This window comes from Pterocles gutturalis, unplaced genomic scaffold (assembly GCF_000699245.1).
Source record: "Pterocles gutturalis isolate BGI_N339 unplaced genomic scaffold, ASM69924v1 scaffold6640, whole genome shotgun sequence".
Taxonomy (NCBI): domain Eukaryota; kingdom Metazoa; phylum Chordata; class Aves; order Pterocliformes; family Pteroclidae; genus Pterocles; species Pterocles gutturalis.
Genome location: NW_010140643.1, coordinates 940 through 73,028, shown reverse-complemented (window position 1 = coordinate 73,028; position 72,089 = coordinate 940). Strand labels below are relative to the sequence as shown.

The following is a 72,089-nucleotide window of genomic DNA, read 5'->3' as shown; positions in this document are numbered from 1 at the left end:
GTGTGAACACATGGTGGTGATAAGAAACATCATGATGGGAAAACTATGACCTGGAACAAGTGCGGATGTCTCCAGACAAGACCTGAGTTACTTCAGCCAAACTTCAAGAGCATGCCCAAAAGGAGATGCTTAATGCTCTCAGCAAAGCTATTACACAAAACATGTAGAAAGTGTGGAGTTGTTTTGCTCCAGAATGTTCTAAAGTAAAAGCCAAGAAGGAACAATTTATCAAGAAACAGCTTTGTTTTTCACTGATAGCAAAGTGAGTTATCTAAGGAAATGGAGAGAAGTTTGATGGGAAAAGAGGTTTTAGTTTTAAGTTTCTAGGATCTTCCAGGATCCTCTCAGAGAGAGAAGTCTTGAAACGATGAGCTGAGCTGCTGTGAGAGTGAGCAGGGCAAAAACCCTCTCCTTAAGCTTCCATCATTTCAATCATCCTTAATAAGAGCTCAAAAAGCAACTGGATAATTTAACATCTACAGCCAGTTTCTTATTTAGCTATTATTTCCATTAATATTTTTAGAACAAATGTGACAGTTACTCAAGGGCAGGAGATCAGAGTATGTTGTTTCCCTCTCCCCACTCCTTTCCCTTCCTAGATCAGGGAGGCTCTACAAACTGAGAGCTGAAACAGCGCTATGTGTTTTATGTGTTTTGCCTGTAGCTGAACTCATCCTGTTGAGCCTGATCCTGTAATTTTCATAAAAGGAAAAGCACCCAGACATCAACAGCAAATACTTCTGTTGCTCTTACACAGCTAAGAGTATTCATCCAGTCATATGCTCATCTTGTGTAAAGTACTCACAAATTATAACCAGAAAAGCTTTCTTTACTTACACTTGCACTAGCTAGGCTAGCTCCTTCTCCAATACTTGTTTCTATATATATCTTTTCTTCATTGGTTATTGTTGGATGTGCAGCAGGGCTCTCGTAGGCATGAAGCAGCCAGAACATGTACCAAACAATCCCAAACATTCCTGAAGAGGTGGGAAAAGAAAAGATCAGTTTTAGAAGCCAGTAAAGCCACCCTTCAATACCTTCCAGCCTTGAAGTTTGTTTCAAGAGCCAACTAAACCAAATATGCATAAAAAATAAGCCCAGGGAAGTAGGAAAACATGATAACTAACTAATGCTGGCTTGCAAAGCATTTGAGCATTTTGACACGTGTATTACATGAAATGCATGGGGTAGAGAAAAGGCAGAAGAAAAGCTTTGTGTGGCATCTGGGGAAGGAAGAAAGCAGACTGGTCATAACTTGGTTGCAATCTGCATAAAAAAGCTACACAGTTAGACTGTGGTGCCAAATCGTATGGTGCACTCTGTGATGCCAGAGAAAATAGAGAAAACCCATTTTAACATGGTTGCTGATGTGCAAGACCAGGTTTGAGACAGCTCTGTCATGTCCCACAGGGGGAAGCACAGGGCACCACAGCACAGCCCCAGGGTCATACCCCTGTGATGGGACCACTTTGCACTGCTTTTGCAAAGGGTGGGTGGGCAGCATGGGACAGATGACTCAGAGCAGGTTTCAGAGGCATTCAGCTCCCCACCAGCAGCATATGCTGTGGCATTTGCTGTTAGTGTGCACTCCAGGACATGTATTATGTGAGTGTTTGTGCTACAGAGTAACCTCTGCAACTGCATCCAACCCTGTCACTGGGTGACCATGGGCTGTAGCCTGGTCATTACAATTCTAAAACATTTTACAGCAGATAATTAAAAAATAAAAGCTTTCAGAACATGCAGTAAGCAGGGAATAAATGGGAATAACCATTTGCAGCAACTCCATTCCCCGCAACAACTTTGATCCATACTTTTAATACAGGTTTAACAAAACGGCTGGCAGTACCAGTCTAGTTGCAGGTCCTTTATGTCAAGCAACTCACCATAAATATAAAAGACTGATGACCATCCTATATACTGTACCAGCACACCTGCCAGCGGCATGGCTACCACTGCACCTGCATAAGACCCTGATGAGAAAAAAGGATCAAGAAAACATATCAGATATGATAGACGAGCCCAGTGCAGATGATCCAGGCAGGTGCTCATGGGGGCAGAACTGGAGGGACACCTCTGGCTGATTTGCACCATGCTTTCTTGTGAACATGGGGAATGGGCTGGCAACTGTAAAATTTAGCTTGGGGTGCTGGGAAGGACTGGCCCTCACTGGTGTGGGATCACTAGTCTTGTTTTCCACCTGGAAGGGGTTTGCCTGTAGGTAAATAGGATTTGCAAAGCTGGAACTGATGGTAAACCACCACACAGGCATAAGCTATATGACCTGAAGTGGGGAGTCCCTCCTAGCCCTGTGGCATATGAGGTGAGCTACAGGGAAGCTAATGGTCTAAATTTCAGAAGCCTTTTTGGTGTCCTGAAATCCTGATGGTTACAGATATGCTGGGAGGCTCTTGCCTGGCTCTAGCCCCGTGATCCCATGAGTGCTGCTAGGGGAAGGGGTGTTTAGACCAACCCTGAGTCTGTTTGACTATGTTTAGTTCATATCAGCAGCATGAAAAAACAGATGGAATAAATAGGCAAAAGCTGACAGGAAAAAAAAAGGTTTAAAAAGTGTTCCGTGCAAAGGTTTCTGTTTGGGAAATATATAATACTGATTAAATATATTTCCAAGTGACTTGTAGAAAGAGATGAGTATTTAAGTGCTTGGAAAGGAATTTTCATTAAGACCCTAGGGAGAATTCATGCAATCTGGACATTTGGGTTCAGTGCAAGGCAGCGTCAGTGGTTCCACATGCGAGAAGTATTGCTTCGAATTATTCTAGGAAATGAGATACTTTTAGTTTTAAGAGTATAACATACTTTGTTGATGAACATTTGGTAATGCTCTACACATTAGAAAATGCTTCTCTGCAATGGTTCACAGTGACCCTTCTCCCTCACTTCTGTGTAATTCATTTTTTCTACAGTAATAGCAAAGCCCCAGCCAAAAATATATTCAGAGAAACCACGAACCTGGTTAACATGGGTTTTCCTAATTTTTCCAATGTTCCTGTGCACCTTTTGAGTACAAGAATATGTGATCTGTAGCCACTAAAATGAGTGCTGGGCTGCAGGATGGATCTTTCTCTGCCCAGTGCTAGGATTTCAAAGAGAGAGCACGGAGCGTGGAGGGGCTTCTCTTTTTGTCTGTTCTTCTACAGAAAATGGAAATGCCTAAATAATCACTAAATCCTGGAGTCATCTGTAGTAAAAATAAAATTTCCATAATACGAAAAGCTGCTTTTTTCCTCTTGTTTCACTCCTCCTTTTACCCTTTCTCCTGTATTTTAGTGCTGTATTTTCCCTAGCCTTCCATTTCCACTGCTGATGGACAGACTGTTTTTACTACATTTTCTGTTGAATATTGTTTCCCACAGACATTCATCTTCAGCTGGCTTTACCACAACACCTGCATTTATTTTCATTGTTTTCCCTTCCACCTTGCCCAACTGCGTTCTCTTCAAAGTCCTCCTATTTCTGATTTTTCTCCAGCATTACTAGATATCCACTCACAGTTCCAATTTCACTGTTACAAATGGGAAGGGACACACCAAAAACAGATGATGAGGGTGTCTTAGAGGGAAATGACAGAATAAAATAATGAGCAGTGCCTTTTCCTTCATTGCTGACACAGTACATTTGAAATTACAGCAGAACCATTCCCGGCCTGTACACCACATATCTGGACTTTTTAGGGTAAAAAAGCAGAGGGAGCACATTTGGATCGTGCCTTGCCTTCCTTACATTTAGTCATCTCCCCAAATCCAGCCTGGAGCTAGTAAGGAGATACTAACATTCACTGTTTTGCCTGGAATTAGCAGCTAATTGAAGATTGCAGGTTTATGGAAAGAACATTAAGACATTAGGTAGGGAGGTGTGTAAGGAGGGAACAGCTCAAGCTAGACCTGGGAAAGTGCCAGATAGGTGTGACACTCGCAGTAGTCTTTTCTGGCAATGAACTGTGGTAGCACAGAGCAACCCGTGTCAAAAACTTCTACCTGGAGGATGGAATTAAAAGTAGAAAACTCTTTTTTTTTTTTTTTTCCATTAGCGTGTCTCTAAGCAAAAAGAGAGTATTTTTCTTGAAGAACAAGGTGTAAAACCTTGCTGTTTGTCCTGCTCCCTGCTTCACAACAAGGTTTAAGGCTCTTGCCAGAGGCTAGAAGCATTCAAAAGTGAATGAAAGAGTTTGATGTCTCCCTTCTTTACCCTGGGTTCTCCTCCCCAGAATCTTCTGAAATTTCCCACAAGCCATCTTCCAAAAGGCCAGCTATCAGCATTGGAAAGGGAACCAGAGAAGAGTGCAAAGTACAAGCCTGATCATAATTCAAAACAGAGTGAAGCAGAACAGCCACTGGCAACAAGTTACATCAGCTCCACTGCATTATATTAAGCAGCCAGCCTAAAGCACTCAAGTCCTTTTAAGATAATTTTTTTAAGTGTGTCCTTGTTTAGGAGGGTCAATTCAATATGTATAGTAAATGGAATCCCTAAGGATGGAGCAAATAAAAAAAAAAAAAAAGTGATTTCTCTCATGTGACACCTCTAGACCTATTTTAGTTTACCATGAGAGCCATTCTGAGGGTTGGCTTTAAATGATAAAAAGGTGACATATTAAACAAAAAGACTCTCAGGTTCCTGAGCTCAGAGTACAAGATAAATGGGTGTGTGGGCAGGTGCAGCAAAGGGCAGAGGGTTTGCCTTTCTCTTTTAAATCATGGAATGAATAAAATACATCTAATAGGAATATGTACTTACGTAAACTGTATAAGCCTATCAACTTACCACAGAAAGATGTTGTGGCCAACCTGCTTCTTTCCAGCGGAGGAGCCCATTTACTCCACATCCCATGGCAGGCTGGATAGGTGACGCCCTGGCAGACATTTCACACATCATATGATTTGCTTTTGCTGCATTCCTACCTCGAGCAGTTGCCGATACTGTCCAACCTGCCTAGCTATTCGTCACCATGGAATGGTATCGGAAGCATTAGGTAAACCCTGAAGAGCTCTGTTGTTTGGGTATGAAGATGTCGAACTAATTTGGATAATCACTTAAATGGTAATGTGTCTTGAAGTAAAAATGCTGTTTGGTACATGCAGTGGATCGCAAAAGTAAACGAAAATAGATCTAACTGCAGCACCGGAAACTTAAACTTTTTATTTCTTTTTAAGTAAACTTTAAAATATAAATCAATAGGATTAAAAAATTGTTATCCTAAATATGAGTAACAGAAAATTGACCAAAAGATCTTTTGATTTTTTTAGAACCAAATCTCCAAAACCAAATGATGTATGAAAGGACCACAATGGTGAGTGCTCCTACCTCCACCAGACCTTGCAGAATCCTTACAAACATCACACAGCCATAATGCACTCTTGCTGCAGAAGGGATGAACATATTCAGTGTAGATGTTAGAAAGATAGCTGCTCCAAATACCCTATGGAAAAAGTAACATGAAAGGGAATATAGTTATTGTCTACTCTTCAGAAGCAACACTGTTCTTGAGTACAGTCACAGAGACAATCCTACATATCACAATCTCACCAACTCAAATACTTGTAAAGTCCCCTTATTTTCAAAAGGGGATAAATCTCCATGTAATCAATACATTTTCTTCTCTGAATGGAACAGAAGTTTTATACATATTTAAACAAAGATGCTGGGTTTTTCTTTGTATCAGAGGAACAGAGATGTTGTTGGTACTGGAGGCTAAGCTGTTTATATGAGTCCTGACCTGAGATAAGCATTCCTATCCTGGGAAGTACTTAAATTCTGTGATATCAATAAGGTTTCACTTAAATCAGGTAAAGTGTGGTTTAAGTTCCTCTCTGAACATGGGCATGTGCTGGTTAGTTCCACTTGCTGCTGCTACAGTATATAGCATGGCTGCCTGCGAACAACTCCTTTCCAACGTCACTACTCTAAACGGCAGCTACAAGTGTCCTTTGTGACTATGACATAGAAGTGGCATTTCCACAAGACAACCTCTGTGAAAAATGTGATGTAATCCTTTTAAATCCCCTTCTTGGGAAGAGCACTTGCTGCAGCTGGGCACAAGTCAGTCAAGGCTCTAAATGCACCTGGGACCCAGTGCCTTTGGGAAATCATTTGCAGCCTCCCAAATGTTAACACCCATTAGAGAAACAGGCAGCAGAAACCTCTGTGTAATGGTAATGGATCCAAGCAGCATCCCTGAAAGTCCAGGAGTCTCTCAGGTAGCACTCAAAGCCGTGTCTGCCTCACTCACTGCAGTCTGTGGGAGCTTTTCCCAGCACAGACATGGGCTTTCCTGTCTTTAACTGAAGAGTGGAGCACACTTACTGCCCTATATCAATAATAAACAACAGTGACAGTAGACATGAAAGATGGCTGGGCTACAGGGCAGCCATTTCAGTATGGCATGGGCTGCAGGTTTGACAGGTACTGATGCTGCGGTGCAAGGGAAACGCATCCCTGCATGCCCAGCTCATGAAAATGCATCTGGGGAGCTCATTTGAAAACTGAGGTTGCTGCAACACAAAAAACACCACTGGAAACCAAGAAAGAGTCTGAGAACAACCAGCTGGAACAATCACTGAAGTTGCTACCATCAGTAGAAATGAGGCATACTTGATTTATTGTATTTCATATATCTTCACATCTGGCTGACTAAAGCCTCAGGTTTCCTTTCTGTGCAATGAATGGGGTCCAACAGCTGTGTCATGCACTCTCTGAATATCAAGAGTTCATTATTCCAGCATCTGTGGAAGCTGATATATATGAGGATCCCCTCTGAGATCCTGTTACAGCACTGACAAATATCAGAACTGACAGTAGGAGTTCCCCACAACTGCCAAGCATCATTTAAATTTAATGGATTACTGCTAATCCTCAATAGTTTACTGTCTTCTTTGTGTTGTCTGCAATTCAAAGCAACCATGTCTGGCTCCCTGCAGACTGCATTTGTGTGGGAGAGCTTTCATTCTGCTGGTAGAAAGTTGCAGACTTTGGTGGCCCTGGGGACCACAGCACTTAGGAGATGAGAGGTCAGCCCAAAGCTGTCCTGTCTTGCTCCGAGACTCAAGGTGACACTCTGAGAATAAAGCAGCCTCTTTTACTAAAGGCCCTCAACTCCTAGCTGTGCTGATGTTATCTAGAAGCGTTCTGCTGTTTGTGGACTATCATTCATGTTCCTTTTTGAAACTACTCAAATTGAGTGATATTTAACAAGTTTTGAACTGTCTTGTCTTGTTATGCGTGTGGCATTTCAAAAAGACACATTAAGCTTCATTCTGATATATGAATGGTATTAGACAGATATTTGATTTGAAATCGTATGATTTGGAAAACAGCCGTATTTTTCTCCCCCTTTTGATTTCTCTGCCAAAGACACACATATGTTACTATGCATAGCTGTTTGTCATAGTGCAATTCAAAATATTTATAAACTTTTAAAATATTTTGTTGCAATTCTTTTTATTTTTTCTTTTTTTTTTTTTTAAGTAAGGATTTCAATTGTTTACATTTCAGTCTCTTTTTGAAAACTTATTTACAGGAAATACATGTCACCTCATTTTTTGAATCTGGGCTTATTATTCACAGCAGTATTAATGGCAGTATTATAGTGCGAAGAATCTACAGTCAGAGATCAACACTCTTTTATCTGAATTCTGTATACCTATCGACAAAGACTACAGTCCATGCCTAGACAGCTCATAATCTGAATGACAACAAAGCACTCAACAGAAGAGCACAAAAGCAAAGAGCCTGGGTATGCTGGCAGAGGGAAGTGACAAACAAATGGATTTATATAGAAAGTGGTCTGAAGATCTGAACTCTAGTACAAAGCCTGTGATCGTATCTTGACATCTAGAAGACTGCTTTCACAGGCAAATAAACATTTAGTTGAGAAATAAGTATTATTTAGCTCTCTATTATGAACAGTGAAGAAAAGAGTTGTGCACCTTGCTACCTTGCCACTAATAGAAATATCAGATCTGTTATCGTAATGTTATTGACAGTTTCAGGGAACTACAGCAGATTATGTAAATTAATAAGCACGTGAAAGAATGAGCCGTAAGAAAGAGAACGTGCTAAATTATCCAAACACCTAGCTCTAAACACTGAGTTTGCAATCTCTGCTACTTTATTTAGTACCAACTCTTAATATGCCTAGGTTGTAAATGCACCATTTGCACTGAGTTAGAACCAGTCACTCCTGCTACTGTTTAAGAGGGCGAGCAGTGTTTCCATAAAAAGGCAACATCTTTCTAACAGTTCACTGTCAATTATCGCAAAGATGTTAGTCCCCACCATGACCAAAAATATCTCAGTTCTGTTCAATTAATTTGCATATTCTCTCCTCTCTGCCATGATCCCTGGCCAGCTGCCACTTTGGGATCAAAACAGACTACTTCAGTGACAGACTCCTCCACCCAGCAGAGCGCTGTTACTGAAAACCGCTATCAGGACGCCTTATGTTTCACGTATCCTTGTCATCACCAAACAATGATGAAATTATGTTTGGTTGTATGTTTGAGGACAAGTAACAAGTTAGAGGGACATTGTCACTAAATGGTTCATGAACTTTTTGGTGGAATGCAGACCGACACAAATTTGGATGAATGTATAAAGTACATGGTGTTAGGTGGTTTTGGTGCAAACCCCTAAAGCACTCAATATTTTCAGCTGTTCTGAAATCCATCTGAATCCCTCATTATCACAGATAAATGTTTGCATTAGAGAAGTGCCCGGGCTGGGGGCATCCGTGTACGTTCAAGTTTTCACAGTGCTGAGCAGGATTTAAACAGGTGACAAAAGAATCTATACCTAAAACTATAATGTCAATGAAAGGACAGAATAATATATCTCATTGCCAGAGTGCAGCTGGGACAAAATAAAACATTTGCCTTACTGGGGTGGTGGGTTCACAGACTGGCCCCTGGTTTCCTGCTCCATGTGTCTTAGCAAACAACAGAACTCAGAAACTCAGCACCACTGTTGGATCTACCCAAGCTGAAATTGGTTGGGTAAACAAAGAATAAAGGAAAAACATCATGTTAGCCAGACCTGTGAATCCTATTACTACAAACAGAAATTATCTTTGAGCCCAGCTTTTGGAATATAATCAGTCCTCAGCAAATTCTACTCCTAAACCTGGTTATGATAGTCAAATTCATAATTTTATATTTTATTATAGTATTATATTGAGTCTGAAAGTCTCGTGGGGACAGAAATACAGCTTTCTGTGCATATGTGCAACGCATACCAAGGGAAGCAGTCAGCTGACAGAATACATTGAGCTACAGTGTAAACATGGTTTGCAAGAAAATTAAGGAAACAAAAGCCAAATTAATAATATACTGCATTATCCAGCCAACAGTGTGCACATCTGTGGTTTGGGGCCCTTCTGCTGCAAAAGCTGGTGGCAAGACTACAAAGGCTGGGGAAATGATTAAGCTTAGCTAATTTGTTTGGCTTAATCAGCAGATGGAAAAATACTCTGCTTAGGCACTTTTGTGTGGTAGAGAAATGAATAATTGAGGATGCCGGTAGTGTTGAAGAAGCAGTGCTAACTGAACTCTAACTATTTGTTATGGATAGAGGGGAGTTGGGACAGAACTTCTAGGCTATTTTATGGGCTGACTCTGTCATGGACTCATTTCCATTAGGCCATATGGGTGGGAAGAACTCCTAGGCAGTCTTGTAAACCCCTAACAGCTCTTTGTGGACTGCAGAGAGCAAAGTACTTTGTTTTGGGGCAACATAATATATAACTAGTCTTAAAGATCTTTTCCAATTCCTAAAGTGTCGATAAGTTATGTCTTGTTTGCACAGAATGAAATGACCACCAATCGTCTTTTTTATCTGTAGATTCCAAATGCCATTAGCATGCACATCTTATGAGCTCATTCACAACCAGCTGTATTCAGACAATCTCCCTCTCTCTGTTGTGATCATATTCCAAGTTCTGAAGATTTTTTGAAGTAAAGCCCAAAACCAAACTTAGCTTTGGCAAAGTTAGATACTTCTCTTACTTTCATCTTCAAAAGCAGTTGAATTTAAAAAAAAAAAATAAGCCCACAAACACAATGAGCATAGAAGAAATCTGTATAGGTGCTCAGAGTTCACCAGAGAACATGAAGGTCTATTAGAAGTTCTAGGCAATCCTAATTACAGATATCAGGACCGTCTCCAGCTATGGTGAGGCTATCCATAGGCATGAAGATGGATTTGGGTCTTCAGAATACAAATAGTTCTGTAACGCCTACATGCCCAGCTTCAGTCCACAGGGTATTTTTAAAGGAGAAAAGTAACATTTTGTTGGAAAATTTTTGTTTGGTGTCGAGCTAAAAAGCACTAAGGCAACTTCTGAAGGACAAATGCTACAATCATTGTCTGAAGCATTAAGTGTGATTTTCCTAACATTCTCCAGAAAGTATTATTGTTTAGCAAACAAGAAATGCATAAATATTTGAGATGAACAAGCTAAATTGGGAGAATCAGCAATAGACCTGTAATGGAAATGTAGTCTCATTTTTGGTTATAGACATAAATACTGCATGTTCAATTCAGATGTGTATTCCTGAAACACATTAATTCGCCATGTTGGTAATCATCATTTAAACAGTGTAAAACAGTCATCAGGCTGTAAAGCTTAATAATTTTGGTTATTGTTCTCTTACCTGTTAGCAGCCAATTTGTTTGAGATGAACCCTCCTGGAATTTGTGTCACAATGTAACCCCAGAAAAAAGAGCCATGAATAAGTCCCACTGTCTCTGGATCCCAGTTGAATTGGGCCTTCTGTAAAGGAAACAGAAAAAATGCTGTAAGATGAAGCATATTCATTGTAAGATAACCACTATTTGGAAGTCACATAGAAGTCACTCATCCTCCCAGTCAAGGCAGTCTCTTTACACTGGTGTTGCTGAGCTTGAATCCCCCCAGTTAAAACAAAAGGATGTCAAATTCCTGTGTGAGATTACTGCTTTTGCTCTTAGCTTTCAGTCAGGTGGATAGGAATGGGGAAAGATTTAAACCAGAAGGCAGATAATCCTGGACCTTCATCTTTGCCACTTGTCACTGCTTCCCCCTGGGCTGCTTAGTCCTGAAACGTGCTCGGTGTTATGACAAGGACCTGGTGCCTTTCAATGGCCATATCCATTTCCCCGTGATTATCAAGGTTGCTCAGTCCTTTGGGTTGACTAGCTGCCTGGTCAGGCTGGTCACATGTTATCCATGGTCCTCATTGTCAGGGCCAAACTCTATCCATGCATTAAGTGTCGCAGGAGCAGAAAGGGTAGGGGAGAGTGTCAGGGTGAGTAACACATGAAGACAAGCCAATATAGAAATAAAACTAGGTAACATGAGCTAGCTGACTAGTTTATCTTTTATTAAAAGTCATGCCAGTTGTAGGGCTGGATTTGGATACAGAAGGCTACCCACAGGCTGCTCGTAGATGGTTCCTAGACAAAAATGTCTGCAGCCAAGAAAAATGCTTTCACCATACACCTCATCCTTGGATACCAAGCAGTTTCAGTCTTCTCAAGGCTCTTCCTGAACAAGGACATTCCTGTTTGCTGATGAGCCTGTTTGACATACCTTGTTCAGAGGAAGGACAGCCAAAGGCTGGGCAAAACAGAGGAAGTGAAGCATAGAAAGGTGAGTCCAAGGTGCCCCTCCTGCCCTCCCTTCTGGGAGGTCAGACTGGGTCTGGCTCAGTATAATCACACCAATGTAAGGTCAGTGTCAACTTTTCCTCCTTGAACCCTCAGTTCAGAAGAGCTATTTTGGAGCAAAGAGAAACTGCAATGTTGTGCTTCATGATCATTTTTGTGCTAATCACATGGCAAGGAAAGGTGGCTAAGTAACATATGAGGAAGATGCATGGATGTCTTTTGGATTCTGAATTAAAACTGTCACTAAAACAGTACTGAATAATGACAACTAGTGATACTTTATTTTTTTGTATTACTTTCTGTGTGGAAAAAGAACCAGTTTTCCTCAGTAGGTTGATTTTTTTTTTCCCCCAAACAAGCAAACTGAAAAACAGCTCATCATTTGACCTGCAGGGAGAAAGACGGCATTAATTAGACAGGCATGTTTACAGAGGGCTAAAGGACATCGCTCCCCATCAGTATACCTTCTGACAAGAGACCCACTTTCCTGCGCTGAGTTACATTTCTGTTTTAAATACCTAATTTTCTGCTAGTGATTTCCAGCTTAGTTTCTAGCTAGTGTTAATTTCTGGAGGCAGAAATACCATGAGACATGGAAAAAGTTGCTGTATCGGGAGATGCTTATGCCCAAACAGAATAATTTGGATTCATGAGATGAGTTTGTGTTAATTTCCTCAAACTACCTCTTCTGAGGTTCACAACCTATGACTTGCTCCAGGGTGAAGCACAGAACCAGGAAGTCACAGCAGGACCCCAGGGAGCAGGAATTAGACTGAATAAACACAAATTCAGCAACAAGTCTCAGCAGCAGAAGCTGGTCAGAGGAGACTGAAGATGAGGAAGAACTAGGAAACTTCATTCACTTTGGTAAATCTTTGTGGGATTTGTTGAGTCTGATTAGAAACACTCTGTTTGACAGCTAGGAAGAGGAGAGAAAAACACTGAAGGGCTGACCATGGCACAATATGGGAAGGGAAGGGAAGGAAGATTAATTTAATACACAGCCCTAGAATCATAAGCATCATCTCTGGTCTTTGTAGGTTAGTAGCCCCTGTGACCACAAGTCATGCTGGCAGGCACACTTTTGACTTTGGATATTTGCTATAGATACTTTCTGCAGTTTTCTTTACCAAAAGTAAGAATATTTGGGAGAAAAACTAATTAATAATCGCACATTCATCTCTAGAAACATGACAGAAGGTATCTGCCTCTCTGGGAGATGTGTTTTGTTTTAGGCAATGTGCTGACAAACGAAAGATAATGGGCTGGGGGGAGCCTCTGTTCCCTGGGAGGGTCTGATGATACTTTGTCCTTCTATAGTGGCTTTCCTCCTAGACCTCACCACATGAAGAATCATCAGGTAAGGGTTAATATTCCTGTGAATAGTTTGTTAAGACAAAAATATCCAAAAATATAAAAAAAAATAAGTCAAGAAGTAATGCAAATGTGAATGAGGTTCAAGTTCATAAAGTCCATAAAGGGATTCATGATATCACAGCTATGTACAAAGGCAGTACTGGGGAAACTAAGGTTTGTATTGAACCTGCAGTTCCTTGGGTGCATTGTGAAAAGCTTGTAGGCATCTGCTGTGAACCACGTGCCATCTACTGCAAATTTGAAAATAGCTTGGCACCTAGTTCCAAATACCTCTTGACAGTAATTCACATTGTCAATAACTTGCAAAAACCTGTTGCCTTATTGCCAGTGACTACTTTAAGGTCTTGAAAGTCACCTGCTGATCTGAATGGTGTGAGTGGAGTGCTACATACAGCAATTAATCATTCCTTCTGTAGCAGCATCAGAGCGCGCTTCCCTGAGAGACAGTAAATAGTAAAAGCTTCTGCCACCACAACAAAATCTTTCTACAGCTGAAAGATCAGGGACCTGACAGATATGCAAGCCAATTCAGTTCTAATTTCTGCTACTTACGTCCTGTATGACATTGCAAATCCTCAGATCTTACAGATTTTAAATATGACTTAGAGACCTAAATACCAATTAAGCACCTACACATCTATGTGAACCCAGACTCATGTGTCTCCCTGCCTCCATTTTTGGTCTATGTATACACAGTACTTTGATATGTGTCACTTTGACGATTTTGCAATGGGTTCTACTCAGAATAGCGAAAGGAAGATGGTTTCTCACCTGCAGCTCTGGTTTTCCATTAACATAAACAGTGTTATTGTTCACCATTTCCACAATAGCAACACCCAGGTTGCACCTAATTCCGAAGGAGATGCAAAAGCCCAGACCGCTCATTATGGCGATGATGTAGCGCTTGGGCAGCCCACAGCAGTAGCAGTCGCATGGTGCTGGCTTGCGGGTGCTTGCCTGCACAGGTCGCCCCTCTTCTGTCAGCTCAATGTGATCCTCCTCTACGTTGGTGCCATCGATTTTCCTAAACAGGTGAAGAAAGAGAACATAATAAAATGCCTTATTGTCTCAGTAAAATTTGCTGAAAGGTAGATGGGCAGTTAGGCAGTTACATGCTCCAGTCAGCTGCTAGATCATCTCCTTGTGAGGCATTTGTCTCTTGGCCGTGTGAAGAGTTAAGGCTGGGCAGGCTGTGAAAGGTTAGCATAGCCTGCACTTTTTCACGAACAACCTTTGAAGTTTGTATATCCAAGCCACCTAGCTGGACAGCTAGCTGCAAAATGTTCACAAGCTATTCATGAGCATGATTATAAAAGCTCTACTGAGCTCTGTTGTGAGAAATTCTGCTGATTGTCAGGAAAATATAAATATGAAGAAATTAATCATAATTTCTAATTAGATGCCCTAAGCAGAGCTAGCAGTATGTTCCAAGAAAAGGCCAAATACAGCACAAAGCATGGTTTTGCTTAGCCCAAAACTCCCTGTGAATTTATTTTCACCAGTGAGACAAAAATCAGGGCTATACTGAAGAGGAGAAGAGGCTCTGGTGTCAAAAGCACCTATTTACGATGACGTAAAAGAGGCAGGCCCAGACTTCCTCTGCCTGAAGGGATTTGAAGCCACGTGTCTCCTCTGAAACATCCTCTCACCACAAGGACTTAGGTCATTGCAAAGTGATCCCCTGCAACTCCTACTGTAGAACATGTTGCCCTTTGTGTGAAATACTTAATATAAAATGAGATCTGAAGGAAGGCAGTAGCTTTCTGGGCTGTTGGTTCACCACTCCTCAGCAGTGGAGGCTGAAAGGGCTTTGCCTGGGATCAAATTTGGTGTGGCAACTGCAGTGCATTTGGGAGGAACCAGGAGGGAAGGGTCAGGGACGTGGGTTCTCTCATTTACTTGGGCTAGGAGCAAATGGTACCCAGCTACTTCAGCCTGTGAGAGGCTGCCCACCAACTACGGCTAACATGGGAGCACAGCTCCTCCGGTTTTGTGTAGCCAGCCTCTCTTTTTCCTACAAGCACTACATATTTTTAAAAATGGCACTTCCATGTAATCTGGAATTGCATGATCGTGTAATTAAAAATTAATTTGGTCTCCCAGTTTGATTAGAGCCACAAACATCCTGTGCTGTAAAACCAGGGAATGTTTCTGATAGCAAAGGTGAGGTCAGAAAGAACTGAACATGTAGCCCTGGACTGGAGCTAAATGCTTCCTTTCCTAACATTAACTTCCCATACCTTTGTTTTAAATGCAGAATATGGGTTTTCTGACATGCCTAAACACTTAAGCAGATGGTTAGCTGTGAATACATGACTAGCCCACTGAACACTTCCTGCAAGCTTAACGTTACATGTTTACTAAAGGAGGGCCTCGATCAGCAGCTACGTTACAAAGCCTTTCAGTTTTGGCATTGCTCTGAAGCTGTGAGCTCAGGATCCAGCTCCTTTTGTGTCTGCCATGGTGTCACTCTCAGTACTGTGAAAATATGAACAGTTACTTAATCTAAAAGAAGCCCGGCTTGCCCAGTAAGATGATGAAATGATTTCATTCACTCGTTTCTGATAAGGAGTAACTTATTTCCTTCTTTCACACATGTGGCTGAATGTATTTGAAATCTAATGCACTTTGGTTTTCCACATTAAAATTGTCTATAAAGAAACGTTGCCAGAGTACGTATGGATGGGCTACACCTGGCTGATCTACAGAGTAGCTGTTTGGGTTTTTTTGGGAGAAAAGGGCTGGTTTAATCACAGCTTTCTCCAGTTGCTGCAAATCTAATGTACTACCCATAATCTAACAAATAGTACTCTATACTAAAGGTTTTGCAAATAGAGGTGGTATGTGTGGCCTCCTGGGGTGTTTCCTGTGGACTTATGTGTATCTTTCCAATATGAAATTTCACCTAAAAATCTCAGCATTTCTAGGCTTTAGATCTCCAGGCCAACTGGTGTATCATTTACTATGAGTCCTTTTTACATCATATCATCAAACCCTTGCTCCAGCCTTATTCTAAGCAACAAGAAAAGAAAGCATGTTACAGTCCCTCAGCTCACACTTCCAAGAAACAGTAGGATCAGAGTGTTTTGAGCCAGAAGGGAACTCAAGGGGTTATATGATTTAACCCCTTGCTCAAAGCAGTGCTAACTGCAAATTTTGATCATTAGCTCATCGTCACGCCGGAAGGAAAACTTTGCATTAAAGCAAGGTAACACAGAAAATGTGATATTACTGTGGTGTTATTGAAGGTGATTGAGATCTCATGATTCACTGGCAGGGAAACAGCATTTGTTAGTGAAATGAGAGTACAGAGAGTAATGCAGTCAGACACTTTAAAAAGGAGACACCATATATTCCATGATCTCTGTGACAATATAGGTAGGTGTAAACTGAATAAAATATCAACAATAAAGACTTCAGGAAGTGAAAAGACAATTGAATAATTATTTTTTAGAACAGTTGTCAGCTCAAAAGCATTATTAACAATCCAAAAGAAGTAATTTAATTATCTTCCTCCAACATAATCTAAGACACTGATTGAATTAAATCAAAGTACAATTCCTCAAATTTTTATACCTTTACCAGGCTCTCTACGTATAAGAGAGATATTAGAAATTGGTGCATTATTTTGGGCAGTTGGCAAAGATTAGACACATCGTGCAAAGCCAAAACATCTGTTCTGATCTGGATATTTTCAGCTGGCTGTCAATTCACATAGGCATGAAAACATCCTTCTGCTCCAAATGCGCTGTTAAAAGTGGTGAGCCAGGACTAGCACTATGTGCCAACATTGCCTCTGTGGAGAAATTAATTGTTTTGCTATTGTATTCAACTACTCATTAATGAAAGCATGTTCAGGACTGATCCATAACCCTAAATCCACAGAGTATATTTCATACCCCCAGAGCTTAATGTTAACCTCTGTATAACAGATTTGTCTTGGAGAAAACTATTTTCAAACAGCAGCATAAAAATGGAGCCAGGATGAAGCATTAGCAGTGCAGACATCCAATGAGCCAGTGTCTGATCTAGCTTTTTGGCTTTATTTTATTGAACAGGTACATAATGAGGATATGATAACTCCGTGAAAAGATGAGAAATATATCTTCGAACTGATCCATATATTTTGGTAGCACCACTGAAAATTTTCACTTGTTGTACACGAACGATTTAGAAGAAAACTGCTTGAGAACCAGGGCTCTCCTCTAATTGCCTGACTAATGCAGGAGAGCATTTTGCTGCATGGAAAATGTTCAGTCCTTACATCAATCTGTTTCCTTTATTTCAGCAAACATACAACACTTGGCAAGTAAGAAGAGCTAAACTATTTGAAGGTATCTGCGTCCATGTTCTGTGCCCAAATGTCATAATAACTGGATGTAAATTTCTCTTCTTTATTGACTGACTTTACTCTGGCATATACAGAATTTTGGAAGAGTGAAAGAAATTTCAAAAGTTCCCATCAGTAATTGATAATATCCCAAGAACATATATACATTCACAATCTCTTTATGGGATTTTAGCATAGGAATTAGTTATTTCTTCAAATGATAAATTAAGTGGACCAGAATAATACCATTTCATTTGATTAAAAACACATAGATTCTACAATAATGGGCAAATATTAATACTTATCATGTGTTAGAACACATTCTAGAATGACTTCTACCAGATATTACAGTCTTTCACAGGCAGCTGCAGCACAATCATACACAGTGCTCAAACCGCACACCTACAAATCCAGCATCGGTCATCACATGCAACAATTATTGAGGATCCTGGCATAACTTCAGAAACCTACACACTGACTATCAAAACATATCACTTATCCAAAAGCAGATGCAATCTTCTGAGATCTCCTTTACTCTCTGGGGAGTTGCCCAGGTGATAATTTTCCATGCCAAATCCTGCAGTTGATGCATTGGTACAAAATCCTTGTACAAACAGGCAAACCCTCTTAAGTCGCTCAGTGCATGGGACATCTCTGGCTGGTTTCTGCATGGTATTTGCATGAAACTCATGGTATGTCTCAAACATAGGACCCATGGGACTGCATCTCACAGGTGCTGCACTCCCAGGCTGCAGGGCAGCCTCGCAGTTTCTCCTCAGCACAACCTTGATGCAGGAGGGGTGCCCCACGGGTGCGGCAGGGCAGCACTGCACACGTGCACTGTGCCCTTGCACTAACACTGTTGTACAAGAGGCTTTGCAATACTCACAGGCCAGCTTAGTCTGGACACTCTCCATTGTGTTCACAGTGCTGCATGGGCTGCAGTGCACCAAACTCTCTGTACTTGTGCACAGAGGAAAAATTTGAGAGGACTAAGGCTATGATCCAGCACAGACAGATGAGCCCTGTCCAATGCAAGGGTATATCACCCAGCTTCAGGTTGCAGTTTTTAGAAGTTTGGGCTGTCTGATCCATCAAGGGACATCTGCAGCAGGCAGAGCTGCACCTATCAGGGCCCAGACTACATACAGCAGCTATGTGACACAAGGCATGCAACTTTTCGCATTAGCAGTGACATTATTGAGTTGTAAACCCCTTTAGTCACTTCCCACTCCATCAGTTAGCTCGTCCAAGACTCCTGAAATCCTCAGAGAAGGCAGGGCCTGAGATTTTACTTTAGTTCATTAATTTTTCTTTGATTACACTAAGTTCACAGAAGGACCAATGTGTTCGTGCCCGCCAAGAAGGTCTGCAGGAAAAGCTTTATTTTCTGTGAAACTTATAGGGCTTGCAAAGCCCCAGCTCTGATATCCATTCACCCAAGCCTTGAATCCTCTAAATTGCTTTTTGGTGCTCCACTCTATTTTACTAATCAAGAACAAACCAGATTTTGCATTAAAAATTATTTCATACATGGCTATTTTCTAAAACATCTAGTGAATGTATTCCAGATAAAGATAATCTGAAAACAAAGGGGTCTCTTTCTAAAATCTCACAAATGAAACTGTTGGCAACAGCCTAGAGAGAGGACACCTCTCAGGTCTCACCAGTTCAGCCCCTCCTTGCCTCACCTCCAGGATCCAGCTACCCTAAGTAACCTCCTGTGGGCTGACTCTTGTTTGGCAGCAACCACAAAGTAATTTGAGGTTCTTACCCACCTGTGAGAAGACCGTAAGTCACTTCATGCTGCTTGTGCTTTAGCACTAGAACTTGTCTACAGGCAAATGCTATGGAGCAGCCGGTATCTGGCAGCTGGTTTTGCCAGACTCTGGCTTCTGGATCTGCTCTGTTGCTTGCAAGCAGAAATGTGGTAGGAAGGCATAGATTCATCATATGTACCAAAGTCGTGAAGTATTTTTCTACCCACTTTGATAGTTTTGATCCCACATCAACACATGTAAGTCAGTAGCATCATACTCAGAGACCTAATCAAGAATGTGCATTGATATAAAGCAAGACTGTGCATGAATATAATTAATCACCTATCAAATGCTGGAAGAGAAACCAAATTCTTTGCTGATTTGCAATATATTAAAACCAAATGGATTGAATGAAGAGCACAGTCGTGGTTGCAGATGATACACACACATCTGTACCTTGTAAAAAAAGCAGTGCACACTCTTGTTTGCAGGCTAAACTGTAGAGAATGAAGGTCAAGTTAAAAATATGCATGTTTTATTCCTTGCAGAAACCTTCAAATATGACTGCACACTTCCTAAGAAACTGCTAGATTTGCAGCAATCCTGACTTCGACCTGATTGCAGACATAGTAAAAAAACTTTTATTGTTTGGGTTGTTTCCTCCAACGGCTAGTATGTCTAAGAAAGGCACTGGTATACAGATGTTTAAAACAGAAAATAATTTTGTCCAGCAAACTTTCTTGTATCTCAAGTCAGATTTGGTTTGGTTTGATTCAGTACCGATGTTGCTGAAGTTGGATGCCAGTGTTATCAACTGCATAGGAACCAGCACAACATCCTTGATACACAGCTACAAGAGGAAAGCAAGCCAGCTAATCTAAAGTTTGCATACCATTTCCACATAGCAAACCCAGTGTACTACCCCAGTATGTACTCACTAAATACAAACCCTACGTGTATTTGGTCAAATAGGCCAGGAGAGCCCAGAGCAAAGAGAATTTATGATTGAATAAATGACTTAACTTGATGTTTTGAAAGAAAAATTGAATCCCTGGAAGTACTGTAGAATATCTTAGAAGTAAAAAACCAAAAATGTTGGACCTCATTTATAGCGCTGTAAATGCAGAAGAGTAAAGTTGAAACTGCGTGCAACACAGATACTCTGTTCACATGGTGCGGAAATAGTGTAACCAGCAATGTATCAGTGCATATTAGTAACTTTGAAAGTATACGTGCTTATTTTCTTGCATATGCATGCTACAGTATAATACATGTAAAATACTATACATTTTCTTTTGATCAAAGGCACATTCAGATGTGCCAAGAACTGTATCTTGACTCAAAATACCCAAAAGAAGGTAATCAGACGGATATGAAAGCAAATACAATTCAATCATTAAAAATACCTTCAATTAAAATGTTGGCCTGATTCATACAAAGATTTGAAACACTTAACATCCAGCATGCAAGAAATGCCACTGAACCCTCTGGCTCTCATCTATTGATTACACAAGTAAATGTCAGTGGCCATTACCAATAGAAATAATCTTCCATTTAAATGAGAAATTCTTTTCCTTTATGAAACTGGCCATTTGTTAAATCATATTTTCATTTATCAAAAAAATAAAAATCTTTCAGTTTGTTGCTTCATAAACTGTCAGATTAAGATAAAAATCTTTAATCTTTTTTTCTCTTTTTGCTAGCAAACAGCTGCTGCTTCTTTTTCTCTGAATTTGTTGGTCTCCGTAAACACACACATACACATCTCTACTTAATACATTTTCTCTTACTGATTCAGAACAAGATTTAATTATTTAAAAGTTTTTAATTTAAAACAGCTTTTCATGCTCTTTGTAATATTAGACCACTTTCATAACTTATTTTCACCTTTTTTTTTGTTTAATATAAATATTCTATCATCTATAGTCATATGCTGTTGTAACTGCTCCTTTTACATCTTCTGTCTTGCAGCAAGGTGTCTCTCATTACCTGAACTCAAATAATTTTGCAACTCTAAATTCTGTTTTATGTTTATACATTTTTCTGTACTTCATTTCTCTTTAATAAGTTGAACCATTGGACCTGTCTGGGAATTTTCTGTTGGATTTTACCTTCTCAGATTCCCCAGTGAGTCACTGACGGCATTCTTGACCTCTTCCTTTCCTGGATTAAAAAATCTTTCCTTCAGCGAACCAAACCCTTTGAAAGGCATTTTGTCTTTCTTGCTCAGTAAATCCCTTAGGTTAACAAGGATTCACCTCTGCTGTCATATTTCCCGATGCCAGACTCGGGAGCCTCCACCAGTCCCCTCGGTGACCTCTGTAATAACAACCAGTTGCTCAAGAAAGGAGCATGGAAGTGGGGAAAAAAAAAAAAATCAAAACAGATCTTCCAAAGCCAGAAAGTGAAAGTCAGTCAGGAAGAGCTCTGGAGCAAAACCCCTTTGAAGCACACAGGGACTCCGCCGTGTGCTTGCAGGAGCTCTGCTGTGCATCTGTGCAGGGTTGGGTACCTGTAGGAGGGCAGCTAGTCCAGAGGCTGCAGGAGGCGAGCTGGAGGTGCTGCGAGGGCTGGTGTCCCTGGGCAGGACGTGGCTGCCTGCTCCACTGGCGAACCTCAGGCTGGCTCGCTGAGGCTCATCATCGGTGCCTCCCTCTGTCCCTCCCTCCCTCCCTCCCCTGCCTCTTTCACGCTGAGATCCTGTGCAACGTGGTGCTATAGTAACGGACACAATACCTGTCCTCAAGCCACTCCAGTTCATTAATAAGACTTCATCTATGGCAAGGGCAAGAAGTTTATTAAACATTTACGAGTCCTTTCTGCAGAGAGGAAATTATTGCAAGCTACAGTTCCCGGTCACTATGTACCCCCCGCCCAGATGAGTCCTCCTACCCCAATGCACCTGAAGCCTTGAACCCAGAGCTACCTTCCCCAGCCTGGTGATTTATTACTGATGTTCCTGGGCCCTTGGGTGGACAGATGCAGGGGTTCGTTGGTGCAATGCTGTTTGAATAAGCAGTGAAAGACTGGCTATAAGTTGGATGCCTTGCATTTTTGAAACACAAAGTGGCTGAAAGAGGTGAGCCGATCCAGCTCAGCATGACTTCATAATGACAACACACTTTTCCTAGCATGGCAGAAAGTATTTAATGAAAACACCTGTGGAAATGCAGCCTGCCAGTACCCTCGTCAAGCCTGTATGTTGGCTGGAGTTAAATGAAGAAATTCCACTTTTGGCAAGTCCTCGGTTATTGGGTTTGGGTTATGGACAACATAACCCACCTGTGACTCATGACCCCCTGTTCCCACTCTGCTACCAGCTGTCTGGTGCCCTGAGCAAGCTGCTGTGGATTTGGTCCCTTCCTCCTGCCCTGTGCTTGTTGTTATCCTTCCAGGCACAGAGGCCATGCTCCTCCTAACTTCTGTTCAGAACTTGGTCTCCCCAGACTCTACAGAGGGAAGGGAAAAGAAAGTGAGAAAGTGATTCCTCCAGAGAAAGAAACTGGATCTGAGGATTTTTTTTCACCTACAGACTTCTCATTTGGGTGTTGGAACTGAATGAGTAGGATTGAGTGGGATGTAAACCTGGGATAAAGTAGGGCAAGGACTATCTGCCCCTCCATTCCTCCCCTGGATCCTTGCTATTGCCAGCAGTCTCTGAGTTTCACATGTCTCCGTAATACAAATACCAAATTTCTGGGTTGTCCCAGCTCCACTACAAGAAAGGTAATATTGGAAAAAAACACTTCCTCATGGTTAGATGAGGCAGGCAAGCAGCCTGCACTAAAATCCTTTATTCCTAGTATATACACAAATAGAGAAGAGAAGAGAAGAGAAGAGAAGAGAAGAGAAGAGAAGAGAAGAGAAGAGAAGAGAAAGCAATGGTTGGGAGCTAAGGAAGTTTTGCTTGTCTGGAGTGTCTTTTGTTGCAGAACTGGTTACCATTTCTTTCTCTTCTTTGAATAATTCATGTCCTGTAGAGCAGTGCTGGAAAACTCCAGGCTCAGCACAGCTAACTCACACATTTGTCCTAGCAGACAGTACTCTCACAGTGAGCAGTAAGTGCAGGTGGGGCTATGGGGCCAGCCAGCTCCCAGCGCTACGTACCTTGTGGCCTGTAGCAGGGCTTCTCTGGGTGTATTTCTGTCTGGTTGGGTTGAACTGCAGCTGCTCTCACTGACAACTAGGGGACTGCCTGGGAAACCCTCCCTGCAGGGTGTCTTGCTGCCCTGGGAGCAGCTGCACCTCCTCCTTCTCCTCACAGTGCTGAGGCTTGAATCTGGCCATCTCCACAGCTGAGCAAGAGGAGGCAATTCCTCCTGGTTTCCCACTCTGGACCCCTGGCCCTGGTGCACCCTGGCCCACAGGGATGTGCTGACAGGCAGAGCAGCAAGGTCACCACCGTGGAGAGGAGCACAGGCCCAACACAATCACATGCACACATTAGAACAAGGTCTCCGATTTTCAGAGGGCACACAGAAAACAAACACTAGCAGGCTAACTGACAAACATCAGAGGTATGTATGTTTGTAGGGATATAATATGTAGAAGTGTATAATGAAATTGTCTTCCATTTATTCAAACATCTATTTGATAACATTTGGGGTAGTTTCTGGAATGCTCTTAGGGCAGCTGAACACCTGAAACCCTGTAAGAACCCAGCTCCAAACTGGACATGAAGCAAATCCCAGTGCAAGGAATTCACCTTGACAGACTGGAGGCTCAGGCTGGAAAGTGGTGTTCAAACCTGGTACCTCCCAGCAGCTGTGGAACAGAAGTTTTTAGTTTGCCCTTTTTTCTGGATATGTGGTCCTGCTTCAGTTAAAGAGAGCACAGAGCAGACACAAGAAAGGAGCTATGCTCAAAATTTAGTGCTTTGTTCACTTATCCACACATTCTCTAATTGCATTTAGCATGAAAATTCTTCAGTCTGTCCTTCGTGCATCTGGGAACGCTTCAAGCAGCTCCCTCAGAGATATGTCCTGGCTGGCACCTGGCAGGGTACATTCCCCTCACAGATAGAGGGGCTCTCATTAGCAATATTGCTCACCTCACCACTAGCAGAATCATCCATTTCTTACAGCAGGTCTCACCTCTCCCTCTTCTTTATGTTTTGCAATCCTTCCACTGCCTGCAGTTCTTCAGAGCTGCAGCAGTGGCCCCTTTTGAAATTCACTGACCATTTCGCTAAGGCTTAAAGAAAGGGTGTTACTCACTCTCGCTTCTCTGCAGGGAGGCTGCTCGACAGGAGCAGCGCTGCGTCTCCCCTTCATTCTCCCTAGGTTCACAGGGTAGTAAAATGCCCTGACTCCAAAGCTCTGCTGCAGAGAGTGTCACAGCAGCTTTACAGTGCCCTGCTCCTGCTGGGGCACCGTCCACAGGGGCACCACCCAATTCCCAACAAGTATGCACTGCATGAGGCTGTGGGAATCCCTGTGTGACTAATCCCCATACACATTTTGGAGCATCAGCTGAGGAAGCTTCTTCCTTAACAAGACCTAATATGATAACCCTTATGCACGCAGCTGTCATTGTTCCTACTTTTTTTCTTTCCTGTTTTAACCCTATGCCTTAATTTTCTGTTGCAGAAATTAAATAACCCCATTGTGATTCTCCTTCTGATGACTCACACCTTCTTAAAACACATTATATTATATCATGTCATTGAAAGTCTGCTGCTTGCAAGACTGCTGAGTCCAAGACACAGCATGATTTAGGCCTGCACTTGCAAAGAAATATTTTGCAAAATCAAAACTACACCTGGCTCATACAAATTGTAGCTACTGCTGAAACTAGAGACTCATGTCCCCAAAGACCTCTAGTAAGGCTGTATTAAAACTGTATTTTAGAGTCTATATGGACATAAAACCAGCATGCAGACAGCCACTATTGTGGGCTTCTATACTATCATTACCACAGGTGCTCAAGAACAAAATGAGTTGTAAGGGAACTTGGAAACTGGTCAAGTGCATGTATAGGAGATACACTGTTCTAATAAAAGGTATGCCTTGCAGACACAGGGCTTAATTCAGAATTGCAACACCACCTTAAGAAAACTCACTTACAGAAATAATACAATTTATTTTTTCTCTTCAGCTTCACGAGCAGTTCCCTGTTCAGCCAAGCTGGTCTTCTGCTCTGCTTGCTTCACTTACAACATGGTGGAATTGCCGGCTCCGGTGCTTCTAAAAGATGATTCTTAAAGACTGACCAGCACTCGTGGACTCCTAAGCCCTCAAAAGCAGACTCCCAGAGGATTCTGCTAAATGGCTCCCTGAGTATCTTAAACTTTGCTCTCCTGAAGTCCAAGGTAGCAACTCTGCTGTCCTTTTTTTTCTCAGTACACTGAAAATTTTAAACTCAACCATTTCATGATCACTGTGGCCAAGACAGCCACCTACCATCACATCCCCCATGAGCTGTCCACAAACAGCAAGTCTAGGAGGACATCTTTCCTTGCTGTACTGAATACCTGTGACAAAAAGTTATCTCCTACAAACTTCAAGAATTTCCAAGACCTGCTCATCACAGCAGTGTGCTATTCCCAGTTGATGGATGGGAAGTTGAAATCTCCCCTGAGGACAAAGACTACCAACCCAGAAATTTCTCCTAATTGCCTATAAAATAACTCATTGGTGCTTACTTCCTGGCTTGGCAATCAATAGTAGACACCCACTACAACATCTCCTTTGTTTTCCATCCCCCTAATGAAGTCACTTAAAGCTGAAATGGTCAATTCACCTCAGGAGGCAGGGCATTCAATAAGGCAAACAAAAATCTTCCAGTAGGAGACAAGAGTTGTAATACTGCCTGTCTCCTGAGACAGGGGCAGAGCTCTCAGGGAACAAAAACGCTCCCGTGATTTTTGCCTATGGTCAGCTTCTTCAGGGGAGGGAACTGCAGCAGCACTAGTTTTGTCCTGAAACCAATTATTTAGAAAGAAAAAATGTTAACTGTGGGTTTCGTATGAGAGTCTCTTTCATTTTTCATTATATTTCCAACAGAAATCACAGCTGCAGATACAGTAAATAAAAGAAACAAGAAAAGAAACAATGAAAAGAACACACATTTAGACATGTCACAGAAGTGACTGTGTAAAGATAAGTGTGAGTGAAGACGATTTAATTCATCATGAAACTGAGTATCAAGCAGAGTTAAAAACCTAACCTAAGCAGTAACACTTTCCAAATCACAAACCTTACCACTTGTATGTACTTGCTGGAGCCTCGGTCAACTTGTGCTCCCTGGGAAGCATGGGATTATCAGCATCAGGGTATGAGTTCAGGATTCTGAGGGTGAGATCAGGGTTCCCAGGTAAGTCTCTATATTACCTTCTCAAAGGAATGCCTTTCAAGCACTTTTGCATGTGCAAAGGTTCATTCAGGAGACAAGTGTATTTTATCATTAGATGTGAAACTTGCAGGTGAAACCATTTCTCCCTTTGTACTGTTATAGTGCTTGATGTACTGGAGACCCTATTTCTATTGGCACCCATAAGAGTCATTGTAACATCACATTAAAGAAGGGTACTACAGGAGTTCAGCCTTTTAGATCTATAGCATCTGATATCAAAGATAAAAAGGGTGACCTGAGATCCCATGTTATACGAGGGTTTCAAAATGGTCCTACAGGTTTTGAAATCTATGGATTTACAATGTCTGCACTTTTCCTCCATAAATGAAGATGAATTCAAAGACTTCAGGATTCTGATTTCTATTTTACCGTCTATGAGAACTGAGTCCTTTCCTGCTGTGTCAAAATGCTTTGTGTTGATTCAGCCCAAATCAAGTTTTCAGATGATAAGTTTCTTTCCCTGATGTCTGATGCAAAACTGGCATTCATTTCAAATGGTTAAAAAAATTCATATTTAGTTTCTAGTTTCTGCTTCCTGATGAGGTTGCTGATAGCAAGGAAATTTGATCACAACTGGACAAGAAAAAAAAATAGAGGCTCCTGGGACGCTAACAACAAACAAAACAATAATGGAAATAGGAATTCTTATTTATAATTTTCCTTACTAGAAACTGCTATGTAAATGGTAATTTATTACACCTTCCATAGTAGGTAGGAAGGCTTTTTAAAGAATTTCTGTGTGGAAAGCTATTATGTGAAGTACATCTGTGTCCCTCCAAGAGGGCAGAGTTTCCGTATCATTTCACTAACTACTAAAAATATATTTCATACTAGAAAATATTTTTATTTTCAGTTTCATACAAGTAAATATGTTAAGCATGAACTTCTTCAATAGAAGCCCTCTCTAAGGTAAAAAAAAAGTCCCACATATTGAGCCAATAACCACTGTGTAAAATGTAGTTTTCTAGATCTGATATTTTTGTGGCAAACTTTGCATGCACTCTTCACTGCTCTCCCAAAAGTTAGTAAGTCTAAATGCTAAGAAAGGGTGATGATACACCTGTCTAAATGCTAAGAAAGGGTGACAATATACTTACCAGGAAAGAAAACAAAACAAAACAAAACAAAACAAAAAAAAAAAACCAAAAATGGTTTTCTCTGCATACAGGAATACTCTATGCTATTTAAAAATGGGCCCTTTTTTACTTTCACAAAGCAGTATAAGGGAAGCCTTGTAGCTGGATAAGAATATTTCTGTAATGTTTGCAATTATTTGAAAGTTGCTTTGGTTATAGTGACACCTTATGGTAGTTTTATTATATTTTACAGATTGTTTTGAAAGTTAAGGTCTCTTATAGCCTTTTACAGCCTGTCCCTATCAGCAAGGAGCTGTTTTGGTTTTTTTAGAAGACTTTTTGTTTCAAGTTACTTAAAAGATAATTCCATCTCTTCAAATTTGTCTGGTTTCCCCTTTGCCCTTACTGGGAAAACAGACTTTAAAGGGGAATAGTCTTTGGTACTGTCTTCTCTCCATGTTTAACAGATAATCTCTGCCAGCCAGTACACACATAGCATGCTATTCAAAACTACATGTGGTGATGCACAACTTGTGAGTAGAGTCTCCTACTGGGTTGATTCACCAAATTATACCATCTAGTTCATTGTGTTCCTCTAATCCCAGATCTGAACTCTTTAAAAGATAACATCACAACAGAAGTTAATGAAAACATTATTTCCTTTTAGGTACTGTTGAAAATCAAACCTGTGGAATATATAAGTAAATATCAAATTCATAAAATTGTGAAGATCAGAATTCATAAAACCTGCCTTCCTGGGGCTCTCCCTTATGTGCATTCTCTAGTGCCTAATCACTCTATAGCCCTTCCCTCACTTGAATTGCAAAGCTGGTCCCTCTAATGAGCCATTGGTTTCCATAAAATGTACACGAACTCCCTACCTTTAGTACTTCAATCACACTCTCATCAAACAAGGTTGAAAGTGGGCAACAGGTTCAAAAGTTGCAAAGGGCTGAGAGGGAGTGAGGGAAAAGGATGACCAAGCCGTCACATTAATCCTAAAAACAGAGCGAAAATCCACGTACGCTACAGTTGGCTTGGAAGGGGGAGTTGTTTTTATGCTGAACTGCAGGTAAGGCTTATTTATATTAGAATAAAATAAGCTCCAGAATACCTTTTATGTGTCCCCTTCTCATTAAAAAAATTATTATGGTATAGAGAGAGACACAGCTTAAAATTGTAAATCAACTTTTTGTTTAATTGAGCAAAATAAATCTGTTTAAAATTAATATTTTAAGTCCTGACAACCTATGTCAGTGACTAAATATTATAAAGTCACCTCTTGCAATTTGTAAATTTAAAAAATCAAAAAATACAGGTCTTTGCCAGACTTTAAAGATATTCACATTGCTAAGCTAGCTGAATCACTGGCTAATTACCTAGCACCAGCTGCAGTTTTTCTGAAAGAACAGAAAGGATATCAGTTCTATTTCCATTTAAAAATGCTAGTTTTTCAAAGTTAAGAAACTGAGCAACAATGCAGAAGCAAAATCTTCTCCTCCCTTAGAATGCATGCATAAAAAAGAACAAAGGAGAATGCAATTCATCAACTGGGGCATCTTGAAGGACACGGTGACCAGTAATGCGCAGTTCAGGACAGTGCTTGTAATTACTAACGCTTTTGTTCAAATAAATTTCTTTTAAACACACAGGTTAGGAACATAAAAAGTTCCTTTTTTATGAATCTAAGCTCTATGTAGTTTTATATACTGAATACTTTATCTACCTTTCACCAGAAAACGTCTGCTATAGCAAAACAGGGGAAAAAAATGAGTAATTTATTAAACTTTCTAACCACAGTCATTCAATCTAACAAAGTAGAAATTTCCAACAAAAATAAGCACACAAAAATGAAACAGCCCAATAAGTGTGTTTTGGCTAAATTAAATCTGGGCTCAAGCAGCTGCCCAGCAGCAGCAGCAGTTGTCAGGCCCAGATAAGCTCCTGCGTGAGACAGCAGCAGACAGCACCCTCGGCACAGGCACCTTAGGAATTTGAACAGAGCGGGTGAGCGGGTCGCACTGTCTCAAAGCAAACAGACCCATGCCTATGAGGCTGGCACAGAATATTCTGCCATTTTGTCAGATGCCAGTTTCCACTCTTTCTTCTTTTCTTTTCTTTTCTTTTCTTTTCTTTTCTTTTCTTTTCTTTTCTTTTCTGACACTCCCTGAAATCCGCCTCTCTGCTCTGAACAGTCACTTTATCGCTCTAGGATCTGGATTCAGTAATCCTCTGGGATCACTTACTTACCTGCAGCTGCTTTTAACATTTCTCCTTCAGCCTCACGCTGTTCGTAGAACAAGTAGCAAAGGGAACACGTGCCTTATTCATCAGCCACCTCCATTGCACAGCCTGGCAGCTTGCCAGTGCTGGAACATCAGATGCAGAGCCTCAGGTTAGGTTCCCTTCCGCAGCCCCTAATGGCAAAGCAATAATCTCCAGCTGAAAAGCAACAGGCACAAAGTTTGGGCTGCCACCGTTTTAAATTCAGCAATCTCTTGCAAAGTATCACGAGAGAAAAAACTGTCAGAGCCTTCTGATTTTTGTTGCCCTTCTATGATTTTACACAGCCATGCGCTGCCTGTGGACATTGATGTGGGAGAGAAAATCAAAGAGAGGGGCTGTAATAGCTGGCTGCAACAGAAAGGGCCTGGAAAAGTAGCAGGCACAGAGTCCTAAGAAAAGTTCTGATGACAGAAGTGCTATACGTGGGATTGAGCTCAATTAATCTGGGAATTATGTGTGAAGAGACCTCCACTTATTTAATTTCCCCAATGTGCAGAAAATCACAGCTCCGTACTACCTGTGTCATGAAAAGAATAAGGAAACACCTCCTACCCAGCAGCCAGTTAATTATCTGATTAGCTTAAGTAATATTTATAGTGCTTGCTTAATCAAAGAGATTAGAGTGGTTCTGGTTTGCAAAATGTGGCAGTGAATATAACGCAAAGGTGGTATTTCACTGCAAATCTCTTTCTTGTAACCGTTTTTCTGGTTTGCAAAATGTGGCAGTGAATATAATGCAAAGGTGGTATTTCACTGCAAATCTTTTTCTTGTAACCATTTTCAATCAGTAAGAATCAAGCAATTAATTCTTTAGGAAACATAAAGCGTTATGCACAAACTACTAAAACTCAACTAATTTTAAAGAATTTCCTGCCCACCAAATAATAATAAAAAAAACCCAGGTTAATCAGTAACTTAATCCTGCACATGATAACAATGAAAATACATTAGTACTTTATATTGAAATCACCCAGACTGCAGAAACATTTACTATCAAGTCAGAAATACACACCAAAACCTATTTCTCCTGCTAGTTTTATACAACAGACCAAGGTTTTGAGCACACCTGGCATCAAAATTGTATGTAGTGCGTTCCAAATACTTTAGATTAGATTTTTAATATTTTAGATAGATTTTTTTCTATTTTGTAACCAGGTAAAGCCAGGGTTTGTAGCATAAGGTTTTTTTGGGGAAAGGCTACATTTAAAGTTCCTGTTTAACAACCGAAGCATGAAAATGACATTTTAGTGCAATTTTATTTTTCTTGATTCTCCTGCTCCGATTTTGTAAGATACAATTGCTGTAAGATACATTTTTATACATTCTTTAAATAATAATAGTAATAATAATAATAAAATCTATCTGGTGCAATGTTAGGACAGATTCTTTAGATAAAGTTTATTGCTCTAGTTACAGACATATCTGATTGCTTCATTAGCATTTTTACTTATTTGCATTTGAAGTAACTTCTGTGACATCAACTAAGCACTTAGTCAAAGCTTTGGTGCCGTGGATAAACATTTCTTTTATCAGCATAATAGATTATCAGAAATCTATTTTCTAGCTTTTGGTTTCTCTTTTCTAATTTTTTTGAGTTCTCTTCTCTAGTATTTGATTTTTCTGTTCAGAAAATAAGCCAATTATTCCTCCTTGTGGTATCTAGTTAACTCACCTGCTGGAAAGCAAGCTCTTCAGCATTTTAGTTTTGTTTACTCTTACAAACCACAGACTTAAGCTGGTATTAAGGAGACATGGAGACAGATATGAACAAATGCTGCCTGTGTAGTTCAGCTCCCAACACCAATCCCCTCAGTTTTCAGGTCAAAGACGATGTTTTCATTGATGTAGTGTCAAATGGAGCTTCTGCTTTGATTATCCTTAATTTGATTGGCTAATTATTACAGAACATTTGTAAAATATGTTTTATATATTGTAAAACCTAGTCTTTTGAATGTTGTGTGAAAGGTGATGCATTTTAAGAAATCCAATTTTAAAAGGCCAAATAATGATTAATGCACAAGCAAAAAGCCTGACCAAAAAAAAAAACAAACCTCAAAAACTGTTAAGTAGATATAGGCAGGCCCTCAAATCTCTGTCATTTCTAAGTTCCAAGTTACTCCACATCCACAACTGCCTTAATTTGCAGTAAGAAACTGCGCTAGAGCCATAATAATAGAGTTCATAAGCAAATATCCTACAGAGTAAAAATGGATTTTTTTTTATTGTTTATAGTTTAAGTCTATTAAGTATTTAATTTATTAATTTAAGTATTATTTATGCCTAGAATACTTAGTAAATTATTTTAGAGCTTGAATAACTAGTATTTATTTAGCTGCTCTTGGGTTTGTGCATGGGTAGGAGTTTATTTCTGAATTCCTCATTTATAAATTTGAGGGTAAGTTTGGCACCACAAATTGGAATCCACCTTGTCACCCTAAAATCCAGTTTTCCAATCGACTGAGAAACTGCAGTGGTCTCCAGCTGGTGACATGAGTGCAGGGAGCTCCTGAGATGTAGCACAAAAGTGCATTTGCGTCCGGCAACAGCAAGAGAACATCGAATGAGCCGTTTCTCTTTGCATAACCCCTCACAAACAGCTCATTTCCCACACTCACTGAGCTGCATTCCTCGCAACTGCAAACTTGGTAAGAGTAACACAGCTCTAAAAACACTGATATAAAAAGGATTAACCTAAAGCTCTGGTATATGACACATCTAAGGGAGGAACTAGAAATATTTAAGTGATGAAGCAGAGATAAGTAGCTGCCAATATCAAAGTATTCTAGGCAAAAAACAATCAACTGCAAAGATCTCCAGCTTTTCCTGTTGAAATATTATGTTATCTGAATTCATTTAAGAGCAGAAATTGTCAATTTTAAGCCACAACAAACCAACTCAGAACATCTGGATTTTAGCACTTGAGACTTCCCTGCTGAAGAAACAGGTAACAGTTATGGATCCTATCAGTGTCCACAAATGGAGGGGACAAAGAGAACATTAGCATGGTAAAAGCCAGATCAGGACTGTGACCTGCTGAGCAACTTAAGGCAGGCATTTTCTCAGCATGGTGCTCTCCAGGATGTCTCCACCTTACTGCAAGTTCACTCTCTTCTGCTACTATTGACCAAAAACTGGCATATAACAACTCCCTTGGCATATAACGTACTCCCTTGATGGATACAGCTGTGGGAGGAATGGGGATGCTGTAATCCTCAGCAAATGAAAATGAAGAGGGAATTGGAGCCACCCAATGCTATCTTTGCATTTCCACCTGAACCATCTCTTTCTTCTTTTACTCTCTCCTCCCATGCTATCTCCAGACAACAATGATGCTACTAAGCAGATCAGATCTCAGATGTGTCACACTTGATCAATTTATACCATACAAAAAACTGAGAACCAGCTTCCTTCAGAGCGCTGGCAAACTAAGCCTGACAAAGCAGTGTATCTTGAAACCCAGGTTTAGATAAAGGCCTGGTTTCTGGGTAAATGAGCAGTGAAAATGCAAATTGAGATCACTGTGTGGCATCAGAACCACAGACTCTGACATGGGCTTAGTGTTTTCAGAAGTAAATGCTAATTTTAGAGTCATCTAGTGCGTCAGCTTTTTGCCAGGACTTTTATTCTTTGCATAAAGGCAATATGCGATCTCATTTTACAGATACCTGGACAGCAACCACTCTAAGATATGAACTCAAAATTACGTGGGATAAAATGTATTTCAAACAAAATATACAGTGATAAAGTTTCCTACATAAGTTACTATTAGTTGATTTTATGGAAATTATAAATAAAAGTATCTTCAAACACGAAAATATGAAAAGTTCATTTATTTCCATAGGCAACCTCATTCACAGTACAAAGTGATATGAATTTCTCAAAACTGTCACTGTACCTTTTACATATTTTTTTAAGTAACTGATCTAAAAGTTGATACAAGAATAAATTTGCTTTTGAAGAGCTGTCCAATAAACCGGATATATACTAATGCCATGCTATGACAGTTCTATTTATGAATCACAGCTGAGACTACAGTACAAGAATAAATTTGCTTTTGAAGAGCTGTCCAATAAACCGGATATATACTAATGCCATGCTATGACAGACAGTTCTATTTATGAATCACAGCTGACACTACAGTAACATCACTTTATAAATCTCATGAGAATTTTCATGTTTTACAATCAAAACATAAAACTGCCACCAGTACAGAGACTGTACGATTAGACAAATAAGTATTAAATATTTTGCACAAGGCCTGAGTTTACTATAACACATTTTGATTTACAATTTCATCTCAGAAATCTGTACAACAGTTAGAATTATTTCAGAGAACTTAAGACAATCCAGCTTCATGGGCTTATTTGTTCTGTTGATAACAAGCGTGACGCCTGGAAGGCAAGAGTATATGAATCCAAGGTTTTACTGCCTTGTGTGATTTCCTTATAAAGCAGTCAAAACCTAATAGAAAGTAAGGTACAAGGCAGGACCTCACTTGAAAATCAGCTAACTCATCTGAAATTCTCCAAATAAGTTTCCTCACAGCTATTTCAGAGTAAAAGTTTACACTGAGTATATAAAATGCAGCATATCTCTTAACAAAGAACAAAACAAGGTCACATACACAACAGGGTATTTTTTCTGTACTCCCCCTCCCTATTTCTTTCATTGGAAATGGCACAAATCAGTGATATCCCACCCACCCCCAATAAAAAAATCCTATCAACAAACAAAGGTCACTCTAAAGTCCAAAAACTTCATCTGCAATGAGAGATCCAGTGTTCATAAACTTATGTTTTAAAAACTTTCCTTTTCTGCTCGTCACATAGATGTAGGCAGACTAAGCATGTGAATTTATAATAGATAACAAAAGTATCATACAATTGTTGGCCTGTATGGAAGCTTTGTGGAATTTTATTCAAATCTAACTTCTCATTTAATATTTGCTTTTTTGGTGTAATACAAGTGAAAAATCTGAAATCCTGTAATCTATACATACACTCACTTATCTATCTACAGACATAGATAACATTATAACAGGGGTTATAATACAAAAGTTAACAGACATTTTTCTTACTTTAAAAGGCCATTTGGGCATTTGTCAAAGTTCCACATAAATGTGAAACAGGTGTTGCTAAAAAGACAAAACAGAGAAGGAATTTTTTAAATAAGACTTGAAATGTTGTGTATCTATAAATAAAAAAAGTCAGCCTTTTACTTGGTGTAATCAACATCTGCGCAGACCTATAAGGCTACAACTTCCCCGTGACATTTCCAATTCACATCATCATTGAAAGCAGAAGACAAAGTATCTTCATTAAAACAAACCAGGCCATTCTACTCATGTTCCCAGTAAAATTTCTTTCCGTGTCTCCCAAATAATTGATGGACTCCTTTGCCTTTCGAAGGACTCCTTTGCCTTTCGAAAGACTCCTCTGGGACTGCCCCCAAATAATTGATGGACTCCTTTGCCTTTTGAAGGACTCCTTTGCCTTTTGAAAGACTCCTCTGGGACTGCTATCCACTTGCATAAGCAGGTTGCACAGGCTGCTCTGTGCCTTATTCACAACACTTATGTGATGAAAAGGAACAGAAAATCTGCTCCCTCCTCCACCCTTGAAATTACATTAGTGCCATTACATACCTCTTGAGAGAGGCAAACTTAGGGGCTTCTAAACTAATCTGTAACTCAGTAGATTCAAGGTTCCTCTCCATCAGCCCTAGCAGAGAAGGTTTTTCAAGCCTCTTTAATACAATCCTTCCATCTAGCAGGATGTTTGTTTTCCAAAACTGAGTTTTCAGATGCTTCAGAGACTTTCATACTTAAAACCAAATGGAACAAACAGTTCTAATACGGACTGCGTCTTGGTGCCATCACGTTCATTTAGCATACACCACAGCAACCAAAGCACAACTGATTCTTACACTTAAGATGTGTAGCTATTTCCACTTCTTTTCTCCTTTTGTAGTAAACATAATATAGATAAATCAATTAAAGAACAGGAGCTTACTCCCCTCTCTTTACCTCTCCTTTACAAATGAATGTAAAGTAAACCAGGTGGGCTGGGCAGTTCAGTCCAGACCCAGCTCTGATTTTCACAGTGGAATGAAGATCTGCTCATGGTGGGTGAGCACAGTGGGTGCACAGGGTGGAGGCTGTAAGGTGATGATATAACCTGCCAGGCTTCCACATTTTTTCCTTTAAATTAGGTTGAATACAAAGGGCAGAAATTTTGTGTCTTTTACTGTATTGTTCAAGGCATTTAACATATTTTATATCACGTTACATTTTCAGTAACATAATTTGCAATTTCTTAATCAGACAGCAACTTCATACCCATGTTCTCCATTTTGTTTTGCATTAGGGCTACACAGTCCCCCTGATTCAGGCCATGCCAGATGTAACACTGCTTTCCATCCAAGTCCAGAAACAGAAGGCGCCTGGAACCCCCCCATTTTGTAACATTGTCCCTTCATCTTACTCTTACTTGCATGTGAAGTACAACTGTTGCTCTCAAACAATGGTATTCACTCTGGCCACAACATGAGTCTTCCAGCCTCTTGCAGGGCCTCAGAATAACGACTTGTAAGCGGAGAGATCAACTGGACAAGGCTTCTGAAAGAAAAACTATTGTAGCACGACCCAAGTGGCACATGGCCTTGGTGACTTACCTCTTGCAACTCCTCTTTCCTTTAACTTAAGATGAAATAATTAGAGAACTTCATACGCATCCTATTTCCTCACACACGAAGCAGGAAGCCTCTACAAGGAAGAGGGATTTGACCCTCTCATTTTAACTGAAGTTATTTTTTTCTTTTTATTTTTAAATAACTGGAATATTTTGTTACAACTTTCATAATCACACTTTTCAGTTTTCTTTGTTCTTATTCTTCTGCTCTGGTCATTCTGAAAACTTCAGCAAATTAAATCAAAATTATGTTCTCACATATAAGTAGAAAAAGAAAAAAGTATTACTTGAGACAGATAAAGATCTTATTCCATCACATTACCACTGTATAGACAATCCCCTCTTAATTTGAACTTGGAGGCTTTTTTTTTTTCACTTTGTTCTTACAAATTAAGATTATATTCTCAGATAGCCCATGACAAAAGCACATGGTCCAAATCCCACAGTTTAGGAGGTCTAGCATATAAAATTTGATCCTATCTTTCCCCAGTCATTTTTCCCTCCAAAAGGTTAAATTAAAATCCATTTCTGAAAAGGCCCCAGTCCAGGGGGATCAGGGACAGAAACCCCAGATCAGGACACCGATGCTTAAGACTGTCTTTACCATGGATGTATTAATTTAATACATTGGAGAGTCCTAAGAGATGTTATTTTTAATATAAACTTATTTTCCAAATAATTTAGAGGAATACAGATTCAAGTAATTCTTCAAAGGCTTGCCTTAAGTTACCCTAACAAAAAGGTAGCTTTCAAAAGTTGACATAAAAGAAGACATTAGTGTGACTGAGAGTACAGAGTACCAGTAACCATAAATAAACTTTAACAGTTCTAGTATTAAGTTTACACAGATATCTTAACGTAACCTACAATGTGTAGCATGAATATTAACAGCACATAAGCATCACAATGTGTTAGGTATTGTTTTCTAAACCACAATTTCACTGGTCCCAGGTATTTTAAAATAACAGGACAAAGGCAGCACCTATAATACATAACCAAATCTTTAAGAAATATGCTTAATGCTATTATCGCTTAGAACTGTGGAAAGATAACAAAATACAAGTCAAATTTACAGCATAAGGCCCTTTGGTTTCGTAAGCAGCAAATGAAAGAACAATTTCTTCAGTGAAAGGCTTTGAAAAATAAAGCATGTAGGCTGTACATAAAAAAGGTAACTAGTTCCTTCCTTCTCAAAATAGCCAGCTATAGTCTTCAAAATATTATCTAAGAAAGCTCTTAAAATTCCTAGGAAAGAAAAAGTTAAAACCCAACAGTAGTATCTAACAGAGCAGAGATTCTATCATGGGCAAGCTGAACATACACCTGGGAAGTAGAAGAAACTACTGTTTGGTTTTCTAGAGAGCTTTATTAAATTTGGAGAAATACAATAAAAAGGATCTGAAATACTGTCTATTTACCATATATTCTAGAGCTTACAAATCTGTATTTCAGAACTTGCTTCACATTCATCTATCCTTCATAAGGACTTGAGTTAAAACAAAAAATAAAATGAAATAGTTTATTGTAGTCAAGGCAATTTATGGCAGTCTGCTCTCTCACACAACCATGTGCAACTTGTATGAGGCAATCCTTTTCCATCTTCTCAATGGAGCCAAAAACTATGAAGTAATTCAAGATATTTCTGTGTAACTAAACAGTGTGTGTTTAGTTACACAGAACTGCTTAGATATACAGCTGGGGCAGTCAACATCTGAATGTTACTGAGAATATTCTTTTTAGGAGGTTCCGTAACTACTCATATTCTTTTTTCACACCAGTTAGGAGCAGTATCAGATTAGCCAAAACACTGGAACACAGAATAAATGTGATCAAGTCACCACAGGTACTTTAAATCCTGCTTAAGTGGTATCTTGCTTTTGCTACGGGGCTGGTAACAACGATTTGGCATTATACAACAAGTTGTAAATGAGCATGCCCATTGGAGCAGTGTTCTTACCCTGTGCCAAACTTGCACTAAATTTTAAAACAATTTCCTATGCCTCCTGAATCCTGTCATTTACTACCACATTAATTTTAAGTATCTTATAAGAGAATAAATACAAAATATTTTCTCTTCTTAGCCTCTTACACAGTTACTGGTCAGCGATCTTTCTGTGTTAACATGGCTAAGAAAACTCTGAGGCAGCGTAAGAATTCACCTTTTGCAAACTGTCATATGGCAAAATGTGTGTGACAAATTCAGGCAACACCAATCATCAACAAGAATTTAGCAGACACTGAAAGGACTGGGGTGCAGGATTGTGTTCACTAGTGTTATTGCCCCCTAAGCATTTTGTTGAATTTAAGAAACAAAACTTTGTAGGAAATTTCATGGGAGTTGATTGAATACACTTCTGAATAATTTTGAAATATCTAGCTGCTTCTTTTTTGATTGAACATATGCATCCTACCTTCAGTGCTCTGATGTTCAGTAAAGGGACAGGAAATCTTTAGCATGTAAGATGACTTTGCACTTATGCAATTCCACTGCAGTACCAGATGAATGCAAAATCAAGTCTTTTTTCCAGTGCAAGAGTCTTTACTTTGCTGGGTTGAAAGTTTCCCCAAGTCATGCTTTTACTAGTCAAAAAAGATGTTAATCAGCTTACCCATGATCCAAATTTCATTGATCTTTGAAATAAGAAAATATTTTACCCAAAAAGATCTTTTAAGTCATTACTAGCTGAGCTGCTGTTTGTCATTGTGTTTGCTGGTTGTGCAAAGTTCTGAGGAGCAAAGAAAGGATTACCCTGTAAACCGAAGCCAGTCTGTCCTATCATGTTTATCTGAGGTCCCAAGACTGAACTGCTCGCACTTGGGGACCCCTGCGGGGGTACAAACTGATTAACCCACTGGCCTGATTTCTGTTGAGCCAACTGTTTCATACTAACTTTGGGTTTTTGAGGACCAAAAAGATTATCTAAAGCAGACATATCTGGGGGTCTGTTTTGTTGTGTCAGTGGAGAGATTGCAGATGCAGCATTCATAGGACTGTAATTTGGCATACTGGCAGTTGGTACAATGTTCATCTTGGTTGTTGCTGTTGCACTTGGACCACCGAAGAAATTTGGAGTGGTGGGACCAGCTCCCATACTGAATCCAGCAGTCTGAAAACCCATATTAGTATTTAGTCCATTTGTTATATTTCTCTTTGTGTTGTCAAGAGGTGATGAAAATCCCATTCCAACACCCATAGAAGGGACAGAAGAGAAGCTGTTTGAAGATGCAACTTTAGCTTTGTTGATAGAATGGCTAGTCAAAGATGACATATTATCTATCAGGGTATCTGTCAAGTCTTTTGTCTGCAAAATACATAAAACGCAGTTAAATGCTTTTCCTGTACAAACACCCTAGCAACAGTCTTTATCATTGCTCCTGCAGAAGTGGCATTCATTTTTCAGAAATTATACTTTACCGCATGGAATTAGGCATGAAATGAAATTATACACAGCATAAATTAGGTTATTATCATTCTTTGCCACTTGTAACTATTGCCATGCAGCTTTAATTTGACAACCAAGACAATACATGAAGTACTACTGTGGCATGCCCCATTCCCATCCCCAAGCCCTTTATATATTTAGTTAATAGACTCTTCAGAGCAAAACTTTTTTTAATATTTGCTTTTTCCTTATCTAGAACAATAGCCTTCCAATAATAATTATTTCTTAGGAAACTCCTGCAATTTAAAAAGTGTAAAATATTGCTAATAATGCAAATGGAAGGCAGATTAAAATTTATTTTAGCTTTTCTCAGATGTGCAATTGTACTACCAGTGAAAACAAAGGTGACACACAGGAGAAAAAAAAATGCTAAATGCATACAGCACTTGAAAGGAAAAAGCATCACAGCTCCAACGGAAACACTGCAGTTATTTGTTCTTTCTCACCTGCTTCACTGGAGGTGTTATTGCAGTTGCTTGTGGCTTAAGAGGTTGCTGGCTTTTCAGTTTCTGTGCCTGTTCTTGTTCTTTAGCTAACTTTTGCTTCTCTTCAAGTGTAAGTGATGCCTTTAAAAGGAAAAGTACTAAGTTGCACAGAATGTTTATTCTTACACTGATACTTTTATTTCATAAATAGCACTGTCATTCATTAATATGTTGTAGAAGAATACATATTTATACAAAAGAGAAAGTGGGTAAGCACAAAATCTATTATCATATTTATCATATTGCTAAAATGTACTTAAAGCAAATAAATACAATATTAAAAGCAGCATAATTAGAAATTGGAGCGGATCTCAAAGAGGTATCACAACAAAACCATTTTAGCTTTGTCATCTTAACGTTGAGGATAAGAAAAAGTGTTCTTCACAGTTTTTGTTTTTATATGGTTACCAGCTTGCAGTTGATATAGAAGTGCAACTGACCATGGAGTTGGAAAGGGAATTTAATTTTAAGATTGCTTAAGAGACTTTTCAGGTTTTTAACTACTTTTGTTAACAATGATGGATAAAATCATAAAATCATTCCCCACTAGTCTAAAATTAGTGAAATGGAAATGATAAAATGTGTAGATTTGGTGAAGCCATTTACATAATTAATAGTATGAAAGAATTTTACAATAGTTTATGCTTATGTTTAATATTCTATGTCATGTCATACTTTTTTCTCTGCTTCTTGTATTTATCCCCATATTGACTGTTCATTTTCACTTAACTTTGAATTGTACAGTAAATGTTAATCTCTGATACTACATGAAATTCTACATTTTATCTTCATCTGTGTTTGTAATCTTATCATAAAGTTGCCTATTTTGATTTTCTTATGTAAATCCACTGATGAAGTTTCAGTTTCACTTAAATCTATAATTTAGGAGAAAGAAAATGACCAAAAATTTATAATCCTAATTTTTGCCTACTTTGTACAAAGCTATTTTCAAGGAAAGGCTTTCACAGAAATTCAAGGATATGATTTAAACATTTTTCAGTGGACCTTCGCATGTGACTCTGTATGGTGCTGTGCTATACAGAAGCAGTTATCTTTTATTTTAAAGCTTTTAAGTATGATAAATATGTATTCACAATCTTTTTACACAACCTTACCAGACTTGTATAAGACAGATGGATGTAATAGGATTCCAAAAAAAGGTAAAACACACCTTTTTCTGTTTCGATGACATCTCATTCTCTATACTATCAGATCCACTGGTTAAGAGGTCAGTTCCACTAGTATTAAATACCTTGTCAATCTGCTTAAGTTCAAAGAAACAAAACTTAGTTATTTGAAATATTGTAATTTAAGGGAACATAAATGCTGATTAAGTAATTATAAATTTCAAGTTTCTACATGTAACACAATAAAATATTGTCGCTTACCTGATTATTTGTACTACTAGATCTTGCCTCTTCAGACACACTCATTTGGTTTGCTATATCCAAAGATCTATATAGTGCAGAGTATACACATTACAAAAAGATAACTTTACAATCACATCCACAATACTAACTCAGCAATGCAGATTATTCTTCTGCATTTAAATAATAAAAAAAAACCATTATGAGAGCACTGCCATTTTTATAGAATGCCTGCAGGTGACTGGAAATACTAATATTCTAAATTGTAAAGGCTTCCTAGTGATCATTTCACATGGTCTTAGTTCCTTCTTTTGAACAGGGTGACACAGACTTTCAGCAGCCCAAGTTAATTTGACTCAGAAAGCTCACCTTCTGTCAGACTCCATAAAACAGATCTAAATATTTTCAGATATCACTGCCTTCTAAAAGGCTGCCAGGTTTATGTTTTTTCAGTATGGTTAATGTTCTCAACAACTATAGAAAAGCAACTTAGCATATAGAAGCGAGTCATAAACTGTACTAGTGGAGCTCAGTATGAACTTTTACATTTAATGATTTAATTAAAAATGATTGATGCAAAATAATAAACTGTGACTGAACTGTATAAAAGTAAAGGATTTTATTCTATGAAACCATTGACATCACAATATTATTATCATTCTAGGACTAATAAATTGCTTGCTAAAAAACTTGCTGACAACTGTGCTTATTTGAGGTGATTCTTAACTACTGAAGTAAGAACTACCTAGATCTTTTATTGCTATGGCTAGAGTTTTCCCCACATTTGATAAAAAATTAACTGAAATTTATCTCTGGTCACTTCTTTCTTCTCTAATACACATTTAAATAAACACTTACTTCTGTTGCTCTTGCATGACATGAAGTTGTTCAAGTTTTGTTTTATGCTCTGCCTCCAATCTATTAAGCATATCTTTTATAACACAAATAAAAGAATTGAACTGTGGAACAAATATACAAGAAGTTTGGATTTTGCAGTGATGGAATCCAGAGTTTTATAACTTAAAAGGTTATATCTCATAAAATTTACAATATACAATATCAAACTGCAGATTTTAAAATAATGTATAATCTACCTTCACTATCTTCCATTAGATACCAAAGCAGAGGGTATACTGAAACAGTGAAAAGTATATATCACTAAAAAAAATAGTGGGGCAACACAGAAAAAAAAAAAAAACAACCCATAGATTAATATTACCAAACTAATTTAAAAAAAAAATCCTATGATTGCACTTCTACATTATTTGCAACATTTACAAACACAAGCAAGGGAAGAAACATTAAGATGGTACTTCAGCTTTTAACTTGAATTGTAATTATGTTAGTAGCTAATGCTTTTGCAGGATATTTGGAAGGTGTGAGTATTCATTTTGAAATTTTATACTAGATCAGCTAAACCCACTGAAAAACAACAAGCTTTAAACATGCAAATACAGTAATACTGGCAAGTTTTTTGGTTTTGTTTGTTTGCTTTTACAACAGACATAGACATATAGTAATCTACGAATTCTTCTCTGACAACAGTTTAAATCTATTCTCTGCCAATTTATCAAGTAAAAGCATGCAACATAGTCATGTTCCTACCTGATTGAGATTAAGATTGTTTTCAATACTAAGAGGAATCAGATGAGGCAATACTTTTCCTGCAAGCTGTTCTTTGGTAATTCCCAACTTCTTATGAGTAAATGTACATTTGTAAATACCTGATATACAATATCAAAATAGTTTAGTAAGCAATGTGAACAAAGTAGCACTCTATATGTATCAGTCATCTGAACATACATTGGCTCTGTGTACAAGCAGAGACAAACATGATCGAAAGAATCCTAAAAGCAAAGTACTCATCCACAACAGAAACATCTTACAGCAAGAGGCTTTGCTAAAGTTCAGAATAAGAGGAAGTCCAAAGTAATACTTTGCAGCTATGAAACCTGATATTAGGGAATGTATTGTCCTGGTCAATTATCTGAGAATATGCATATTTGAATATATCACGAGCAATCGAGTTATCATAAACTGACAAACTACTACTGAGAAATTAAGCTGTGTTAACTAAGGATGTGTTCCCTCCTGGCATACTGAAGTGTCTAGGAATAACTATCACACTGCTCTCTGATTGCATTTTACAAAGATTCTTACCTAAACGTTCGGGGCTGTGTTACACATAGGATAAGAAAACATGCATAGTCTTTGCCTTTTCTAAAATCACCAAAAAAAAGAGAATACTGGCAGGCATGAGGGATCCAGCACTAAGCCTACAAGTTCTATAGTGTTTCTGACAGGAGGATTCCTCTGCTTAAATAGTTCACCTCTGGTGGCAAACACTGAACATACTACCATAAAAGAAGCAGCAGCTTTCCTCACTTTCTACATTTAGTATTAAAACAAAACTGTTAGCTGGCCAAAAAGATATCACACAAAAGATGGAAGGTATTATGATTCCAGAAAAAAAGGAGAACCAAATTACACAAAATTGATTTCAGCCCATCATTTCCAAACTAGGGTTCACTTATCCGCTGTATCCAAGTAGAATTTAGGAGTAATACAACTAAAGTAAAAGATACACTGCCACTCATTCTCAGACAGCAAATACAAGCCAAAGCTGCAAGGATTGAGGGAAATGGGCAACTTCATATTAGTACTGATAGATGCCCTCTTGCTGATTTTGAGCAAATCAAAATAATGCTACCATCACATATTAGTAGTGTTTAATGAGGGCTTCTGCCAGCACAGCTTAGCTTGTTACAAATGGTCTTCTTTCTACTACTTTGTTGACAGTAAGAGAAATTGCCATTGTCTTCCAGACCTGGACACACAGTCACACCCCTCTTGGCAGTGACTCTGGTCATCTGGTCTCCTTGAGCCCATTCAAGTTGTTAAAATCACACATCCTGAGTTAGGCAAAGCACCAGAGTGGCACTAGGAAAGCACAACTGGGAGTAAGACCTCTCCTTCCAGAAATAACAAGCCATTAGGGTTTGTTAGCTATTTTGTGAAACCTCACCCAGACTATGTTCCATTTCAGTAAAACCTCACCCAGACTATGCTCCATCTCAGTGCAAAGGCAGCCATGTTTGCTTAAATGTCCAATAAAATGAATCTAACAAAACCTGCAGTGAAGAGTGGTAGATTTGTAGACAATCATTTTATAGCATCTGACAGGCAAGAGTGGTAAGAGAAGGTAGGAGTGACATCTCAAAAGCTCCAGCAGCACCTAAAAGAAGACAGCTTATATACTCTTCTGAGGAAAATGGCCTCTCTGGCTGGGTGGACGATACAGTCCATGAAAGTGTCACAGCCCAAGAACTGCAATGAGTACTCAGAGCTGCATAGGGCCTTGAAGACTACAAATAGATGTACTAGTGTTCGGAAGTACCAGCAATACGTAAGGTAACTGAACTGTGGCACACTCATGAAACAGGAAGTTTTTAATAGCCATTTTAGCCATACACTATGTAAACATTATCGATGATAATGCAGAAGGCTTTCAGATTTACAACATCAAAGCACAGAAGAGAAGAAGGTTGAAAGTATTAATTACCTAAAATTCCCATTAGCACTGCAGGTTCCTTGGATGGAATTTGTTGTAGAAAAGGCAAAATATCATCAAGCACAAACCATTTATCCAAGTACTCCAAAATCTTGCCTAAGCACACTAGTGAGTTTACCCGGACCTGTGAAGTATGACAAGAATTAAACAAATTCTCTACTATATTTTATCTACTACCTAAGGAAAAAAAAATAAAAAACCACCCTTACAAAACTCATACTTAGAAGAAAACAGGTGCTACTCAAACTACAACCTTCCTATCTGAAATTTCAAGACAAGCTAAAACCCCCCTTTTGTCATGAAAGGAAAATACATATAGTTACTACCTGCTTGCAAAACACTGGCTTTTCTGCAGGACAAACACTGTTAACATATATTATTGTGGAACACACTTCAACAATTTTTACAGTATTACTAACACAGTAAGTTGTTAACGACTTTAAAAACTGTTAGAGTAAAAAAGTAAATGGTGCTTCTGTATTTGGAAAAAGTAAAAAAATAACTCAAAAAGAAATGAGAGCACACTGTTGGGCTTTTCTTTAAAAACACAACAGCAGAAAAGCCAAAGTAATTAAAGGTAACAACATTTTCTGAGGACTGAGAGACAAAACTATTAGGATACTTACAGCAAGAGAAGAAGTTTGCAAACATGCATTTTTAATTCTTGGAATTAATGAATTTTTCATTGATGGGTAATCTATTAAATTGGCAAACGTGGGAATTATGTTTAGGCAAAGCTCCTATAAAAAAAAATCCTCATAAGTTTAAAAAGACACATGCATATTTATTATAAAATTAGTACTATATTACTCAAGATCAAAATTAGTTTTAAATGTCTCCTTAAGCTTTCCTTTAAGGAAATATTTAAGGAAATACAATGTTTAACTAAGCTGACCTTAATCTATCAGACTCACTTAAAAATAGCTAGAATAATAAAGCATCATGGTATGCATATAGAACTTTGGAAAATAGATTTCAAAAAGAGCATTCATAAATTTATAATAAAGTATTTGAATAGTAAGAATATTTTGCATTTTCACAAAACATCTTTGTAATAAAAAACAACTTTTATTACATCAAATTGTAACATTCTACGTAAGTCAAGCAAATCTGAATGAGTACTGCCAATAACACTACAGCAGCACAACAATAGGCTGAAAGATAAAAGAGCATATCAAGATTAAACAACAGAGCAAAAAGAGGAAAAAAAGCATCAGAGAAAAAAAAATCCTATTTCAGCCGAATCTCAAAAAACAAGAGACAGCAATATTAAGTATACATTGCAAATAAATACCTGAGTAACCAAACTGACGCAGAAAAAAACTCATGCCACTTATTTAGAAACAAAAACCTTTCTCCATAATATTGCAAAGGCTTTGCAAAGGTGAAAGACACATCTAATTATCCAAATCCTTCTTTAAGAAATATTTTGTTTGTTTATCTCCCCTCCCACTGCTGAATGCCTTTAGGTAACTGGAAATTAAATTCAGTAGAAGAATTTTTTTTTTAAATAAGAACCTTAGAAAGCCAGAGAAAGCATATAGAGAAAAATTAAAATATGGATACACGAAAGTGTCACCAGAAGGTATATTAATAGGGTTTTACAGCAAATCAGGTCTTCCAAGGTAACTGTCAGCACACATGTTCTTACCAGTAGGACCTCAGAATAAGCCACCTTTCATTGACTGGTAAGAGCATGCACGCCTGCACAGGCCATGTAGTTTAAATGCACATCCTCCTACTTTTTGCTCTGGTGGCTAGTAAGAATTTAGGATAAGAGCATTAGAACAACAGTGAAGTGGTTACTCCCTGGAAAGTAAGGGAACTAAATTCTATTTTACTAAAACAAATTTTCTTTAATAAAACATTAATCTCTTTCAACATTCAGGAATATAACACAGATTTTAACATCTCTTTTTTCAAGTAAACAAACACATGAGTATGCAAAATTTGGCATATCAGCTTAAAGAAAAGAGAAAATTGTCTTAAATAAAGGCTTCAATTACTATACCTGGATCTGAATTGAAGGTGCTTCCAAGGCTCTATAAACCATTGGTAGGACACTGTTCTTTATTTCATCTGGTGGAGTTTTGGTCAGAAGCAAGTCCATTTTTTGCAGGAAGATCAACAAAATCTATTAAAAGAAGGACATTCAGAAGCCAGAAGTTTTAACTCCAGAAACATATACTCACAATCTAAAGTGTGTTGTATCATATAATAAAAACTTCAGAAGTTTTCTTGTAACTCAGTAAATGTGATCACTTACCATGTTGCTTGCCTGAAGGCATGGAAGACAAAAAACACTTTGACATATTATTGCATTTTAAAAACAGCAAATACAAATCAAACAAAATATGCATGTTCTTGACTAATCCTGAAATAAGAAATAATAATGGCTAAGAAATCAGTTCTTGTTTCTATTTACAACACGGTCTTCCGTTAAAAACCACCCACAAAAAATCTTTATACACAAATCTCTATTGAAAAAGCTAAACTTTCAAAAAACTACAGCTGCACTCAAAGCACTTGATCACAACTCCACATATAAAAGCTGTATTCCGTCTGCATCTAGAATCAGAATAGGGACACAATGAAAAGAATATTATAGCTACTATATACATACAAAATACTTTTATTCTATTTCACATGGAAATTGTATATCATAAAATGAAAAATCCCAAACAAAAAAGATTCATACCACATTAACCTAAAAATCAACACTAGAATAGCACATTTACATAGTGGGATTCATCTTGCTTAGCCATAGCCATCTAAAAGTTAGCTGCTATTCTAAGTTACTCATCCAGGCTCAGTCTCCAATACACAGAGCTACATAACTCATAAGACTTATGCCTCATCTCAGATAGGTGAAACAACTTTTTACATTGACTATTCACTGATATCTAGACTCCTTTTAGAAAACAGGTTAGACCAGGTGGATAAATTGTGGTGAGTGGTATCACACTAATAATAAAAAGCCAAGTATTTTATAGGAGGAAAAGATTGCAAGTCTAAAAATATGTAGCAGTCAGTGCTTGTATGTCAAATAAACAGAAGCATCAAAGTGTAGAAATACATGTGTACCAAGACCACATTACAAGTTTCCCCCTTTCATTTGCTTTCCTTTACAGGGAAGAAAAATACATTATTTTAAACTGCAGCTAATGTGTGTTTTCTTATTGTATATTTATAATTAACTAAACTGTACACATACACACACAAACTCATTCATTCATTCATCACATGAACATTGATTCTGATGTAATATCCACAAATCTGGGAGAATACAGGCAAGATGGACCAGATCAGTTTTAAAGTTATATTTATTTTTGAATAAAGAATTTTCATTTGTCCTAAACTTGGCTTTTTTGAAACCTACGTGCGCTCATAACACTGTTCTTCTCTAGCAACCCTGCAATACTGCAGCACAAGAGTTTCTGTATTAGTTAAATGTACAGTTTTGGAGAAGGATCATTTGATTGTTTTTGCAAATTTGAAAAGCATGTGAATGAAACCTGTTATTTAACAACTAGAAAAGCTCCTTTAAAACAAGAACCAGATGTCTGACCATGTAACAGACTGCTTTTAAGTTAAACATCGTATTGTATAGTAATTCAGGTTTCACAGAAGCAGTTCAGCCATTTTCCACTGGCTGTCAATGCTTTCCAACTAAGATAACATAAAGCCGAATCATTTTTGATATCTCACTCTACCTGTCTTGAACTAGAATGTAGTTCATGCTGTTCCAATGAACCCCTTTTATTTTTAGCTTTCTAGGGTCATACTTCATGCTTTTAATCTACTGAAGTAGAAACTATGATGTTACAGTCACAGATTCACACATACCATCTAGTAAGCAAGCAGCAGCAGCTGCACCCATTAATGCTAAAGATGTGCTTCATTCATTACTACAGAGCCCAGTACTTGTCAGGGTACACTTTGGTGTACTGAATTAGAATATAACTTTACAGCTCATCATATGCTAACTCCCTATGGATTCCCCTAGACAGGATAGGGTTTGTCTAAACTGGGAAGCTATGTCAGAGTAAGCTAGGATGTTAATTTACAGCACACCTGTTACTCCATGCTAACTCCAACAGTATGATACGAACATGTAGTTTAACTAAATATTCCATTTTCATATTATAAATTCTCTCATAGAAAGACATTGTGAACACTGGATAACAATTTCTTCATACAGAATTACAGCAGCTTCCCTGTGATACATTCACCTCCTAGCTCAAGTACCCTATGAAAGCCAAGCAACGGGTCCCTCACACACATCTAAAACATCTTGAGAGAGCATTTGGAAGAAACACTGGCACCTTCCCCATCCGCCCCTCTCCATGAGTTACACACACACTGCCACTGGACATTTTTGCCTTGCACGAAGACAGTCAGAGTTGTAATTCTGTCCTTTGGCACTTTGAACCTTTATATTCTTTCCTGAATTTCTGGTATATTAACTTTGAAAACCTGTCCTAGACTGCTTAAACAAACTTTGCCATACTAAAAAGACCACAGAAATAACAGTGGAGTAAGCCATCTAGTACTCAGTGTGCATTAAAAATGTGAACATAAGAATTTAATATACAGTATCTAGAAAGCGACAGAAAAACTTTGCAAAGCTCGCTCTTTATGAGCTGATCCCAAGTCTGTATTTTGCTTCCCTTATTTCTCAAGAAATAGAACAGCTTTTGTGCGCATTATGCTCCAGATATAACTTTGAGACAAACTTTTTTGCAGTAAGGATTTTCACAAATCTGATGTTAAAGGTAGCAAAACATAATGTTAACTTTTAGGATGAAACAGCACAAATAAAATATTCACTGGCTTTCGTCCAGTTAAACGTTTAACTTTTTCAAGACAACAACAAAGCTAACATAAAGCCCCAGTGGACCAAAAATTAAACAGTATTAAGTAGTTCTAATTTTCAGAGGTATTCCCAGTTACACAGTTGCCTCCTTTCCCCCCTGCCCAGTATAATGAGAGTTCTCTGATCCAGTTTTCTGAAACTCAGAAATAAAAGGTCTACTTGTTCGTTTCTGTGTTTATCTTGCCCCTTAAGTGCTCTGCAGAGAAATAATAGCATCCATCAGTAAAACAAGGTGAGCTAGAAGGAATGCATAGCTGCCTTTTATCTGTGGAGGCAAAATGCCAAACTTAGTGGGAGAGTTCTCAGGAATCATCAGGCACATGGTGTTGACAAAAGGACCTAAATGTTTTGCTCCTTTACAGTAATGATAATGTCTTACAACTTTTATGCATGTAAACAACAGAAAAAAGTGTATTTTACTTACACAGCTGTCAAATAAAATTAAACAAATTTCACAAATTTGTGCATAGTCCTCAAATAAGCACTATTTTATTATGATCAATAATCAGCACTTTTAAGAGAGTGCCAAAATTCCACCCCATGATCCTAGTGTCAGCAATCTGGATACAAGGAAAAAAAAAATCATAAGTTCAGCTACTGGTAGAATATGTGCAAATATTGTACTGTTCAACCCTGCTCAGATTGGCTAGCTAAGTGGTAAAATGCTTACAAATATATCTTCTACAACCAACCAAAAATAAGAATTGAGTGGTAAATTAAATGTTTCCTTTTTTGCTAATCTAATCTCATCCACAAATACAAATACACTCTTGGAAAACCCATCTAAAAAAGCAGGAGTAGAGGCTTTGTGAATTTTCTGGAAAAAATCTATTTTATATGAATCAAGACAGATTGCCTGGACAACTACAGAGCAGGCTGGGCAACCTGTGTGAAGCTGGAAAAGGGAAATTGAACAATTAGTCATTCTCCAGGGAAAAAAAAAAAACACCAAACAGAAAAATTGTAATCTGAACAATATTAACATACCTGGATTGGTTCTTGCTGCTTAAACACAGGACCAAGATCAGGCAGAATGAGCTTGACATATTCTTCTTTAGTGCATTCCTCAGCAATTAGGAGAACATTAGGCAAGACAAAGGGTACCATATCAGGATTTACAAATTCAGAAGTCAAGCAGGGCAAAATTCGCTGAATTATAACACGCTAAAAGAAAAAAAAAAAACAAGCATGCATCAGATTGTACTGCATTGCAGTAAATTACTATTTTGCCAGCTCAACACCTTTTGTATTAACCCCACATTTACAAAATAGCAGACAGACAATTTTCAGTTTTGAACTCTTTATTTTCACAGTATACTCTAGCTAATTTACACTGTGCTACTTGGTGTACTTTTCTCTGTTTGCACTCAAAACATAACTGGAGACTATAATGACTGTGAAGGTCAACAAAAAAACAATTAACTGTACAGAAAATAGGACCTTCAGCCACATACATTAATTATGAAAACTTTATTCTATATGCTTTCTTTAAAAAGACCCTAAAAAGACCTTTAAAAAACACCTTATCACACCCCTCAAATAATGAGTTTTTCAGTACCCCGTCACTTACCGAACACACACATAATCCTACTATACATCCCTGTAAAACTCCAGGTACATTCCCTAAATGGGATACTGCTGACGAAACAGGTACTGTGGATGTCTACTATAGAGTTAGACATCCTTAAATGCTTTTAAAGCCGATAAAGAGAAAGACAGAGTTCGAGGGCACAGTCCCTTCTCTCATAAATTATACTTTCAAGACAGAGAAAAAAAATGAATGCCCTAAAAGATGCCACTTATGTCACTCAGTGCCTGTCTAAATTCAAGTGAAATACATCCCATCTGTTTTCAAATTCAAAGCATCAATGACTTCTAATCAAAGGAAAAAAGTTACTAAATTAAAAAGACAGTATTAAACACGAAGTCTGAATTTTTCACTGAGTAGTTCAAAACAAAATTAAAAATAAAGAAATGTAATGCAATGGTTCAGAAGCTCAGCTATTCTATTATGTATTAAACTAATACTATTCTTCTGTCACATATGCATTATGCCTTACACAAATTAAAGAATATCACAAAAGGCAAAGGAGTCAGTCTAGCTGTAGTGTCTAATGCTACACTGAAGAAATCTGTAAAGACAGACATTTGCCTTTGAGGTTTCTGGGTACTGCTAGCACAAGACAGCATTTAGTCTGTTGAGGGAAGGACGTTTTGCATCATTCAATACTGAAGTACTGCCTTGATATGAAAAAAACTGAAGCAATCTTATTGGGAGGAAAAGGTGGCAAGATGACTGCAAAGAGCTATGACAGCATGTGGAAACAAAGCAAAAGCCTTGTAAGTGGAGAGAAGACAACTCCCTTTCAAAGTGGGATGAACTACAAGACGACATGCAAATTATGGTTCCTTACACATACTGTTAGCACAATTTGTCATTTTGTGTTTAAAGAATTACTGATAGCTGAGGAGTATTTCCACTCCAATTATTTTCTAATCTGCCCTTTTTTCCTACTACTTTATTCTGACAGTCTCATGGCAGTCTATTATGGTACAATGCTACATAAAGTCTAGCTTTCTGAGATTCAGAATGTTCACATTTTTTTAAACTCACTATTTCAAGACATCATACCGACATACCTTTGGTAGTTTTGGCAGAACCTTTGGTAGCCCTTTAAAAAACTGTGACTTCTGAAGGTTATCCCTTTGAAATAATGAATCAAAATACTGAAGCGTCATTGCTCCTACATCATCAAAGAATGGTATCTAAAAATAAGATTAAAAGCTTGTGATCTGGATGGAGACAGCATTGACACTATTACAAAATATAATCATCTATTTGCCTTTTCAATGCACTATAGTAAACCTTTACAATAACACGTCTGGAACTAACAAATAGAAAAGTACATTTTTACACACTAAGTACTATAATATTCACAGATAAATAAGATGGAATTTTACTAGCATTACTGGAACGAAAATTCTGCATTCAAAAACTTGCATGGGTAAGACTCCTCCTTCCTGGTAGCTCTCAGTTTTAGAGAGGGATATATCAAACCCTTACGAGCTTGCAACAGCTAAAGACAAAGCATGGTCTCTTGGACTATTCAGACACTTGTTTTCAGTTGAAGAATTTGTGCAAAAAAAATAAAAAAGGATATAAAAATATTTAAAGAAGATCTGCTGTAAGGCAGAAAGAGAAGCCAGCAACAGTAAGGCAATACAGAAAAAAAAAAAGCATCAGAAAAGCAGACTGGAGTAGGGCGATACAGCAGAAAAGATCCAATTAGCAGAGAATTCAAGCTAGTCTGCACTGTGGACTTAAATTCTGTCTTCTAGATCGCACCCCAAAATGTCTGTGATCGTGGAATTCTACACAGGTTAATACAAACTACTTAAAACTAGCAAGGCAAACTTGCCCATGTCAAGCTCCTTTTTAGCTCATGTCATGCTGGCCACAATAAACTGCTTTTAGAACTAAAGCTCTAATATCTCTAGACCCTACAATTCAGTCTGCAGTGCAGACGTGGTAAAAGAGACTTAAAATCTTAATAAAGCCACACTGCTTAATACAACCATTTACAGATTTGTTTGTTGTAGTCCTTCAGACAAGTTAGCTGACACCCCAGTAATATTTGCCAGTTTCCTCACTTCCCATCTTCCAGCATATATGTTGGCAGAACCATTACCTCTTACCCCTCCCTTCTTCACTCACTACTTCTTCCAACTGTTAAAATAGTGATATCTCTCTCTGCATACAACCTCTTTATATGACAGGAAAACCAGAAAATCATTTAGCCAAGCAAATCTATAAGCAGGAACCTGAAAGGCTATCAGATACGAGAAAATAGGGTATACGACAAAGGAAGAATCATGCTTTTAAGTTCTACTTTCAGACAGGAAGAGTTTGTCAAATTAAAACTTAAATGATCCTACTTACAATTAATTTTTGCTTTATTATGGCAAGTAAGCTGTGAATATATTTTAAGCTCTTCTTCCGCATATTTAAGAATACACCAAAAATCATAAGCCAAAAGGTAATCCTTACATTTATTGCCCTTTATCATTTTATGGCTTTAAAATCCTTCCAATACAGTTTTAAAGATTGAATTGTATAAAAACATAGCATAGAAAATACTTCCAACTGTATTAGAAAGCAATAAAATAGTGTTGCATTCTAAATTATGTCTCAACACCCACTTTTTCCATATATAAAGGTCAGCATAAGGACAACTTCTGGTATCAACTCATATCATTATTTCCAAAATAGTTTAAAAATACTTAACATTTCAACTAAAATGATTAACAGGAAAACACTTTAAAATAGCTCTATTGTTTCTACACATCAAACAGTATTTTCCCCTCTATCCTATGGCTACTGTATTTTCCATGAACTGACCTTAGTCATTTGATCTGCGTCTGGTCTGACTGCTGGAGCTACATTTAAGAGCAGCTTTACATGTTCACGCACCTCCTCTGGTATATTCTGAAGCGTACTGGAGCTTAAACGGCTCAGCTGTGTAAGTAATTTAAGCACATGCACCATGAAGTCAGAAAATCCTGCACAGAACTATTTCCAACATACAACAGGACTACACCTTGTCCTCCTGATGGTTTCTCTACCCACACCTTTTATATCCCTCCCTTCTCCCCTTTTATAACCCATTTGCTTCTGATCCCTGATAGTCTTCTTTCTGTCTCCCAACAGCCTACCCGCTTCAGGTCACATTCCCCTGTTTCCAACTTCTCATTATGTTCAGGTTATCAGAGAACACAAACCCAGTATTTTTAAACACATACATGTTATTATCTGAGATGTTGTCTACACACATTAAAATACAATACACACACATAAGGCAATGGGCACCCAAAGCAGTTATGACAAAGGAAACTTGCATATGAATGTACATTACGTCAACTGATCCAAGTAACTGTCTTCTGAAAAATATTAGTAGTCCACAAAGAATGTGAAATAGCTGATAATTAATTGGATACCAATTGCAATGTCAAGTGATCAAATCAGTCTAAACTCAGCCATCTTCAACAGTCCCACAGAGGTCATTCACTGCCTTGTGTTTCACACTGTTCACCCCAACAGGTAAAGTACTTATTCCACAACACCAGTATTCAACAGGTTTACAGAGAATTTAGATGAAAAATGAGATTTGTAGTTTATAAAGTTGGTACATGTAACCTTCTCTACACGTATATTTATTTCCCATATTTTACTAGGATTCGTTTTTCTTGTTATAAAGATAGCATGCAAGGTAAGAGACCATTATTGGATTATTTATGTTGGAACAATGGTAGCGTTCTCTAAATACTTAAATCTATTTTAAAACAGTAACTTTTCAAATATGAACATCAATGAATAATAGTCACAAATAGAACAAATACCTGATCCAGCTGTCTGCTAAAGCTTTTATAAATATCCTGCTTGTTGACCTCAAAAATTGGTTTCCCTTTATTAAATACCGCATACATAACAGCTCCTAGAGAGTACATATCACTGGCTGTCTCACAGCTCACAGACAGAATATATTCTGGTGCCAGGTATTCAGGATTTGGAAGACACAAGGATGGCAAGTTTGGGTCCCATTCCTTACAAGGGAACTTTGGCTACAAGAGAAGAAAAAGTACACCTATCAGGGATTTTTAAAGAACATTTTAAATAAGAAATTCAAGCAGCAAAAAATGATTAATCCACTCAAATTCAATTATGAATGAAACAGAAATGGACTAAGGCAAAACTGTTAAGAATCTCTGTCTGTAGCTTTGAGTGATTAGCTCATGCAGTTAAGTCTGAATATCAAAGGTGGGCAGTGTAATGTAAATCAAAGTGCTGCTGTAAGAAGGAAACATGAGCTATGACGGGAATTCACTTTAGGAGTCAGCAACCAGGCACTGAGTGGATACAACAGACTAAATTAGGTAGCTTTGCATGTCATCCAACATGCAGGTAAGCAGAAGTGGCACAGGCTTCAGCCTCTGACTGAAACCATCACTAGTTTATTTTGACTCCACTGAGCCAACCTAGGCTCTTTTTCTGTGACGACCAAAGACAGCACTTCAATCTAGACCTGTACCATATGTTCAAACTTCCGGACAACAAAATATAGAGGTGAATATTAAAGAAATGATTCTGTACTGACATGTAAGGTCATGAAACTGGTTTCAGACAACGATCTGAATTTGAAATTTAATTATTATAAATATAAAGATCTATTACCTCCTGTTCAGATGGATTTGTTGACTGGATACAAAAATCAAAGCCCATAATTTTCCATGCTCCACTCTTATTCAAAATTATATTTTCAGGAGTAATATTCCCATGGACCATTTTCACACTGCTATGCAAAAATGACAAGCCTTCAGAAACCTGTTAACAAAAGATTATTTCAGGTTAAATATTTCCCCAAAATATCCTGTCAGACATTTACAAAAATTATTTTCCTGTAGTCACTGTTAAGTTGGTAAGTTAACTAAGAAACAATTTTTCACCACTATTTTAGGCTGTCTTAAAAATTATGTATGATGGAAACTAAACACAGATGTGTAATCAGCAGATGAGATTACTAATGCTGATTAACTATCACAGCATAAGAACAAAAACACTTTTCAAAGTTGATCAACATATTCACTAAATAAAAACTGGGAGCTACTGTTCCACCACAGAAGGCAAAGAAAAGATTCACATATGAAAGAAACAGCTGTAGCATAGACATTTATATGGAAAATAAAAATTAATTTGATTTTCTATTTTCCATGTCAGAATAAGCTAAAACAGTAGCAGCCTCCAGTGTTCATCCTCTCTTATACCTGCAGTGATCAGGGCACTATAATCTCTCACTTCCCAACTATTTGATTTAGTATAAGTAGACAAAACTTTGGCGGTTTACAACCTTATAAATCGATCATTAATACTACAAGCACAAGAAAATTTTAAGGACAACCTGTGTCATACCTGAAGCAAACCATATTTGGTCTCCACATCATAAAGTTTGTATTCTTTAATGTCAGATGGTAAAGGAGAAGGTAGGTTGTCCCAGCTGCCAAGAACATTAGCTAAACTTGCACAGACTGGTTCTGTACAAAATGCCAAGCAATCCCTGTAGAGGAAATATACAAAAACATTTCTTATAAATAAATGTAATAAATCTCAACTGTGAATAAAGAACTACACAAACATGACATTATACATTACCAGAGCACTTGGTGCTACTAAAAACCATGTTATAGCTCAGGCTTTGAATTCTTACAAGTAATATACTACGGAGAAATATAGAAATATCTGAAATATTTAAAAAAATTAGAATTAAGTTATTCTCTAACATTCACATACGTCACTAATGGTGCACGCCATCTTTCAAAAAAAGTTTAACAAAACCATGCTTTTCTTGTCCTAATCCAGAAAAATCAAAAAATAATTCTGATTTTTAACAAAACTTTTTTTTTTAACAAAATCAGGCTTTTAGCTGTGCCTAAAACTGACATGTCCCTGCCTGAAGCAATACTTAATGTTGTCAGACAACAATCCAAAGCAAAATTAATAAAATGTAAGCCAGCACCTGAATATTCTTTTACTTTGTAAATGAACAGAAAAGAGATGCAAACACAAATATGCTTGTATGAACTGCAGTGTGCATGTGAAGAGACCGTTTTCTAAATTATTTAATCTATTGTTTTCTTCACAAAAAACTACAGGTCTTGTTTATGCTTTTTTGTGTCAACAGTGTTTGAAAAGCACAGATGAAGCAAAGTCCTGCACATAAAGTGGACTGTTTGTAACACCATGCTTCAAAATTTCCAATTTCGAAGTCCTGAAAAGTGCATGTCTCAGTTTCATAAACTTCATGTAACATAGACAGAGTCATTCTTTATACATACTTTCTTCATACTGTCCTGCACAGCGCTGGAGGCCCTGGACAGTCATTGCACCTCACTTCTTAATTGTTTTAAAGTTTTTTTGGAAAAAGCATTACATGGATGGTAGCAGACATTCCTGGTTTAAGGATGAGTAATTCATGAGAACACCAAATACTGCATTAGTGTGAACACAGAAAACTGAAACTAACATACATTTAGTTATGGTTAAGGAACAGATCACTGAAAATAACTAGGGAACAGTTATGCAGTGGTTTTCATAACATAAACTCTCTGATTGCTTTTGTTTTGACAGAATGAAAAGATGGCTGTTTGCTTTTTACTTTAGGAGCTAATTAAATAAGGACCCAAACCAGAGTAACAGAAGGATGGGCCAACTTTAATTAAGGCAATTGAATACTGTAGAAGCTGATGTCTGCCACACAGTGCAGCTTCTTTATCAGTTCCCTGAATAATATCAAAATGAAATTCAGAGTAACATAATAAAAAGAAAACAAGTTACAAATAAAAGTGATGGCCAAAAATGCATATGCTTTGGGAAAAATTGCAACAGATGGAATGTCTAGTAATTTAAGTATCTGGGACTCTTCACACCACTAATATTTTTAATGGGTAGTAATGATATTATGAATGAACTCACAATTTGGCTTTTTTATCCTCTCCTCCGATAACATGTTAAATATAGACTAATATTGCTCATCTGTGCTGTTACTGGAATTCAAGACAAGTTATAAGTAAATATACTGTGTTTATATTAGATATTTAACATAAACAAGTAGTTACCATACAAATGCATGTAAAAGCATATACATAACAATACAAATATTTATGAATATATTTAGTATTATTGAATACCAGTACTTCAGAGTAGAAAAGCTACCTACACACTAGAGTCAGAGATGTACAGCCTTTCTTTCTGTATCTACTTCAGGCTGACTTGCAAGCAGTTCAACACAACTGCATGTGACTTTCGAGACACAAAAAAAGACCAGGTACGGTCTCTACTCTGCTCTCACAAGACCCCAGCTGGAGTACTGCATCCAGCCCTGGAGTCCTCTGCACAGGAAAGACATGGTGTTGTTAAAGCAGGTTCAGATGAGGTGATTGCTGACAGCCAATTGGTCGACACACTGGTGGGAAGGGATGCCATCCAGAGGGACCTGGACAAGCTCGAGAAGTGGGCCCGTGCAAACCTCATTAAGTTCAACAAGGCCAAATGCAAGGTCCTGCACATGGATTAGACAATCCCAAGCACGAATACAGGCTGGGTAGAGAATGGATTGAGAGAAGCCCTGAGGAGAAGGACTTGGGGGTGTTGGCTGATGAGAAGCTCAACATGACTCGGCAATGTGTGCTTGCAGCCCAGAAAGCCAACATCAAGAGAAGCGTGACCAACGGGTTGAGTGAGGTGATTCTTGCCCTCTACTCTGCTCTTGTGAGACCCCATCTGGACTACTGCATCCAGCTGTGGAGTCCTCAGCACAGGAAAAACATGGAGCTGTGGGAGAAGGTCCAGAGAAGGGCCACAAAAATGATCAGAGGACCGGAGCACCTCTCCTATAACGACAGGCTGAAAGAGTTTGGGTTGTTCAGCCTGGAGAAGAGAAGGCTCCAGGGAGACCATATAGCAGCTTTCCAGTATCTGAAGGGGGCCTACAAGAAGGCTGAAGAGGGACTTTTTACAAGGGAGTGTAGTGATAGGACAAGGGGTAAAAGCTTTAAGCTGAAAGAGGGTAGCTTTAGAGCAGATATAAGGAAGAAATTCTTTATTTTGAGGGCGGTGAGGCACTGGAATAGGCTGCTCTAAGAAGTTGTGGATGCCCCATCCCTGGAGGTGTTCAAGGCCAGGCTGGATGAGGCTTTGAGCAACCTGGTCCTGTGGGAGATATCCTTGCACATGGCAGGGGGGTTGGAATTAGTTGATCTTCAAGGTCCCTTCCAACCCAAACCATTCTATGATTCTATGAAACTTTTTAGCAGAGCCTATAGCGATAGAACAAGGGATAATGGTCTTAAACTAAAATATTGTAGGTTTAGACTAAATATAAGGAAGAAATTTTTTACAATGAGGCTGGTGAAACACTGGAACAGGTTTCTCAGAGATGTGGTAGATGCCCCATCCCTGGAAACACTCAAGGTCAGGTTAGATGGGGCTCTGAGAAACCTGATCTCATTGAAGATGTCCCTGCTCATTGCAGGGGGGTGGACTAGACGACCTTTCAAGGTCCCTTCCAACCCACGCCATTCCATGATTCTATGAATATGAAAATGTCATTTAATCCAATAAACGTTTCCTAAAGTAGGCATTGCAAAGATAAAGAAGCATTCCTACTGTACGCTCAGTTCCTATAAGCCAGTACATTTGGAAATAGGCAGGTTAGGAGACAATCAAAAATGTAGAATTTTGAAAGGAATTAATCTACCATTTAGAAAAACTACTTCGGGAAAAAACCTTCATGATCTTGCTCTGTAGGATAGGGATCAGCTTTCCATTTCAACATGAAACCATTTTAGTTGTTATATCTTACGTGTGCTGTTATCACTACAGTCGATTGTTAAGTCTACAAGAGTAACTCATTATTGTGCCATATATATTGTGCCAACCTTACATAAATCAAATAAGCACCACAAAAACACACTGAATTTTGTCTCCCTCGTTTAGCGTAAGAAGGGCCTCTTAAACACGTATGTGGCAACAACAGATGCAATTTACTAAAAATCTCCAATCTCACATGCACTAAATACATACATCTCATGAGTGGAACAAATGTATGAACAACCTCTTGAAAGAAAACAAATTTTAACAGAGTTCTTTAAAACTGAAATTAATTCAACTACCAACTTTTCATACTGTAAGGGTCACCTTATAGCTGCAACTGGACTAAGATCATGCAATAGATTATTAACTAGATTCGCACAAGGAACACATCCTATGGCTTGGGGGAAAAAAAATATAAGGGTGGAGTGAATACCATTCTCACATGAGTAAAAACAGTAAACTTGAGTCTCATCAGAAGTATGTGTTGAATGTTCCAGATAATTTACATCCAATAACAAAACAATTATTAAGATAGTCTGTTCTCAATTTTACTACAGCTTACCTGGATTCTTCCAATGGATGTTGAACAGTAAGTAGTCGAGGGTGCCGAAGCCTGGTTAGTTGTTGAACACCTCGTTTTAAAGAATCAATAATCTGATCCTTTTCAAATTTTTGATACTTGTCTATTAGCTTCTTATCAAAGACAAAAACAGCTACTTCCTAGAAATAAGCAACAAAATTCACTCAGTATGTAACACAGACAAAACCCGAAGCCATACACAATTACAATTACATACACACACACACACATTTTTTGAATCAACAGTACAAACCCACCAATGCAAGTACTTAAATGTATTTGTATAGCTACATATTGTCCTTACTTTGCCCCGGTCATAACCACAAAGGTTACTGTGTATAGCCTCTGGAATATATATATTTTAAGAGTTAAGGTACTACTGCTCCTTAGCTTACAAACAGTGAGGTGTAAACTATAACCACTCTCTACACAGTGACAAAGCAGCAGATCCACAGGACAGAAATCAGCTTGATTTTAGGTAGATTAAAGCATTTACATCAATTATGAACAATCAAAATATTCTGAGCATATATGCACTCATTTGGTATTACATATATCAAGTGGTACTTTATTAAATCAGGCTGTGTCAGTGTTCTGCTCCAAACCAGTATGATCTATTCTAAACTAGACTTTCGTGAATGATAATTCATAGTCACAGATCAACATCTGAGTAATAATTAATCTCATCAGACCAGTCACATGATAAAATATTAAGGATTTTTTAATGCTTAAACATGTGTAAAAAGAAATCCCAGAAATGTGGTAGATGCTAAAACCAGAAAAAATAGTTCTTCCAACCAGCCTCTGCAAATGGAGAGGGAGAAAATAAAGAAATTTATATGAAACTTCAAAATTAGAGAGGTGGATGTGAAATAAAAAAATAAGTTACATCACCATCTTGGAAGTCATTAAAGAGAAATAAATCAATTGAAGAAAAAAGGAATTTAAAACTTTATCACAAAACAGAGACTTTCTTGTATTCCTACAACAGTGTTATGAATAACAACAAAGGTTAGTAACCAGTAGAAAAGAATATGAAAATACAGTTTTCAGTCTCCAGAGGAAGTCTATGCTCTTGTACTGCACATTTTAGAACCCTTATTCTAACTAAAATCTCACAAGAACAGTAACATTATTTTTTTTTTTAAGAGACTTCCAGAAATAGTCGATGTGAAAAAAGAAATTCAGTCCAATAGACAAAAAAATGGTTTATATTTTTTAGCTGGTACCTGTTCCTTTAAGCCATTAGCAGGTGAACACCTATAACTAACTCAACTAAGCAGACTTTTCCTGCTTCTATCCATACTAGCTCTCTGTTCCACCCCCAAGGGTGATGGATCAAACACTAACATTGATGCAAGGCAGGGAGGAACCAATATAGGGAATGATGTACATTATACCCACTATTTAAAAAATAAACACTTTCCAGTACAGTGTGAATGTATTGAGCAGTATGTGACCAGTAACAAAATTTCAAACTAATATAGAACTTCTGAACGCACTTCTGTTTAATGACAAGTCAAAAGAATCAGAAAGTGAATATTTAAATCACTTAGTATGGGACATCAGCTATGGCTTGAATATTTTGATGGCTACAACTAAGTTCTATTGGTGCTTGCTGCAATCCTGCACGGTTTGTCTGAAGTTTGACAGAACTTTTACATATCCAAAATTAGCTCACATACTTACACAAACATGAAATTGTAGTATTCCAGGTATGAAAAATATTGCTATCACATTGATTTTGTAGACTTTGTTATTGTGGAGTGTCAAGAATCAAAATAATTTGAACTGTGTGACAACCTGCTTTCAATACCTTCATTTTCATGTAACAGGTCTGATACAAGAAGAAAGCATACAGTCATCTCAGTCTGTTCACAGACACTAAAATGTTAAATGTGCTCTGATAGTAACAATTCAAAAGATGGCATTCTGAAATTCAATTCCATCATCAGCACTGATTTTTATATGCAGAATGCTATATCAACAATACAATATCTTAACCCTGTAAGTCACCATATATCGTGGTATAGAAGAATGAAGAGACAGCTGAGTCATGGGACACAAAACACACTCTCAATGCACAAAAATTACAGAAATCATACAGTACGCTCAGAAACATTTAAAAGTGTTTAGAGTTTTATGCTGTGTGAACCAAATAACCCTGTCAAATTTTATCTATGAACACATTATTTCTGTTTTTCCTTTTCTGTTTTACACAAACTGATATTCAGCCCCAAAAAGGAGGGCTGATAGGGATTCCACCCCCTGTAACTACTTCCATGGAAACTTATTGAGATGAAAGCCTGCAAAGGCTTATATAGTTACTACTTCTTTCCATAGAAAGCTGTAGGGAAGCTTCCATTTCATATTTTTCATTTAATAGGTTTGAAGGAAAAGTAGCTTCATCCTGCAGATGGCTACTTGTTATTTAATTCTGCAGTTACGTTGTAATTCCAACTGTGTGTGACATAAAAATAAATTTAACATAAAAAGACTAAAATATATTAAAAAAATAGACTGCTCTTCACAAAGAAAGTGCAAAAGTAGAGACAAAAGAGCCCTTACCTTTAAGGACACAAATTTTCATTCATTGTGTGATAGAAAGTATACGCACCTTGCTCAACATGCTCTTGTCTCAGCAAGGTATACTGGTAATGCTACTACCTGGGTTACGAACTATGGACAACTATGCAGGGGACTAGGCTGGCTACCCAAGAGATCTAAGTTTAAATCTCAGTTCTGTTCACAAACATGAGCTAGTCCCCACCTTCTGTCTCACCTTCCACATATTTAAGCTAAGTTCTTCACTTCAAAGTGGTTAGATAAAGTTCAGTGATGACATCGAGACAGTTGTATGTTATGATGTGTACCCTGTATCTGCAAGGATGAAGGCCTTCATGAAAACATCAGTTCTTACCATCAAGAATTTAGAGTTTTTAACATGAATCACTGAAAACATCAGTGTTTAAGTTCTGCAATGCTTTTGCCAAAGAAGTAAACGTCACTTGTGCAAACAGAAGTAAGCATTGTCCACAACATACAAGACACAGAACATGGTTTAACTGGGCTAGAATAATATTAACTCATCTGGGAACACTTTTAGACACTGAACAAAAAAGTGTAAGTCAGTTCTCTTTGATTGTGCTCATGTATTCCACAGGCATCCCATTGACCATTGTCCCAAAGACTTGATATTCACTAATGTATCCCTTCATAAAAGTTTGATATTCTTGTAGTTTTAATCACACTAAATGCCCCAATTTCCTTTTCCCAACTTCTTTGGGTAGTTTTCCTTTGTACTGTGACTGGCTGAGATGAAGTTAACTTTCTTCACAGCACCCCATACGGTGCTGTGTCTTAGATTTGTGGCTAAACAGTGTTAACACACCAATGGTTTGGCTACCGCTGAACAGTCCTTGCACAGGGTCAGGCTTTCTCTTTTTCCCACTCTGCTTCCACAATGAGTAGCCTGTGGGTAGGCAGGAGACTGGGATGGGAAATGGCCAGGACAGCTAACCTGAACTGGCCAAAGGGCTATTCCATATCATGTAACATAATTCTCAGTGATGAAAACTAGGGCACAGGAAGAAGAAGGGGGTTTTGACTTCCAAAGTGGCTGCTGTTTGGAGACTAGCTGAGCAGCAGTCTGCCAGTGGGATGTAGTGAGCAATTTCATTTGCTTTGCTTGTTCCCCTCCCCCCCCTTCTTTCACCTATTAAACTGTCCTGATCTCAACCTATGAGTTTTCTCACTTTTTTCTTATTATTTTCTGCCCCCATCCTGCTGGGGGTGGGGAGGTGAGTGAGTAGCTGTATGGGTGCTTGGTTGCTGGTCGGGGTCAACCTACCACATCCTGCAAGTCCATCTGCAATCCTGCATTCCTTATGAAATACACACTGACAGTTTCAAACATGTGCTCTTATTCACCCAGGTAAACACCTTATAAACCAAAGAGAATGCAAAAATCCTGCTTCTATCTTAGCCAACGCAACCGCAAAAAAAAAAAAAAAAAATAGGGGGAGGAAAATGATAGAGAGAAAAATAATTCTCAGATCTTATGAAAGCGGATAGTCAAAAGCAAGTCCTACTCTCTTCTCATGTAAGAAAAAAGAAGTACTGCTGATGTCCATCAACAAAGACCATGACCAAAGGGAAGAAATATAAACACTGCACCTATCCTTGGTGCTTCTTAGCAAGCTGTGCCCCCATCACTTCCATTTTAGCTCCTGATGTTCTCTGCCCCTAACTAGAAAATGGCAACCAGGCAACCAAGATATGTCACGCTTTCTCTCCTGCCCCCAAGAGGAAAGCAAGAATTCAGAAACGTACTGGGTTTGTGTGTCAAAAAAGATGCAAACAAAACTAGAAAGTATTTCTAGATTAAAGACTCTAAAAGCTGTGGAAATGTAATGATGATGGAATAGTCATACCTCTTCCTATTCATTTCATTGCATACTGAGACAGCATGCTAACAACATCTGTAAAACATTCAACCACTATAGCGATGAATGCTACAGAAACTCTAATCCTTCTATTTTCAATTACATATTGAATAGTGTGGAGTAATAATGCCAGAAACTAAGCACAGAACAACAGGCAAGAAAAAAAAAACAACAAACACACAAAATATTTAATAACTACAGTTCACCATCTATCCCGTAAACTGAGTGATGTAGTGCTGTCATAGAAAAAAATTAAATGTGATCATGTTAAAGACTAAGTCATTAACATAAAAGGAAAGGAAATTTCAAGGTAGCAGTCAGAGTGCTTGATTTGAGAAACTCTATGTTTGTTTTCCCTTTCATTTTTGTTCTCTATTTTACCCATATGCACTCATGCATTTTTTTAATGAATAATCAAATATAACTCAATATGCAAACACATGATGTTTTACCAAAGCCTCCCATTGTGCAAAGCAAAATAGTCTCTGAACTAAAATACTGGAAAGCATTCCAGTACTACTCTGGTCTTTTGCCAGAGAAAGATTTTCCTCCAGCTTTTGGGGGGGGTTTATTTTTAGAAGTTTGCCAACGCTGTTTTATAATCCTACTTTCCCATCAGTTTGTTTCAGTCATAATGTATACCACTATTACAGTTTTAAAATGAATTAGCCTTTAAAGTTGGAATAGTAGGCAGCTTTCATTTGAAAGCTACAGTATGCACAACCAAAACAACAGAAAGCTGACTCACCTACCCTTAATATATTTAGTACTACCACAATGAAAGTTAAACACAACCACAGTAGTCTTGAAGTGGAAACTATTATCTCCTTAATTCTGCTAGTTTTTTACAGCTGAGCTGCCAACAAGAACATTAAGTTCATCACATTACACTATGTACTTTTTTATGATCGCACTTTCTAACCAGAAAAAATGACAAGTGCCATATTATGCCAGAAAAAAAAATTAAGTGCATAAAGACTAAGTTAACAAATCCAAGACGAGCAGAAATACATACTGTAAAATTAGCAACATGTTACTTCATGTATACACCTATAACCAGAAAGACTCATAAATCTTTCAAAGAAACAGCAGCAAATCAGGTATCGAATAGCACCAGACAAACATATACACACAGGTAAGTAATTTCATCATATCTTGTTAGGTTGTTATTCAGTCACCTACAAAGTACGGAAGAAAAGACAAGACACCTTAAAAAAATAATATGTAAGCATTCAGAAGTCCAGGAAAACCAGCAAGGCAGGAACCAGGGAGAACTCTGAAAAGAGGAATAAAATCATACTTATCTACTGTCACCATAGATGGAATATTTGTAAGTGTACGCTGACTTAAAATAGGAACTAAATTAATCCATATTTGAAATCTTAACTTCAGCTGACCAACTTCTGTAAGACCCCTGACTTCCATTTGCCCTGAGAACAAAGATTTCTGATCAGCTCTACTGCTGTAATGCTAAACCTCCAAATTTAGATATTTTATCTGGCTACAACAACTTAAATTATTACTTGTGTTGTTGTAGAGTGACAACAACACAGCCAATTAAGCCCTTACATCCTGCTTGTCTGATCACAATACACATTTACTGTAAAAAAGCTAAATGCTTGTCACTTCAAATTAGGTATACACACTTGCAATACAGCAAATATGTGCATCACTTCACAGAAGTGACTGCTACCACTTGGAAAATGACAGCCAGACACTTCCATATTGTCCAGCCAACATTCAAAAGGTACATGGAAAAGAAATAAGAAATAATGCTAAAGAAAAGATATATTGCATACAACACAACATAAATTGTTTGTATTGCTGCACAGTTTTATTTTGCAAAGGCATACTGACTGGAAATATTAATAATGAATGGTAATCGCATGTCAAATCACCACCCAACTAAAATTCCCTGCAGTACAACTGCTGCTGTATTTTTAATAACTAACGATAGCATACAAATGTAAAGATGTTAGTCAGGAGTTACAGAGATACTGCAGGATCACATGTGCTAACACCTGAACTAAAACTGCAACATCAGTGGCCAGAACACCCATTCAAAGCCTGAAAAACATTATCGACAGGAACCAAGTCACATACACTCTGTCAAGCAGGCAGTGAAAGAAACTTCCTACAACTCTCCAGACCCTCAAAGCTACACCTGCTCAAATGCTTACTGGGCACAGAGATCGTATAAAGCCTATCAAAACTACCATACTTTCCACTTTCTCACTTCTTTGTATAGTTGAATAAGACTAAAAAAAACCCCCAATTGGTACATTTGGTAAATTCAGTAAATACCAGATGCATTCTGTCCTGCAACAGTTAGACAGATGCTTGAGAATATGGCAAAAGTACCTGCTTAACGTTATTCAGATTCTGTCACAATCAGATCACACATTCTCCACAGATTATTTATTCTGTGGAGTATATTCTTCTCTATTTGCTAAAGTTTATTTTCCTACCATATAACAGATGATACTTATATTTTCCAAAGTTATTTCTTTGTGTCCATTTCTTTCTGGTACATCTGTAGCAATCTGATTAATTGTCTAAGTGACTTCATATCACTTCAGCATCAAGTTTAACTGAAGGCCATAACTTATTAACTCTTCTATTTACTTGTTGAAAATTCTATTTCCTCTCCAAGTTTTAAAAAAGACATTTCATATTTCTCCCGTACAACAAAATCATTTTCTATAATAGCAGTTCTTAAACTGTGTTTCTGGCAAACTTTCTTCCAAAGTCACAATCCCACTTTCATTTACACATGTGACTTCAAGAGAGTCAAAAGTTTATAAACTCATACTCTAAGCCCTAATACTTTAAGGAACCTAAAAGGGAACAATACTGATCTGAAAGCAGTACAGGGAAGGCACAATTCACTTCCTCCACAACCTCCTCCTCTGTCCCATGCCTGTTACTATATCTCATGACTTAACATCTCTAACCTCTCAATTTCCGTATGGCAGCTGAGCAAGAAACTAGAGTCTCTTTTGCCAAGGACAAATCATCGCATACTTCATGACAATTTTAAACTGTAAAAAGCCAGTACTTCTGCCAAAAAAAGCTGCAAGGTAAAACAAATTGGGGAACTGATCCATGTTAAAACAAACTTCTTCCTTCTCGTCAGATCAGTTTTAACTCAGATTAATTCTTGACTTTGGTCTCAAATTGTATGCTATGAATGCAGAACCACTTCTTTCTCCAGCAGTGAAGGCTTAAAGCAACTATCACTTGTGCAGTTGAACACATTACATTTAAATAACATTCAGGTCTTAGTTTCATTTTACTTAAAGTACTACTCTTAGCATTAGTCTGCTCAAATGGATTTCGTCTTTAAATGCTGCTTACCAGCTCCCACCCATCAGTCTGTTATCTAATGCTTATAAAAGCCAGTCTTTAATTGACAACCAACCCACCTGTTTTGTTGATTTTTTAGTTCCATTAAATATCTTCCAAGCAAGACCATTACCACCACTGGCAATATGTCGGCCAACATCAAACTCCCTAGTAACAGGATTTCCCATGACTGCACTGGTGACATCAGCCGTTACCTTCGTAACAGTACTCTTCAGTTTATTCAGCATGGACTCCATTGTCTCAACTGTACACAAACGTATGATCCTACAAAGACAAGAAAAAAAAGCTTCAGAGTCCTTTCACAATTTCTGTTAATATCAGACACATGTTGAAAACTATAATATTAAAAGATATCTAACCAAGGATGCAATGGCATATAGGAGTAATCCACCAAAAGGATACTGAAATATAATTTCCAGGGCTTCACAGTTACACATATTCACACTGCATACACAGATCTGTGCACCTGTGCCTGGGAATTATATGTCATTGCTTCTACTCCTCCTCCTAAACTTTTGAATCCGTTGATCATTCTTCCTTAGATCTAACGAAGCAACTAAAGACTGAGAAATTCAACCGTTTCTTGAAAACAGGTGACTGAATAAAGCAGAAAATCTATAAACTGCCTCCATGAAGAGAAAGGTTCACACCTTGTATAGCAATATGAATCAACAAAAAGAAATAAATAGTAAGGAAACCAGGCTCCTTTAATTCCAGTGCTCATGGAACTACACATTTTCTGAATGGAAGGATTGCTTAAGATCCCAGACCAGCAAAAGAATAGATGTGTATTACACATAAGACAAGTAAAAAAATGTGTTCTTTCCTACACTGTGCCTGTCTAAATACAAGCTCAAAATTCAGTATTTGACTCATTCGATTGCTGACACTACTATTTGCATGACCTAAGTACTAATAAGCTGATCAGCTGCTGCAGAGGAGGGAAACAAGAAACCACCTTTTTATGCTTCATTTTAACAAAATTGTACAAGGGAGTTTTTTTACATCACCTTCCAAATTTAAGACTGTGGCAGCTTACAATTTAGTTCTTTCCCTGTAGTGTGTATTTCCACAGTTTCCTAAGTTGTCATAATTAGTGCCAAAAAACCTGATTTGCCCATTCTGCCAGAGAGAAGTTCTGAAGCCTATGTCCCCTTTAAACAATTGCTTCTCTGATAATGGATACACAAGAAAGAATGAAGACAGGAAAGAAACAGGAAAAAAAAAAAAAGAGATAGACAATCTTCCTTATCAGTGTGAGCAAAGATGGAGAGAGAATGCAAGAAGAAATTATTTCCTGGAGTCAGTATTATTTGGTATACTCAAAAGCAACATTTAAGGATATTTCTTGATACTGTCTTTCAAATGAGGTGTGAAGGGTACTAATTTCTTTAACCTACAATAAAATAAACCTAAGATAGCACATCAGCAAATGTAGTAAAATCTGCAGAAATACTATTTTCATTTATGGTCTTATTTGGCAAATACTCAACTCATTGGCATATAGTTTGTGTAAAACTACTACTTTTAAAAATAGAGGTCATTCCTATTCAAATGGAAGAGACAAGATTCTGTTGTGATGAAGGTGATGTTTGCCAAGTCATGGTAACAAGAAGCAGCAGGCACTAACAAAAAATCTAGTGAGCACTGGGACTAATCAGCCCCAATGATCTGATGTGAGGTGCTTGTTTGTACAAACTAAAGTGCTTCCCACAGTATTATATACATTTATAAGGCAATGTTCTCGTCTACATAGATTATCTGGTGTCTATTAATATATGCATTTATGTCACAGCTTTATCCACATTCAAGACAGAGATGGAGTTTGTTTCCTTTCCACAGCTCCTAGTCTCACAAAACCTGCAGCAATTTACTTTTGACACTGGTATACCTCAGTCAAACTTGACTGAAATCAAGCACACTAAAGTTATTTGGACATGCGCCCCTTCTCCCCCTGGTACTATAGATATGATTCCATTAGAAATCACGACAAATAATCTGATTAGTATTAAACTGGAAAGATAGACTTGTCTTCTAGAAGAGGTAATAAACATACTAAGCAAAACCTTACTTAAAGAGTTATATGAATTACTGAAGGAAGCATGTTCAGGGTGGCACTGGTCTTAATCATGGGTACTGCGAGTTTTGCATATGAGAAGCTGAGTCTGAATACCAGAAAAATCTTAAGAATAATTATGCACTTGCTTTATTAGTATTAAGTGTTTTGTTGAGATCATAGCTGTAAATAAATCACAGAAACATAGAATTCCTTTATTAAGTAATTTTATTACAGTACATGGCATTTTATTACAATATATTAATTTGACTTTATTGTGCTATGGAAAAATGCATGCAATTCCTAATTGTGCAGCCCAAGACCACACAGCTATTAGACACTGGTTAACATCCCTGTATAAAGGAGCTTTTCAATAACCTGATAGGTAGAAACAAGGATCATGGAGTATTCTAAACAGGAGCTATAGGTATTTCCATCTCTCAGACATTTTATTGTGCAGCTATTCCATGGGGAAAACTCTATATGCTAAAGGACTATAAAATCAATCCTCATGAGTTTAACATAACAACAAATCTAACCTATTTGTTTTTTAAATCTTGTGTTCTTTGCATTGTTTCATTCACTCCCAGCCACCAAGCCTTCTCTAACATCAATGCACCACAATCTTGTGTTAGAACTCTCAAAACTAAAGACGCTTTGCAGAGGTATTATGAAGAAAATGCACGTGCATCCATGTTCAAATCCCTTTGAATAAATCTGAAAGGGAGCTTCTCTATATAGGTGGTAGAAAAATGGTGTAGTATTGATTAAATCAGAAGTGCCCTCTGCTGAGGGTGACAGACTAACTGCAGTGAGAAGCCTGGAAAAGCCAGGAGGTGAAAACGTTAACAGTGTCTGAAGGGTTAGGATTTAAAAATCAAGCCTGGTAGGCCTTGTCCAACCTGTTCCTCTCCAGCCTGACAGTAACAAACTACTGTTGAACTT

The 72,089-nt window shown here is 38.0% G+C and overlaps 2 protein-coding genes across 2 annotated transcripts in view; both read right to left on the bottom strand.

Annotated features, from left to right (window-relative positions):
- The window catches only part of SLC17A8 (solute carrier family 17 (vesicular glutamate transporter), member 8), a 28,630-nt gene extending 7,290 nt beyond the window's left edge, over nt 1–21,340 (bottom strand). The window contains 7 exon segments of the mRNA XM_010083745.1: nt 838–977; nt 1,887–1,973; nt 4,786–4,873; nt 5,326–5,440; nt 10,668–10,786; nt 13,810–14,062; nt 21,240–21,340. Of these exon segments, the coding sequence (XP_010082047.1) occupies nt 838–977; nt 1,887–1,973; nt 4,786–4,873; nt 5,326–5,440; nt 10,668–10,786; nt 13,810–14,062; nt 21,240–21,340 (903 nt within the window).
- Nucleotides 21,341–38,807: 17,467 nt separating this feature from the next.
- On the bottom strand, nt 38,808–69,324 carry SCYL2 (SCY1-like 2 (S. cerevisiae)). The gene is made up of 17 exons (XM_010083744.1): nt 69,148–69,324; nt 61,260–61,417; nt 57,239–57,383; nt 56,504–56,653; nt 55,672–55,893; nt 54,674–54,790; nt 52,915–53,040; nt 51,262–51,438; nt 47,410–47,532; nt 46,025–46,138; nt 45,390–45,522; nt 43,433–43,551; nt 42,686–42,786; nt 41,849–41,915; nt 41,632–41,724; nt 40,422–40,541; nt 38,808–39,834 (listed from the first exon to the last, which is right to left on the bottom strand). Exons 1-17 carry the CDS (start codon nt 69,322–69,324, stop codon nt 39,184–39,186), a joined length of 2,793 nt encoding a protein of 930 aa, XP_010082046.1. The 3' UTR covers nt 38,808–39,183.
- Nucleotides 69,325–72,089: the final 2,765 nt, after the last annotated feature.

Bases quoted from the DNA above. Each gene is read 5' to 3' on its own strand.
- SCYL2 (XM_010083744.1), bottom strand. From the start codon at position 69,324: ATGGAGTCCATGCTGAATAAACTGAAGAGTACTGTTACGAAGGTAACG. The intron at 61,418-69,147 runs GTGGGTTGGTTG...GCTTATTTCTAG, and splicing joins CTAAAAAATCAACAAAACAG to GAAGTAGCTGTTTTTGTCTT. The intron at 41,916-42,685 runs GTAAGTGTTTAT...TGCACTATATAG, and splicing joins GTCATGCAAGAGCAACAGAA to ATCTTTGGATATAGCAAACC.